General features: G+C 43.2%; 3 protein-coding genes and 1 long non-coding RNA gene across 7 annotated transcripts in view; 2 read left to right on the forward strand and 2 right to left on the reverse strand.

Moving 5' to 3' along the window:
• Positions 1–6,964, reverse strand: part of LOC138621756 (uncharacterized) — a 58,350-nt gene extending 51,386 nt beyond the window's left edge. Inside the window, exon 1 of the long non-coding RNA XR_011310961.1 lies at positions 6,843–6,964. This is a non-coding gene — a long non-coding RNA (uncharacterized lncRNA). The remainder of the gene's footprint in view (positions 1–6,842) is intronic.
• Positions 6,965–12,021: 5,057 nt separating this feature from the next.
• Positions 12,022–14,780, forward strand: tmem229a (transmembrane protein 229A). Its single transcript, XM_069699949.1, has one exon. It carries the CDS (start codon positions 12,151–12,153, stop codon positions 13,237–13,239), a length of 1,089 nt encoding a protein of 362 aa, XP_069556050.1. The 5' UTR covers positions 12,022–12,150; the 3' UTR covers positions 13,240–14,780.
• Positions 14,781–17,425: 2,645 nt separating this feature from the next.
• On the reverse strand, positions 17,426–21,951 carry LOC138621693 (hyaluronidase PH-20-like). Its single transcript, XM_069699928.1, has 7 exons — positions 21,670–21,951; positions 20,944–21,110; positions 20,672–20,840; positions 20,259–20,477; positions 20,007–20,165; positions 19,418–19,507; positions 17,426–17,949 (listed from the first exon to the last, which is right to left on the reverse strand). The coding sequence occupies exons 1-7, from the start codon at positions 21,949–21,951 to the stop codon at positions 17,512–17,514; spliced, it is 1,524 nt and encodes a 507-aa protein (XP_069556029.1). The 3' UTR covers positions 17,426–17,511.
• Positions 21,952–31,901: 9,950 nt separating this feature from the next.
• LOC138621747 (actin nucleation-promoting factor WASL-like) lies at positions 31,902–58,992 on the forward strand. Of its 4 annotated transcripts, XM_069700006.1 has the most exons (11): positions 31,902–32,139; positions 41,162–41,296; positions 41,541–41,627; positions 42,691–42,787; positions 44,522–44,545; positions 48,617–48,800; positions 50,380–50,422; positions 52,602–52,755; positions 54,291–54,832; positions 54,933–55,041; positions 56,848–58,992. In XM_069700006.1, exons 1-11 carry the CDS (start codon positions 32,035–32,037, stop codon positions 56,907–56,909), a joined length of 1,542 nt encoding a protein of 513 aa, XP_069556107.1. In that variant the 5' UTR covers positions 31,902–32,034; the 3' UTR covers positions 56,910–58,992. The 4 variants fall into 4 exon arrangements, with proteins under 4 accessions (XP_069556107.1, XP_069556108.1, XP_069556109.1 ...); XM_069700007.1 differs by lacking the exon at positions 44,522–44,545; XM_069700008.1 differs by lacking the exons at positions 31,902–32,139; positions 41,162–41,296; positions 41,541–41,627; positions 42,691–42,787; positions 44,522–44,545 and adding exons at positions 44,566–46,001; positions 46,064–47,606.
• The last annotated feature ends 1,956 nt before the right edge of the window (positions 58,993–60,948 follow it).

Consider the following 60,948-nt stretch of genomic DNA (forward strand, 5'->3'; position numbering starts at 1 on the left):
TTTCGAAAGTAGATACCGAAGCAATTCAGTCGCAGCCAGTTAAGTATCAAAGTTCAGTACTCTGACCTCTGGCATATAGGGTACGTCAATATAGGATGAAGTTTAATTTGGAAAATGGTACCTAAATTTTTTTTTAAATCCCTTGGACTACTGCTGAATTGTAGCATTCCTACCATCCATTTACCATTTCCTTCACTTAGCACACATTGACGGACACATTCAGAGACGCATGAAATTGGAGCACAGGAAGTGGAAGAACAAAACTCCACAGAGAACAGCTCACAAACTCTATACACCCCTGAGGTCATAGGTCGGCGGTCAGCCAAGGTCCCACAGACAAACCACCTGCTGCTTTTTCCTGTTTCCCTCCTGGCGCCACAGTAAATAGATAAAATCTTCCTACGCTCTGCTTTCCACTCTACACATCCACACGCACAGCGCTGACCCATCACCCATCCTGCCGACAACTCGCAGTCTTCTGCTCCCTCTTGTTCTGCAACGCTTTCTCTTTTCTGCTCTCTCTTCTCTCATCACTCGGCCTGTGCCTGTCTGTATGTGGACGAGGAGAAAGACATCTCATTGTCCAATAAACATGACAGCGAAGCCACAGACAGACAAAAGAACCACCGGGGGACTGTGTATGTGTGAGACAAAGGAAGCATCATCAATGATCCATATCCATGCCACTACAGGTCTAATACAGGTCCCAGCTGGTGGCGGGCTGCACCAATTAGAGCATGACACACATTCATGGAGCCTCGGCATCCCATGGCTATACAATTTTCCGGACCTCCCGCGGGGCCATACAGAGGAAGGTAAACAAAATGGACAGCAGAGCAGAGTCTGTCTTTTGTTACGTCCCTGAAAATGACCACAGAAGATGTCCCACCGCAAAAACAGACACTTTTTCCGAGCCGCATGCAGGCCAGTGAAATTAAATCACGCCGTCCACCGCTGCTCTGGCAGTCTAGACAGATAGAGAGAGAGAGCGAGGCGTCCACGTACAAAGCCCGAGGCAGGCAGAGGACGGAGACAGTCTGGCAACAGGTACACAGCGGAGAGAGAGAGAGAGAGAGTGTGTGTGTCAAAGAGACAATAGCAGGTGGAGGTGGGAGGGAAAGTAATTGGGATGAGCGAAGGTCAAAGGGGGAATAAAAGACTTGTAATTGTCAGAGTGGGCTGACAGGAAAGTAAAGAGGGGTGAGAACAGCCAGAAGGGGTTGTACAGGTGTGGAGGATTAAGATGGGACATTTTCTGCAACTCCCTGACAAAAGAGGATAAGTCAAATGGTAAAATGGGGGGGTTGGGACAATAAGTAAGAGATGGCACACGAGTGAGCCGGCCGGAGAAAGATGAGGTCATGTAAAAGGGGCAACCATTTCTATTTCTATTGCAAATGGGTTTTCACAGCGACAGTTTCCGTCCCTCTTATATTCAAGCCATTGTTCATATATTTATATCGATTTCAAAGCAGAGCTGGCTGCCAAGGACTTAAGGCTGAAAATGGTACCGAGTATCTGTCCGAATGCCAAGTGAGTATTAAGGGAAGTTTTGATATGTCCCAGAAAAAAAAGAAAAATGTGTGCCAAACAGCCTGAAAAATAAACCTTCGTCCTTAACTGTGAAAATATTTGGTCAATTTTCTGCTTAATAAATGATCACACGCCACGAATTCATCATTTAAGGCTGCACATTGGCACGTCAGTGTTCTGAGCTCAATGCTAACCTTAGCATGCTCAGAAGCAGAGCGGTAGCAGGATGGGTGGCAACGAGAGGTTTCAACACTGCGAGAAGAATATATGATTCTGCTTTTAAAAACATGTGGAGCTATGTGGAGGGTGGTACGAGTGACAAAAGGGGAAATGAAGGTTAGGACGAGGTTGGAGACGTGTAAAAGGAAGGAGGAGGCTATTTAAGATGACAAGGTTAAAAGGAGGGTCACGAAGGTTAGTGCCGAGAGGAAGGAAGAGAAGATGAGATCAAATGAAAGAGGAGGAGAGGATAAGCAGGAGAAAAAGAGATGGGTGAGGAGTGGAGGGGGAAGGTGCAGAATAATTATACTTGGAGATCCACTGGGACTTTTACAGAAGAGGGGTGAAGGAGAGGAAGGAAGGAGAGAAGGAGACAAGGAGGGGAGACAAGGAGGGAAGGAGAGGAAAGGAGAAAAGACAAGGAGGGAAGGAGAGAAAAGGGGAGGAGACAAGGAGATGAAAGGACAAGGGAAGGAGAAGAGAGGAGAAAAGACAAGGAGGGAAGGAAAGGAAAGAAGGAAAGAAGCAGAGAAAAGGAGGAGGGAAGGAGGAGGGAAGGAGAGGAGAGAGAGGAAGGGAAGGAGAGGGGAGGGGAATTCGTGAAAATAAAGGAGATGAGAGGAGAAGGGTGAGGACATTTCAAAGACTCCAACAATGGAATTAAAATGAATATTTATAAAATATTGCCATCAGACTCGGAGAAGATGTGGTTCATAAAATTATAGTGGAGGAGAGGCAGCGCAGTGAATACAGGATGGGCGAGGGTGAGTCACTCACAAATGAATTACAATATCAAAAGCAGAGGAGCTGGAGAGAGCATTTAGAAGGAGAGACAGGTGGAGCAGAGAAAGGTGAGGCAAGGTGAGACGGGGCGAGTCGGGGGGTGTTATGTTGCCGTGCAACCGGGTGAGTCGCCGAGGGTCTCGGAGTTATCGAGAATTCCTAATGAGGGAGGAACTGCAAACAAGAGCCTCAGATACTCCTGGGAACCCTTCAAACCTCCTATCGCTTCGGAAAATCTTCATCCTCTCTTCATCCTACCCCCTAACTCCAGGGTGAGCACAAATACACACACGCGCACGCACACACACACACACACACACACACACACACACACACACACGTTAGACTTTATCATATAAGCAACAGGCACACACCTGCATTGAAAATCTCCAGATCAAAACAAACAAGCTACAAATTGGGGAAAATACAGACACACGTACGCGCACGTACACGCACACACAACCTGACCAACTGAGACGACAGGACAGCACGGGGGCCAGCCGTCCATTCAATAATGGCTCAAATTGGAGGAAATGGCTTCTGAAATTACATTTTCAGACGTTCTCATTTTTAAGTGCATGACTGCGGATTCCCATTCATTTCCTGTGGGACTCGGTCAAGCGGCACATCAATCAAGCATCACAGGGCTTCATCTCGCAGCCATTCACAACCTGTAATGAGCTTAACGGGACGTATCCGATGAGCAAATGTTTTTGTATGCGACCGTGGAGAGACGGAGATGCACCTGGTATGATGCATCTGGTTTTTTTTTTATTGTACATTAAATAGAGCCTTTCCGATCTGAGGTGTATGAGCTACAACCCTGCAGGAACTAAAATGAATTAGTTAAAGATTCTGGGCTTTAAATGGCTTATTTCTTATTTCAGTTACTGAACAGTGACAGCAGCAGCAGAAGGAGCTTGAATCCTCCGTCGTTAACATGCTGACGGCATTACTGACGCACACACATACTAATAATTTCAGTCATTATAATGCACTCCATGCAAACACTCAGCATGCTTCTGTGATTAAAAAAATAAATAAATAAATTAAAAAAAGAACAAGATTGTGTCTCAGAGGGGCCCACCCAAGTCCTGGGAGACTGTGACACACTGCTGCCATCTAGTGTTTCATCCCAAGGAAACAAACAAACAACAGAAAATTTGAACTTTATATTTTTAAAAGGAAAACTGTGTCGTGTATTTACAGCTCTGAACATCACAACATGTATTCTTACAGTAAGTGCATATTGTTGTAGTTTAGCTCATGAATCATTAATTCTCTATTTTTACTGTGCTGAAAGATGCATGTTTTTCTTCCAAGTCCAGTTGTACATGTACAGTCGGTAGTATGCAGTACGACTGTGGTTAGGGTGCATCATCAATTAGAGAAATAAGGGAATTATACTTAAAAAAGTAAGGTATGTGTATGATGGAAAGTTTTGTTGTTTATTAGTGGTTTGGTTTCATTGGATTAGAGGATCTGAAGTGTGTTTAGAAGGATGAGACCGTTTAGACTCTCAGAATTGATTCTGTCTATCAAGTTTTTAAGCTTTATTGACATTCTTTCAACCCAAATATAGAATGAGACAGTATCATTATAGTGCACGAGGTAATTAGCCGATATAATGAAGAATACATTAAATGAGACAGACCAGCAAAACCGTAACTACTAACACAGAAGCACCGGCAACTGGAAATAAGAAAATACACTTGCTGCAAATCGTCAGATTGTTATTGATGTTGAGAGCAACTTAAAGAGCATTCTCTGAAATATACCTATTTTTATAAAGGCTATTTATTTTATTCACGTTTTGCAGCTGTATGTTCAAACAGGGGAGGAAACCCTCTCTTGTATTGAACTTTGATCACACCGTTTTAATAAAAAATGCCTGCGACATCTCAAATGTGACTTACAAATGAACAAACATTTAGCCCACATGGAAGAAAATACAGAGACACGTTGCCATTCAGCATAAAAATATCGAGATAGGATTTTTGGTGCCTTTGGCCCCAGCTCTATTTCTTTGGAGTTTGATGTTTTGTAGTCAAACAGAGCATCAATCAAGTATTATAGTACTCTTTGTATTTCCTGCACCACATCTAAGGTCTCGGTTTTATTTCTATTACTTACTAGAATTGCCCAAAAGCTCATTAAAATGCACAAAACATACCCAGAAAGGCAAAAAGGACAGACAGACAGACTGACTGCATGAGGGACATGAACTCAAGGTCTACAGAGTTTGAGATAATAAACACGGAGACTCTGGGACATCTGGGACATTAGACTTGCTGACATGTCCTTGACGGACAAACCAAACAGTTGCATTGAACCTCCAGATCAAAACCACATCACTCGCCACGTCTTTTAAATCAGCAGCAGTTTGTTCTGATGGCATTAAAAAGACTTTATCAGAGCAAAGGAGCGACTTTCTGTGAAGTGACAACAGCTCTCAGGGAAAAGGAGCGAGCTTTGTTGTTTGACTTCTCCTCAGTGATGAATATAACATAGTTTGCGTGCTCCATAATAATAAGTAAGCTATAGGGCAACATCGAGTCCAAAGACATGAGGACACTTTGGAATTAGTCAACTCGGAGGACAGCAAGATAGTTCTGAAACATCATGAAATGATTTACAGCTCTGCAAAAAACATCTGAATTAAAAATGTACTATCGCATCTGGTTTTTCATTTCTCCTCATGATATAACAAATATGTGTCTGTGCCCTCTGAAAAATGAAATGAAACCGTGAATATAATTGATATCAGAGTTCTACAAAGAAATCCAATATGCGAGGCAGCCCTGACCTCTTCTATCTGTGTTGCTGACTCAGAGTAAAGCTTCACTGCACAGAATAATATTCAAAAAAACATTAAAAGAAGGAAATCATTTCTCTGTCCGATTCCTCTTTTCTATTTTAAAGCCGAGTCTCATATAAAGCCGCCTTTCACTTTGACACAATCTTCATCAAGAATAAGCAATTGTTTACAATGGTCGTAGATACTCTGCAAAATAAGCAGCCGAGATGCCACACAGCTGTCTGACAGATGTCAAAAGGCATGTTAACGGCTCGTGTGAAATCAGAAACACTAACATCAACATTTTGATGTCATCGTCGTCCATTTTGTTGCATATTAATTTGTATCACTCTGTGGGTTTCTACAACAGTTTGTTCCTGAGCTACTAGCTTGCTGAACAGCCTTAAATTCAGTGTTGTTGTAGTCACAGCACAAATAACTGCAAAAGTGCCCAATTAGTCAAAAACTATTCCCATTCTGTTTATTGCTGCATGTTTAATCTTCAGTATGTCATGGAAGAGATCAGCATTGCCATCACAAAAGTCATAACCTGGACCTTATAGCACAGAACTTGTTCTTTCCTCTTATTTGACACTGTTCTGTAGGAGTTTTTAAAAAAAACAATAAATGCCTACAAACACCAAATTCCAGCCACAATTATTTGACTCGTTTCCCTGAGAAAATAAACTCTATTCAATATACAAGGAGATTCATGTGTGCTGTTTATATGTCATAATCTCCTTTGTTTACAGTAACTGTCTTACAACAAATAAGGTAATAAATCGATGAAGCTTAAATTTTGCCGACGACATGCCACACGTGAAGAATAATGGCTGCTATTATCTGCAAGGTGCGCTCAGAGGAAGCTGAGAGGATGTGCTGTAGTCAAAGAGGAGGCAATGAAGCGCATGTGGGATGGGACGGGTCATCTGTCAGCTGACATATACAACGCTGAACTATTTAAAGATTTGTCCTGTTGTCTTTCCTCTGATTATGCTCTCATTATTCTGTGATTCAGAATAGTGATTCAGATATTTAGACCAAGCAGAGACACAATTTATATATATATATATATGAGTCCCAGAAAGACCACTAATATCTCTATGTTCTACAAGTCCATTGCACGCACACACACACATAGGCAGAAGTAAAACTGCAACCTACAGACACATGTTGACACTCGCAGCAATAATTAACCACAAAGTTCTGCTAAATATCACTGCGGAACCAAGAAAGACTGTTCAAATATAACACACAAGTTCTCATAGGGCACACAAACACAACAACAATACACAGCGCACACGGACATCCTCTTAGCAAAATAGCCACCACAAACACAGTCAATGCTGAACCAGAAAGAAAAAAGAACCACATCATCTGCACCACGTCTCTCACACACACACACACACACACACACACACACACACACACACACACACACACACACACACACACACACACACACACACACACACACACACACACACACACACACACTTTCTGGGCTCACCTCTCAGCCTGTGATGAAAATGTTCTCCGTTCCTTTGAGTGGAAATGGGCCTCATCCAGTTTCCCTTTTAGTGACAGGCTCCACAGCGGCCTGCTGTGGTCACCCAGGTGTACTGCAGACATCCTCACCTGTATATGAACATAAGGTAGGTAGGTAGGTAGGTATATACTTTATTAATCCCCGAGGGGAAATTTTTTCGCCACAGCAGCATACATACAGGAGCAATAATAGAAACAATAGAATAAAATAATAATAGAATAGAATAATATAATAGAAAAGCAATAAAATAAAAAATATAAATATAAAATATAAAATGCACAGTACATACAGTATATATACAGTACATTAAATATCTATATATTATATACAACAAACCAATAAACACAGTCAACATATATACATATAGTACAGTATATATCTATATAATATACATACAATATACAAGCAGCCAAGAAACACAGTCAACAGTGTTATTGTACTGTGATGGATTTTGCCAGAGGTGAGTTATTGTACAGTCTTATTGCAGTGGGCAGGAATGATCTCCTGTATCTGTCCTTGTGACAGCGGAGCTGGAGGAATCTTTTAGAGAAAGTGCTCCGCTGTCCCTGCAGCAGGTGGTTGAGAGGGTGGACAGGATTATCCAATATGGACAATAGTTTGATCAGCGTCCTCCTCTCCACCACCTTTTCCAGACTATCTAGTTTGTAGCCGATGATGGAGCCGGCCTTCTTAACCAGCTTGTTAAGTTTGTTGGTGTCACCGGCTCCAATGCTGCTCCCCCAGCAGACCCCAGAGAAGTACAAAGCACTGGCCACAACAGACTGGTAGAACATCTCCAGCATCATGCTGCACACATTGAAGGATCGAAGTTTCCTCAGAAAAAAGAGTCGACTCATCACCTTCTTGTAGACAGCGTTGATGTTGGTCTTCCATTTCAGTCTGTTGTCGATGGACACACCCAGGTACTTGTACTCCTCCACCATGTCCACCTCCTCTCCCAGAACTCTCAGCGGTTGTGGAGCCGTCACCTTCCTCCTGAAGTCGACCACCATCTCTCTGGTCTTGGCCACGTTCAGGAGCAGGTGATTCCTTCCCGCCCACTCCACAAAGTCCTCCACTACTGCCCTGTACTCATCCTCCCGTCCATCCCTTATACATCCCACCACGGCAGAGTAATCAGAGAACTTCTGCAGATGGCAGGACTCTGAGTTGTACTGGAAGTCAGTGGTGTATAAGGTGAACAGGAAGGGAGACAGAACAGTTCCCTGAGGAGCTCCAGTACCACTGACCACCGTATCAGACAGCACACTGCCCAGACGGACAAACTGTGGTCTGCCTGTCAGGTAGTCATTGATCCAGGAGACGGTGGGCGCATCCACCCCCACCACCCGCAGCTTCTCACTCAGCAGCAGTGGTTGGATGGTGTTGAATGCACTGGAGAAATCAAAGAAAGTGATTCTCACAGAGTCACCGGTTCCATCCAGGTGAGACTGAGCTCGTTGCAGCAGGTAGATGATGGCGTCGTCCACTCCCACACGAGGCTGGTACGCAAATTGCAGCGGGTCCAGAGAAGATTTCACCAGCGGCCTGAGGTGGGCCAATACCAGCCTCTCCAGCACCTTCATCACATGAGATGTGAGGGCAACCAGTCGGTAGTCGTCGAGGCCAGATGGAGTCTTCTTCTTGGGGACAGGAACCAGGCAGGACGTCTTCCACAGCACCGGGACTTCCTCCTGCTTCAGGCTCAGGTTGAAGAGGTATTGTAGGACCTCAGCCAGCTGGGCGGCGCAGGTCTTCAGGACCACGGGGCTGACTGTCAGGTCCTGCAGCCTTGCGCTGGTGGAGTCTCTCCAGCTGTCTCCTAACCTGGCCAGTCGTCACAGAGAGGGGGGTGAGGGGTGAGGGGGGGTCGATGGAGGAAGAGCCCTGTGAGATTGAGGGCTCTATGCAGTTCACCAGGGGGCGCAGAGGGGGGAGGGGGGGAGGCAGCAGAGGTGTTTTGGAGGTGTGAGGTGTGGAGGAGACAGATGAGGGCGGTGAACTAAACCTGTTGAAGAAACAGTTTAGCTCATTGTTCCTCTCCAGGAAGCCCCCTGGTTGTCTCTCTCTCCCCTTGAACCCAGTAATCTCCTTCATACCGGTCCACACCTCCCTCACGTTGTTCTGCTGGAGTTTGGCCTCCAGCTTCCTCCTGTAGGAGTCCTTGCACTCCCTCATCTTCTCCTTCAGGTGGCGCTGCACTCTCCTGAGCTCCTCCCTGTCCCCAGACCTGAAGGCTGCTTTCTTCTGATTAAGAAGAACTTTCAGGTCACTGGTGATCCATGGTTTATTGTTGGGGAAGCAGTGTACAGTCCGGGATGGTACGGTGGTGTGTTCACAGAATTTGATGTATTCTGTGATACAGTCCGTCCTGCTGTTGATGTCCTCCCCATGTGGTCCAAACAGCACATTCCAGTCCGTGGACCCAAAGCAGTCCTGCAGGGCGTCTTTAGCCTCCTGTGTCCACCTCCTCACAGTCCTGGTGGACACAGGCTGCCTCTGCACCAGGGGGACATACCTGGGAGTCAGCAGGACCAGGTTGTGGTCTGATCTACCAAGGGGGGGAAGGGCAGTAGTACTGTATGCATCCATGGCATTAGCATACAGTAAGTCCAGAGTTTTATTGTTCAGGGTGGGGCAGTTCACATACTGGTGCAAAGTTGGCAGTATTTTATCCAGACTGGTTAAAGTCTCCAGTAACTGCCAAAAATGCACCGGGATGCTTAGTCTGTAGTTTAGCCACAGTGGAGTGGATGGTGTCCACTGCTGCCTCTGCGTCGGCTGATGGAGGAATGTAAACAACGATAACAATGGCGGACGTGAACTCCCTCGGTAAACAATAAGGGCGCATCCCCGCGGCTAGCAGTTCAATGTCCGGGCTACAGAAACGTTCCTTCACACACACGTGGTCGGGATTGCACCACCTCTCGTTCACATAGACTGCAATCCCTCCACCTTTCTTCTTGCCGCTCTGCACAACGTCTCTGTCCGCCCGAACAGTCCTGAAGCCGGGTACGGCCGCGCTGTGGTCCGGGAAATGTGAGTGCAGCCATGTCTCGGTGAAACACGTGATGCTGCACTCCCGGTACTCTCTCTGGGTCTTTACCAGCGCGCCGAGCTCATCCGTCTTGTTGGCCAACGACCTCACGTTCCCCATTAAGATCTCCGGTACCGCTGGTTTATATTTCCTCCTTTCCGCCTTTAGCTGAGCTCCGGCTCTGCAACCCCGCCGTCTTCTCCGAAGTTCAACGGGGATCTCAGGCCTCGCTCCGGGCAGCAGCAGTAGGGGCCGACTCAGCGCGATCAGCTGATCACAAGAGTAAACAATAAACAATATTGGATTATAGATACACATACCTGGAGGCTGTGCAAAGGGTGAGTGTTTGGACACACGTCTGATTTGGAATAGAGGTTAAAGCGATCTCACACAAGCACTACTCTGTTAAAATCTCACAATCAAACAGCACAGCTCTGTGTGAGGCTCGTGTAGCAGACTGTCATCAAGGAGCAGTTACACAAAATAAAGTACAGTATATTGAAGATTATGTGCAAAATCATATTAGTGTCTTGTGTTCGTGAAGTACTGCCGCTCCTGCGCCATATTATTATCGCTACTGCTCTCTTTTCTTCTTATTTCCAAAAAGCCATTGTAACACTTTAGAATTATAGTTGATCAAATCAAGTCGGAGTTTATTATAAGCCCAATATCGCAAAACGTGCCTCAAATCGTAACCGCAGAAAAAGGCATAAAAGTCAGCAAAAACGATATTTAAAGCATTACAAACTGAATATTTGACATGTACAACGTTGTACAATACAGCCAGTAGGCGGCAAAACATACAAAAGTGAAACAACACGTTAAAAAAAAAAAAGCACATATACACACACATACCCAACTTTGCCCACATTATTTGAGTACAAGTTGAATGACCATAGTTTAGTATTCAGAGCAGACTAAGGGAAGTTGTCGGCTGATGTGAAGAGAGTTTTAAATGAGTCGACTGAACCAGCGTCTCAAAAGTGGGAAGGAAGAGATTCCAGAGAATAAGGTGCTCGGTGTGAGAAAGACCTCCCACCTATGTTTTATATGTACTTTGATTGGCGAGGAGTGTCACTGTAAATATTGTGCATATTCATCAAATTACTTAGAATTTAGTTAGCGCATTAATAGCTTTAAACTTCGATTTAACCTTTGTATCAGATGATCGTAGTAGACATACCAAATATTGCAGGATGATTTTGTTTTTAAAAAGCCTTTTGGCCTTAAAGTTCCCCAAAGTACAACAGCGACAACACAGTGTAGGAAACCACAAGAGGAAGCAGCAATCAGATATCCAACTGGTCTGCATGCGGCATGCATCAAAAGGAGTGAATTTGTATTTCTGCTATAACCTACAAAATGAAAAATATGAATAACATATTCAGGCCATCCATCCGTCCATCCATCCATCCATCCATCCGTCCATCCGTCTCTCTTTATTTTGGCTTCTCGGTGTTGATTTGATGGCTGATCCATTAACTCTAATGAAAGATGATGGATTAGTTTACGGTATTTCTTTTACAAATGAGTTTAGTTGGCCGAGCATAACAGCAGAGTAATCTGCCGTAATTATCATTAATGACTGGTAATTAAAACAGCGTCAGGGCGGCAAAGGCGGGACGTGGGCTCAATTACTGACCGCGTCAGAGCCAACTGTCCTGTCTCCAGCAGCAGCTCCGCCGCCGCCTCCTTCAGCTTCTCTCTAATGCTGCCTTCAGCTGCAATTGGAAATTTGTGTATGACCAGATCCATTTCACTTAAACACCGTCTGAAAGTGTCACAGTTGCTAAAAAAAAAAAAAAAAAAAAAAAAAAAAAAAGAAAGAAAGTAAGAAAGAAAGAAAGAAAGAAAACATGGGAAGGTTCCCTTAAAGGCAGAGAACAGACGGTTACAGGTAAACAATGCAAATTGCTGGCATTGCAAATGTTGTAAAAGGATTAAATGCACTAAACAAATATGGTCAACTTAATATATATATATATATATATATATATATACAGGACATGGAAACACAACCTTTTGTTTGTTTGCAAGAAAATTCCTTGACGGTCTCAAGCTGTGAGCACGCCGGGGTTTTTCCGGGCAGCACGTGAAAGCAGCAGCAGTCACTCCAGTTGCAGGAGATGCGTGCAGCCGCAGTTTGCTTCACAGCGCGGCCGCAGCTACACAAAAAGAAAAACAATGTGTAGGAAGAGAACAGCAGCAGCTCTCCAGACAGAGTGACTGATCATGGCCAGTCAGTGGCGAGACGGTGCTCAAAGCTGCTCGGGAGAGCACGCCGACGGCCGAAAAGCAGCGCGGATGCCCCGCCAGCATGAACCGTCCGGGGAGAGCGAGGAGGCGGAGGAGCCGTCGCGGGAGCTGCCGCGATGGATGCGGCTTTACTTCTACGGGATGCACGGCGTGACTCTGGATGTGCTGCTCTCATCCTTGCAGGGGGTTTTAAATCAGCGGGACCCTAAGCTGGTGGGCTTCTCCTCTCCGTATCTTTGCGTCATGCACGCGCTGACCCACTTTGCGCTGGAGAAGATCTACTCGCAGAAGAGGTGCTTCCGAGGTCGGCCTGTGGTGTTTCATCTTGTTTTCTACCCGTCCATCTTCATCGGGCTACAGATCCTCGTCGGGAACATAAACACTCTGACCGAGCAGGTGAGGGTGGTTTCTGGGACGCAGCTGGCAGTGCACTACATCCTGGCTCTCTATTTCTCTCAGGTGTTTCACAACGGGGTGTCACGTCTGCGGTATCACCCCTCCGACTCCGCCGACCTCCGCAAACAGCTCCGCCGCCAGGACAGCGCTCACGGTCGGAGACCTGCTCGTGGTCTCGCCGGCCTCGTGCGTTTCCTCTTCTTCGGGATGCAAGGCTTCCTGGACGAGGTGCTGTTCACCTCTCTGTTCAACCTGGTGGAGAAGTCGGACCGGAGCCTCAGCGGCCACACGTCCCTGTGGTCCTTCCTGATGTACGGGAGCTGCAGCTTCGTCGTGGAAAAGCTCTACCTGCACCTGCACTTCAGCCGGGGCTGGGCGACGTGGCGGAGACTCCCCATCTACATCTGCTTCATCTACACCTGGGAGTTCACCTGGGGACTGGCCCTGAGGCAGTTCGACGCCTGCTCCTGGGATTACTCCCACTATCCTCACAACTTCATGGGGCTCATCACCCTCCTCTACCTGCCCGGGTGGGTCTGCCTGAGTCTCTACCAGGACCTGCTGTCTAACGTCCTGCTGAGGATCAAGTGCACTAGAGATGGAGATGATCCAAGTGGGGAGAACTGGGAGCTCAGTGGACACGTGGAGTCAAAGAAAAAAATACTTTAGTTTGTATTTTAAAGAGGTTTTAAATATTGTCGAGCAAACTCAGGCCCACATTTGACTCACAAAAGTATCATTTACTCTAGAAAACGAAAGTTAACCCGGTCTGTATTTATTACCGAACTGGTTTAGCGAGGATAAATACAGTAGGTTTGGGGCTCTGTTTCACATGCAGCTGAAGCTGTCGGGCTACATATCAAATATATTTAAGATAATTACTTTAAACTTAATTTCTTTTGGGCAAGACTTCTTGCAGACGAGACATTTTCCAGTTCCCAACTCTGCCATGCCTGATTTTTCAGGGTACATTAATGAAGATAAAACACAATTTAGGACCTTAACTGTTTACCTTGACTTAAATTCAGTTAACCAACTGCCATTTTTATCAGATGTAAAACACAGTTATAATATGAACCACTTTTACATGTCTCCATGCACTTTCAAAGTGTGAATATCCATTTTTTTGTATTGATTGCAGAGGCAAACTTGCCGTCTTACACATTATATGCATCCTGGCAGGTGTGATTTGTGCTGGATTGATTAAATTGTTCATATGCATCAGCATGCTGCATGCTAAAACTACAGACAACATCTGAAAGGTTTATGGTTTAGCTTTTATTTACGAAACCACATGAATTGCCGTCTAATATTCCAAAGTCAGTATTTTCAAGACAAAGTGACTCAACTCTTACTCTCTTTTTACTTTTTTTTTTTTTAATGTTACATGTAGAAACAAACTCCATATATTTGCACCTCTGAGTAATGCATGGGAACTATAAGAGGTGAACCCAGTAATATGTGTAGCAAAGGAAAAACCTGTAGCTGAATGGATGTGGAGGAGCCCAGGGAGATTTTACTGTGAATTTTGCATGAACCAAACATTACTTTTCTGGAGTGCCTTTCTGTGCAAACAACAGTACGTATCCACGGGGCTCCTCTTTTAAGCTGCAAGTGCTACAAATTGTGGCTCCCAGTCACATCCACTGTTAGGAGGGTTCAATAATCCTTGCGGTATAGTTTAATAAAGGGAAAAAGTAATGATCCTGTGCCCTTGTATGCTCTGCGGGTGACATTGAAAATTGTTCCCTAACATTAAAATATTAGACTCAATCACTTTATATTTTGTAAATTATAAACTAGCTTTTTTTTTCTGGCCTATTTTTTATCAAAGAAACAAACATAATTTTATCTGCACATCCAGAAGGGAGACTGGCACAAATATATATAATTTAACAACAAACAGTGGTGTGACAAGTCCTTTTAAAACCCTGTTGCTCAACTTGGCAGCTATACTGATGTTCTTAAACATGAATCTTTGCTTTCTCTGCCACATGATTGAATGACTTTGTACATCTTTACAGAATAATTTTACTTTTGTGTTGTGCTGTTCACTACTTTGGAGAAAAAGACTAATACACCTTTTTAGAAATAGTTTGAAAGGTTGGAAAAAGAAAATGCACATTAAAGAAGAAAAATGTCTGACCTGCAATGGCATGTACTGTACGAGTTATAATTTTAATTAAATCTTTAATTTTCCTGTAACACAACTGGCATTTCTTCATTTCTTTTGTTTAGAGTTGGCAAATACCGTTTGCATCATTCAGCAGAAAATAAGTTTTATACTGTAAGGTGTTAATTGCTCTTGGAGAGTCTACAGGTAAAAGCTTTCATTTCCTATTAATCTGACCACTCCGGCTTTGAAGACAAAGTGTGACGAGAAAATGATGCAATCAAATCTTGAGGAGGAGGTTGGGCAGCACGAAGGAACAATTTGTTTCTCTTCCACGTTATTAGCATTTTGTTCTAGGTGGTTAAGTACTGTTAAAAACAAAAGGTCTTCATCCTGTTTTCAGGCTGGATCAAGATAGTAACATGATACTGTCGACTGCAATGGTGGGAAAAGTCCAAAGACATGTAACAGATAACAGGTGATATTCGTTTAATGCCTGTAAATGATTTCTATAGTGAAACACACAAGTTCTTGGCACAGCGTAACACTACTCGTCTAAACTCGCATTACCGCTTCCTTGTTTTGAGATTTTGGCACGATAAACCAAACACCACAAAAATGTGTTGTTGTTTTTTTTAATACTTGGTGTCCTTCCAGTTGCAGTTTAAAGTGTGTCAATGCATGTTTAGTTACGTCGACATTATTATACACATATATATATAGTTCAGTGATAACCAGTAAGAGGTTAAACTGGTGTTCAAACCAACATTATATATCTGTACTTTTTTTTTTTTTTTTTTATAATACCTTAGCGATGATAAGCAAACACACACACACACACTCTTTCACCACCCAGAGGGCCTTGAGTAAACACACCGATGACCTGCTGTACTCCACTATGGGAATACCACACACACACTATAACTCCTCTGGAGAGCAGTAGAAGCAAGTAACCTGTGTGTATCAACATGAAACTTGATTTTATGAACATGAAAACAGGAAGCGACATGCGACTGATTGCCTCACCACCTCACTTGCATCACCTGACGTGTTAACCCTATAACGCAGCACTTAACCTGAACGCCATTACCAATAGCATTAAGAGTTCTTTAAATTAACAATGAAGATGTTGACTCACCTGAAGCAAAAGAGTCCCATCAGTAGCAACAGACACAAGAAAAAAAGTCATTCTAATGACTCATTATATCAGGCTGGCTGGAGGAGGACGCTTAAGACCAAGATTTGAGCTGCAGACCAACCAAGTCTGTGTTTATCTACAATGTTACAAACAGCAAACGTGGCACGGTAATCAAAACAAATAACAGGTTGTACGGGGTCCCATCAGCAACCACTCAGCCCATAATAACAGGGGCCTGATTGAAGAGTCACGGACTTCGTGTTTGACTCCATTTATTGGTGACTGGAAGGTGGATGGAACCACTTACCTGCTTAACTGGCAGCAATTTATAGACCGCTACCGCCCTTCTCAGACCGTACCATTCCACAGGGTAGACCGATCCACGCAACCAACACGACTCGCAAACAAATTACGCGCACCAAAATATTTACATGGACACGCAACAAAAATGTATACTTCTTCTCACACAGTTTCATAATACTTCACATCGCAAAGAGAGCCATGAATCCATCTTTTAGTTTGATAAATACCCCCCCCCCCCACACACACTCTTCCCCTACTCAATCAAACACTTGGTGCCTCCCAGGACCTTTAAAAGGTGTTCAAGTAGCCCTCCCACTCTTTGGGCCAGAGAACATGCTCTTAATATTTAAACACCTTAAATCATGAATAAAAAGTTTTGCCTTCCCAAAAAAATGTTTTAATGTTTGCTGACTTTATGCCTCTACCATCAAATATTCAGCCAAATAATACCGCCTGCTGTTTACTGTCTCTTTGGAGTTCATATCAGGAGACGTCTTTTTATTTGAATTATTGAAATGATTTTCCCTTTGATTAAATAAATTTGTTTTGCGAACATCAGGAAAATATCCGAACATCTTTTATTCACTGGAGGAATTGAGAATGTAATGATGATTTGATTATTCCGGCCAATACACACAGCAACACCTGAACAAGAGGAGTATGGGCACTTTTCACTTCAAGCACTGCCTGCTATGACAAGTTAAAATGTCTGCTCTGAAAAAGGCCAGTCAATTCCAATCTGTACAGGCTCAGGCAGTTCAGAGCTCTAATCAGGCAACATGAGTATAAAATGTACCTGTGTGGGTGTAACAAGAAGTGACCTTTGTTTTTAATTCATCAATGCGCTAACAGCATAATAGAAATAACAGTTTGGTGAGTTAGAACTGATTGAAATAAGTAAATCAAAACACATTTCTTTGAGTCACATTTTGAGGTTCAATTTTAAAAATATTACGATGGGAACTTTTGTAGATCACTTCATTCACTCAGTATCTGGTGATCTCCAAAGCAAGAAGCAAGAACACTGTTGCAGCCTTTCTTTTTTTCATTTATTTACATATGCAGTCAAATTATATACAAATACCACCACCATGAATAATGTTTTCACGGCCAGCTATTTGTCTTTGATAGATTCTGTCAGTGGTTAGTCTTATTAATAGTACATGACTGAGTCCTTTTTGCTACCCTCATTCAGCCACATATATGTATGACAGGTTTGCGTAAAATAAAGGCTATTCATATATATAGTATATATAAGTATATTCATAAATTCATGATAGGAGAAACTCATGTTAAAAAAAAAATCACCTTTAAATAACATTAAGAAGCTTTTAAAAGATTTACAAGCCTGATGATTTAGTATGGAACAAACAATTTGGATTCTTAACTAAACATTTAAATTCTTTTTAACATTATCTTTAGCAATGCTGGTCTGTTGCATGTCATCTATTGCTGCTTTGGTGCGAGTGTGTGACTTCTGGTACAACCCTTGCTTCACACTAAACATGAGGGCCTTGGCCAGCTCTCTGTACGTCCTGGGAGTGCAGCTCAGTCCTTTGTAGCACTGACAGCTGAACCTCCGGCTTAAAGTCTTCAGGTCTGCGAGGGAAGGTCTCCCGAGAACAAGGTAGCGTTTCTGAATAAGCATGACCCTGAAATTGTCGGGGTTCAGGTGGAGGTAGTGATCAGACTTGTAGTTTTTTCTGACACAGCGGCCGTTCTTCCGACACAGGAAGTTGCTGCAGAGCTGAGCAGCCGCTGTCACGTTGGTGATGTACGGGTTGAGGGTGGAGGTGAGGTAGGATGAGAGGGCCTCACAAGAAGTCTGGAGTGGGATGAGAGTAGGAGAAGGAAGAGAAAAAGTCTTCAAACGTAAATACTCTATAAAATACTGTATGTCTGCAACATCACAGAACTCCAACAGCCCTCACGTAGCCTGTGTTTTTATGCCTACTTATTATTTGAGGAAAGTTAGAGATGGAGATTCATCTTTTCATTGGTTTAAGTGAGGTTCCTGCCAGCAGCTGCTTAGCTTGGCTTAGCTCAGCATGATGATTGGAATGGACGAAAATAGCTCGCCTGTTTCAGTCCAAACTAACATGCCAACACCTCTGTGATTCACCAAATGAACATGTTACAGCTTGTTTATTTAATTGATAATAAAAAAACAAAAATGTAACAGATGACACAGATGTAACAGATGGGTTCATGGAAGATTTTATGAACCAGGCTAGTTAGCACACTGCTCATGGCCAAGTGATTGCCAACCACCAAACTACAAGTTGTCATTTTAACCCTTCAGTTTTACTATGGATTTAACAAATGAGATACAGCATGTTGGTTCGTGAGCTTTAGAGGTGCTGCTAACTGGGTTATGATATCTCTGGATAAATTCAGAATAGCTTATTTTGATGATAAACAAATTTAACAATCTTTGCTTAGCCAGCAAGGAGCATATTGGGCTTGTGTCATCATGCTAATAATAATAAACACGAGATTAACATTGTGCCAGAGTCGCAGTTTGGTTTCAGTAAAGGCACCAAAAGTACTGGGTTTGGTTTAGGAAGCAATCCCGGTTTGTGTTAGGGTTACATTTTAAGTATTGTTATTAAAATTAAAATAACTCAATGTTGGAAATGAACAGCGGTCTTCTTAAATCCTATGTTTGACAATCTTTATCCTCCATGACTTGGCTTCCTCCATTGCTCTTATTTACTGACCACTAGAGGTCACAAACGTACTTAAAGGTCGTTTTAACACAACAATCGACCAGAGATGTCGTTTCCTGCGTGAGGATTGGCTGAGTCATATTCATCTTTTCATTTAATCTTAACTTGAAAGTACAGCAGTATATTTCCCAAAATAAGAGATCCTTGTTTTAAATTCAATAGCTGAATTAAAAGCAGTCAAAGTCAAAATCTGAAAAAATGGATGCAAAAACAACTGACAATATTTCATACTAAATTTCGACATAATGCCCTGAACAGCACACAACTAATATACTGTATCTAACTGTAAGAATATACATTAATTGGTGGCGAGGTCTCTTTAAGAAGACTTTAAACATCCAGTGAAAGTCAGTATCATCAAACTAATGTTGTTTTCCCTGTATATAAATACTAAATAATATAGTTGGAGTACCAACCACTCCAATCATTCAGCAGGTATTGTCAGTCAGTCACAGAGATGAGCATTAACAAGTTTGACTCTTTGTCTGTGTCTGACTGCCTGCGACCGGTACACTGTCATGTCTTTCAGCGGTCCAGTGGAGGAGGCCTACGGTGTGATGTTACCTGGTCATCATAGTCGGCACTGGCCCCCCACAGCACCGCGCCAGACGCTCCCACTGCCGCACTCTCCCCGACGGTGCGGACCAGATCCCCCTGGACAACAAACGGTTAAACATGTTCACCAATGGCTCTGTACACATTGAAAACAAACTGCTACAGGCGTTCACATATGTGAGGCAAACGACACACAGGCCTTTCAGTTTTATACACATTTAGGTATAAATACACACATCGTACCAGGTGAGAAGAGAGGATACGGTGGAGGCTACAACCTGAGCAGGGTGTTGTTACACCAAAGAAACCAAACTCCTCTTAAAACTGGACCTCTGGGCTGGAAACACTTCACTCCTGGGGTGTAAGAAGTAACCTGAGATGTATATGATCTAGTCAAGTGTTCAGTCACTCCCCAACAAGTTGTTGCAAAAGATGTAATCTGTTTAAATGGTGAATTTATTTTTGTATTTGTTAAGATGAATGAGTGGGGGTCACTAATAAATGTTTCCCTTTCCTCTTAATTCACATGGTCGATCACTCTTGCTGCATACTATCAGGTGATGAATGAATGAGCATTTAAACATGTTTATGTTTTCACCTGGCTGAGGAAGCGTCTGTTCTGATCAACAAAGACCGGTCGCGTGTAAGCAAACACAGGTGCAGTAGTGCTCCATCTGGGCAGGGCAGACACCCTCAAAGCTTCCTGGACGCGATTCCTCACCATCAGGGCAGCTTTGGGACTGTCTGCTAGAGAGGTCTGAAACAATGTGAGGATAAAGGAAAGGTTACAGCTCAGGAGGAAATGATATTAGAGATAACCTTATAATCTGTAAAGAGAAATATTACAAACCTGCAAGTACACAGAGGGGTAAAGGGCAGTGCTAGACTCCCACAGCCACAGCAGCTCATCGTTCTGCCTCCTCACCTCCTCGGAGCACAGCCCGGTGTAGTTTGACTCCTGCCAGCCGTAGTTATAGCAGTTGGGAAACAGGTAGAAGCCCCAGAGGTAGTTGGGTCTCATGGCTCTGCCTGTCGTCAACATGCCTGACATTAAATTCCTCGCTGCCTCCTAAAAAGGACGGGAAAAGAAGGAAGGATGGGGGAGAAGATGTATCAATATTTTATAGTTGCTCACTATACAGTGTTTCCCCCAGTTCACCCATTTAATTTCACAGAAGGCCACCCTAAGCCTGTCTGCTGAAGGGAAAGACTGTTATATATGACATATCATTTTTCATTAGTCTTCAAACTGTTAGTTCTGACCTGGAACTGTTGTTTGGCTTTTTCTGTGGCCTGCTGCACTGACAGCGGACCGTTCGTCTGCATAACATGGTCCACCGACAGAGTCTGATAGATTCTCTTACTGCCCCAGTTTCTGTCCCACAGGGGGCGCCATTCCTCCCAGTCTATCACAGCCAAGCCTCTGGTCGTCCTGGAAGGAATTAGAAGGGTCACGATGAAGGTACATATTAGCGTCAGATGTGTCATCAATGTCAAAGAAACTGTGTGATATTTGACTGGTAAAATGAACTTACTTGGATGGGATGTAGTAGTTAATGTCCACTCTGGCCTTGTTCAGGCTGGCTTTCAGGTTAGCTCTCTGAGGAATGCCACCATAGAACTGTTTCCTACTCGTTAGGCCTACCTGTGGATAAAGACCCAATCGGTCTGTGTAGAACAGAGACAGAAACTGGCCCGGGACCTGCGAAGACAAAGTGAATCAATATGTATACTGTGATGTTATCGGGAATATATTAGAACCTCCAGTAAAAAAACTTCCATCCAACACGGTTATGGTAGAGACAAGATACAGTTTTCTGCATCACATTGCCAACATTTTACCCTCTCAAAAGCAAAAATATCAGAAAAATGGCACAACTGAGGGTTAAAAATGAGCAGCAGTCTTGCAGCCTTTGCCTGGAGCAGTCATTCTCAACTTGTATAACCACAAGAAACACATTTCACCTTACTTATTCAGTTGCTGCCCAATTTCCTGCAATTTTGGAGCCACTCAAATATATTTTACAAACAATTGTGCAGTTCTGCTCAATGCTTTCATGCACAACATGAAATAAACGAAAGAAAATGGTCTCCATGAATTACAAACGACTAAAAACACAATGAAATAAAAAGGGAGACTTATCAAATTCCAATTGTTTACAAATGCTCGAATTAGAGCTTCAACTGTATTTTATGATAGAACATTTTTTTAATTTTACTATATTTTTGACCAAGCAATCACATTTTCTCCCTTCACTTACCTTGGCAGGTGTGGCCACTCCTTTAAAAGGTGAAGTGTCCAGTGAGATGTTGTACCTGTTACACACTAGATCAGGGATGTTCCAGGTAACAATGAAAGGCTGGTGCTCAAACAGCGGGCCTGTGGTGTGGGGGAGAGACAAAGGAAGAGGCACTCTGGGCTGGTGAGAGGCCGTGGACTCTGGAGGAGATGGCAAAGTTTTGGGAAGCGGGATGGGGGGAGATTTGCCAAGTGCAAGTGGTGATGTTTTGGAGGTTAGAGACGAGAACGCCGTGGAAGACATTAAGGTTGAAAGAGGAGAGAGAAGCTTGTGTGAAGCATTTTGAGAAAGAGGAAAAAGAAAGGTTGATGAGGAAGGAGACTGAGGTTTCAAAGGCTTAGCAGGTTGAGCAGAAACTTCTTCAGAGGAAACAGGATCCAGAGACATTTTAGAAAGCGGAGACTGAATGTTTTTGTGCAAAAGAAGTGCCATAGCTCTGTGGGACAGAGTCAAATGTTTGCAGGGGTGAAGTAGCAACCGTGAAATGTGTTTTATGGGTTTAGGAGGAAGATGAGATACAGGATGACAATGGATTGAATCCAGAGAGGGTTTGAAGACAAAGTCACGGATTTTGGATAAAGCTGTAGGTGAGGTTAAGAGGCCATCTCTGAGGGATGTTTGGTCAAAGAGTGGCACTTTAGAGGTAGAAGACACTGAATACGATGTTGTGGTGGGGGACGATTTTAGCATCGCACGAGGTATAAAAACAGTGGAAATGGAAGGCGGCAGGATTGAGGTTGACTTGTTGGCGTCACCAATAGTGAGGGTCATTGCTTTTGGTGTTTGTAGGGCAGCTAATGCAAGAGCAGGCCAGAGAGAAACAGTCACAATAGTGAAGAAAGAGGTGGGAAAAGGTGGAAGAATTGATTGGGTGAGTGAGAGAAGCAGCAGCACACAGCTTCTGGTCCTGTGTGTCACTGAAACCATCCTTTCACCTGGCTAAAAAAAAAAACAGGACAGAAAAAAAACAAGTTACACTCCATATTACTGTATTGTACATATGTGAGATCATTCTTTTTTTAAATTATTATTTTTAATTATTATTCAGAGCACACCGCAAAAAAGTATACACATGCCCAAACATTATATAAAGACAGTCTGATGGTGTTAATACTGTGAGTAAATAGCTACACTTTCTTTAGGCACTTTACTGAGTGTTTAATTCAATAAGAGTCTCAAGACTACTCTTCTCCACAGCTCTCACAAGCATAAATTCTACCCTAAATCTTTCCCCCCCAATGACTCCAACAAATAAATCCCCCAAATGTTAATCCAATCTGCCAGAGCTGACCTGATCTCAACCTCCTTGCGTTGCCAAAAATAACTACAAACTACAAAGCTTGCTATTATGACCTCACTGACAGGCATAAACCATTAGCTACCAACTCAGAACTAACTTACAGACTATATAAAAATTAAAAAAAAACATTACCTGGACATGCCCTCAGCCCAACTGTCCCAGCAGGTAGATGTGTTAGCTAGTTGACTGGTGCACAGAGTGAGGATGTCCTGACAAAAATTATATAATGGAGGTAGGACAGATGTCCAGAAGGGTGGAGGAGGAGGAGGAGGAGAAGCATGGTGCATATGTGGAGCAGATTATTTGTTTAAAAAAAAAAACATCTTATTTTGATCACACTCAGCCAAGTTTGACTTGGAACAGAAGAGGAGGGCACACCTGGGTGTGAGGTTAAGGAGTGTGCACTGTATCAGTGATTTACAGCTTAGACCAGGGGTGTCAAACTCATTTTAGTTAAGGGGCCACATACTGCCCACTTTGATCTCAAGTGGGCCAGACCAGTAAAATCATAGCATAATAACGCATATATAACAACAATATTTCTCTATGTTTAAATCATTGGTGAAGGTTTTTGGATGATAAACCCTATTTTAAGGTCTTTCTACAATAAACTAGAAACATAAAGACCAAAAACTCAGACATCAGCCCACTGTTTATCTCCCCGGCTCTCCTCTGCAGATTCCCTCGCTTTGTGACGCGTTTGACGTCAAACGCGTCACAAAGCGAGCAGCGAGCGCGGCTGCCTGTGGCACCGAGCGCTTCTTCCTCCGGAGCAGACGTCGCATTTATGCTGTTTTTGAAGCAATTACTGGATCGATTAAAAAAAAAATTTAAAAAACGTTTGTACTCATAAACCTCCATATTCTCATAGAAATGCAATTTATGTCTTTCTGTAATTTTCACACTTAGCAAAGTCATCCGGTGGGCCGAGCTGGACCCCCTGGCGGGCCGGATCCGGCCCGGGCCGTATGTTTGACACCCCTGGCTTAGACTGTAGACTCTGCTGTTGATGCTTGTCACCTGGGAGGGGGCAAACAAAGATATTATCAGAAAAGAGAGAAAAGCATAAAACTGAAATCTATCCTTCAATATATAAAAACAACATGGACAGTAATGTCATTTAATGTAGTTTTGAGTTTGAGTCTTGTGGGTTCAACACAGTCAGGAGACAGTAACTGAAGTTCTTCTACAGACGTGACACAGGAAAAGAGATCAGAACCAGGACCATTAAGTCCACAATGTGCACCAGCTTTCTGCCTGTTTTTTCATCTGTAAAGGATTCAAGCAAGCTAGTTGTAAAAAAAAAAAAAAAAAAAAAAAAAAGAATACATTACATAACATGTCAATGCTCTCAGTCAGCCACCAGAATCCCTCCATTCCCCCCTGCAGCCAGGAGACAGGAAGGTTTGACACCCGAGTGGCAAGAGAGCCGATGGCATCAACAACAGCACATCTGTTTTAAATGGGAAAAGGTTAAAATACACACACACTGTGAACTTTGGAGGAACAAATAACTGAAGACATAACTAATAACAGCAGTTTTTTCCTCCATGTTTGTGTGGGATATAAACAGTGGAGTACTGTATCTGTTTACGTGTCTGGTCAGGCATATGTCATATGCCATTTGGTGGTGGTTGCTTCACATGTTAGTGGTGCAGTGTCAACACTGGGACTGTGACCTTTGACCCTGCTTTTTAGGAGGGCGGTGTGTGTATCTCTGTGTGTGTTTCTGTTAAAAGCTCTTTTCTCATGACTACAGTGAGAGAAGATTGAAAATGTTCTGTGAGGAACTTTATAAATTAAATCCAGACAAAAGAGATTTTTGTAATTTCTGTAGGATAAGAAATCAACTCTTCCACAGATGGGATATATCAAGCTACTATAATGATGCTAAAAACGCTCCAGTCATAACATGGCAGGTTTAATATTACTTCCTTCTTCCATGTTGTTTCCTTGAGAGATAACATATAACAACTAAAATGGTGCAAGGAGCAACTGGGAAATGAGAATATTCAAACATCCATGTGGGAAAATACACTTAAATACCTGTTGAACTGAGAATATTAAAGTGGGAGGTTTTTGAAACATTGGAGAAGTAGGTTTGACGTCATTCATCGTGGGAGTGTTTGTGGTGAAAGGAAAAAATGTACTTGTCAGTACATCAAAACATGTAGAAATGTAGTGTGCGAGTAATCTTGACCTCCTGAGCTCCATTAAATCCCTCTGTTGGTTTGTAGGGATGATGACAAAGTTGTCTGTCACTTTTCTGAAGGCAGAATAAGAGGAGACTTCCTGGGGGGGCCATGTTGACTTTCCCAGTTTGCATGAAAAGACCTGCACATGCTAAACACTCCACAATAGATTAGATTAGATTAGATTAGATTAGATTAGATTAGATTAGATTAGATTAGATTAGATTAGATTAGATTAGATTAGATTAGATTAGATTAGATTAGATTAGATTACACACTAACAATTTAAATAGATTTTCATTACCATGGATGAAGCACATTGGAACAAAAGAAAAATGTTTTATGTATTGATGCATCATAATTATATTCCCATTTTAAACTGACATCATGTAGGTGACGTGCAGTCAGCCAGCAGACTTCCGGTATTATTTACACCGTGGCAAAGACAGAATAGTTCCTTATTCCAAGACATGCATAGCTGGTCTTTGTCATCAAAGAAAGTAACCAATTAGCCCTCTACTCACATGTCTACTAACCTTTTTAGCAGCTGCACAGGCTGCATTGTTTTCTTCCCTGCACCTCCATCGTTAAGACGGAAATCCGTTCCAACATTTTAACCTCACCCATCATTCTCCTCCAGTTGTATGACCATGTATTACATTACATTACATTTCATTTAGCTGACGCTTTTATCCAAAGCGACTTACAATAAGTGCATTTCAACCATGAGGGTACAAATTCAGAACAATAACAATCAAGAAAGTACAATTTTCTTCAAGATAGCCAAACTACAAAGTGCTATAAGTAAGTGCCATTTTAAGTGCTACTACTCAAGGTAAAGTCAGAAGAGGTGTGTTTTTAGTTTGCGGCAGGAAGATGTATAGACTTTCTGCTGTACTAATGTCGTTGGGGAGCTCATTCATCATTTAGGAGCCAGGACAGCAAACAGCCGTGATTTTGTCGAGTTCTTTAGCTTGCAGTGAGGGAGCAACAAGCCGATTGGTATATGCAGAGCGGAGTGATCGGGCTGGGGTGTAGGGTTTTACCATATCCTGGAGGTAGACTGGACCCGATCTGTTCACAGCAAGTACCAATGTTTTGAAACGGATGCGGGCAGCTACTGGTAACCAGTGAAGGGAGCGGAGGAGGAGGAGGAGGAGTAGTGTGAGTGAATTTAAGGAGGTTAAAGACCAGTCGAGCTGCGGCATTCTGGATGAGCTGCAGAGGACGAATGGCATTAAGAGGTAGACCTGCTAGGAGGGAGTTACAATAGTCTAGGCGTGAGATGACCAGAGCCTGGACCAGAACCTGGACTAGAACCTGGACTAGAACCTGCGCCGCCTTCTGAGTGAGAAGAGGACGTATTTTCCTGTATGCATGTATGCAGCAGATGCAGAATAATGTTTTCAGAAACCACTGTGCTGCATCAGTGATGAAATATCTACTGTGTTGCTCCCACCTGGTGGTTTAACTGTAGAAGTGGTGCAAGTTTCCAAAAAAGCAACTCAGATCCATCTCATCTATTGTCAAATAGTTCTATTAATACAAAGGTTTTTCTGAGTGAGGAGCACAGCAGTTATAAAAAATATCCCAATACGTACCAGCATCTTTTATATTTGTTATAGTTGATGGTGTAGTCCATACTTATGGCCATAGAGAAACAATGTTTACTCATGACCAGGAAGTACTGCATATACTGTAACTAGAGCTGCAGCTATTTGACAAATGATGAGTCAAATGACAGACAGGTTATTGGCAACAATTATGATACTGTTGTTAACCTAGTAACCATTTTAGCCATTTGTAAAGATAACAAACGTTTATTTTTTTCAGCTTCAGACAAAACGTGACATTTGACGCTGTCACAGTTGGTGATAAAGGGGAAATTATAATTGACATTTTCACAGTTTCCTGGCATTTCATAGACAAAACATTGAACTAATTAATTCATCAGGCCACCACAAAGCCTGACAATAGGTCAAAACAAGTCAGCTGAGTGTTCTACCTCAGTTTTTATCCCATTTTACAGCTCTGTGTGTCTATAATTGTGAGCAGTTTAACCAAAGTCTGATGTTCCCTTCTGTTATTGGTTTATTTGAAGAATTGTAGAGGTCTGAATTGGTAAAAGGATCCAATATTTTACAATAAAATTCCTTTTGAATAGCAGGAAGATGTTTTCTTGTTGTTGTTTCTGTTTTTTATGTATCAACTTTCACCGCTTCATAATTAACTTGTAATAGTTTGTGGCACCTCACACATAGATTGGGAAACAATGATCCAGTCAAATTGTTCTCTTATAACCGTCATCCACCTTGGTATCGGGTGTGTCCCACAGCTCCACTGGAGGACAGTGGGACAATGTCATGGTTTTGATTTGCATATGCAAGAAAACATTATATAGTTAGGCTTAGGGGGAAAAAAAAAACAGGTTTACATTCAGGAAAACAAAACTACCTGGATAGGGTTAGGCATCAAAACTCTTTGGTAACAGAAAGATATCATCAAAGCCATCCATGTCGCTTTCTTGCAGAGTTGAACCCTGGTCTCCTGAGTAAAAAAAAATTACTGCTTTAACCATCCAACCCTCCACAGCTTGCCTCCTTATCAGAAGTTTGACATTTTTGTACTTCATCAAATTACCTTTGTCATGTGATGTGAGGCAAACTGTCACACTGACTGACACACTGTCCTTTAGTGGACTGACAGGAGTATTATATGGTTTTGGTTGCAGTGGGCCGAATTCTCACTGTATTTAAAACAAACTAAAGCATATGGGAAAACATAAATGTGGGAAGCACTAAAATGCAGATTTGTCAGTCAGTGTTGCTGCAACTATAATAATGCCTCAACCTTTGCTGACTTTTTTCCTATAAATCAGTACAGTATGTAAATATTTCTTGATGTATGCAAACGTGCGCACTCATCCAACACCTAAACACAAAGCAGGACACCAAAGTTGGCACACAACAACGTCTGCCAGTTTGAATATAGTTTTCTTGGCTGACCCCGCAGATGGTATTTACAAAAAACCACGTTGTCAAACATTCTGAGGAGATGTGGAAAAGCCATCCTTTAAATATTCATAAAGACGCCCGTAGGGAACGTCTTCCTCCAGAATACAAGATATAATATTCATGCTGTCCTCTTCCCTCTTTGTCTCCTAACCTCAATTCTCTTTCGGAAGTGGGTCAAACGAGTGTTGCGAGGGTATAGCCCCAGAAGGTGAAATAACCCCCAGAACACGTTCAGCGTCAACATTAAACTACACCTGCAGTTTTACACCGTCTAAATACACATTGTGCACAAACACGTAAAACATTATAAACCCATACGGACAAAACGTGCACTGAAAAGACTTCCCTACTCCTGCTCACACCTCACACAGTCTTGTTAGCATAGCTCAGAGATGTCAGTGACACAGGCAGCAGTAACTGTCCTCAGTTCAGCGCATACCAACCACGATTAGCTGTCGGTATCACTGAAATTCTATGAATGGTGCATCTGTGTCCATCTCAGCATGTGAATTTACTTCCTTACTTATGTACTTACTTAATCACATTATGAGAGCCTGACCCATACTTCTAACCACCCCCGCTCATCTGACCAGATCTGATTTCCCCTCCCGGCAACCCTGAGTCCTGGCGCAAATCAAGGTGAAGTGACAGGTATGGTAGCATGACATTACAAAACTGGTGCTCGGGACAAGATGTTTTGAAAAAGAAGTTTCATGAACCAAAAGGAGCTCAAGATCTCTTTTACTCCCAGTAAAGTAAGGAAGATTGTGGGTGTTGTTGGCGTCAGGGGTTCTGTATCTTGGTAATCAAAAGTATCATAGTCATCATCACAGCTGACCAGCTCATGTCATCGACGTCATCCTGAAACCTCAGGCAGCTTCCTGGAAAAATAAAACTAAATGTGAAATTATCTTGTGAAGTCACTTCAGGTTGATCTACTTCTCTTTCTGCTTCCTTCTTAAAAAAATATGATCTGTCTCACCCTTATTTCTCTTCCTTTGTCTGTGTATATTGTTTCAGTCCCACCCTTCTTTCTCGTAATCTCTGCTCCCAAATAATTTTTAATATTTTCCAGCATGAAGAACAAAAGTATTCAGGTTGAATCATTTGTAACACCCTCTAAATCGAGGTGGAGCAGTGCTGAGTTTCTTCAGGTGTTTCCACACCATGTCATTCAGGTTTTTCAGGTCTGACAGGACTCTGGTGAAGGAGGTTGGTTTAACCAGGTGGAAGTACGCGGAGGATAGAATAAAAGAGTATGTGCAGAACTACGGGAGAATAAACACAAGAGCAGAGAAAAGGGCACAGAATGAGATTCATTGGAGCTTATTTCGCATGTTCTGGTCAACAAGATACAAAACACTTCAGACAGATAGATCCTACTTTTAACCCGGTTAAGATATTGCAAAATATGGTTTAAAAATGGCTAATCACCCATCAAATCCAAACACAATTAACTGAACTGCAGGGGAATAAATAATTCAGACTGTTTCAGCTGTGTTTGGTTAATGTGCACTGTCATTCGCTACAGGTGTTACGAGTGACATTTGAGCCCGTCATCTCTGCTGGCGCCACAGGAACATCGTCAACCCCCTTTGCCGACCCAGAGAGAGAGAAGATAAATGACTTGAATGACCTGAGTTTGTGACACACTCGTGCACACATCTATTCATTAGCTTGCCCTGAACAGGGTCATGGCTGCGCCCATCTGACAGGGGGTGGGGGCGAAGGTTAAACCAGAACTACAATTTGCTGCTGTTTTTAAGCGGTGGAGAGCAAAACCAATGCTAACTCCTTTCAGCCATTGTTGTGACTCACTATCACCTCCTGAGGAGCAGGGTGATATTATGGGACAGAACAGACCGAGGCTAGCTCGTAAGCATGCTCATTTCAGTGGATACCTGTTTGAAACAATACAGAGAATCCTTTCACAAAATCTCAAAACTATTATTTCGTTACATTCTTTTGATACGTTTAGTTTTTCATTTTCAAATGTTTAAAACAAAACAAAAAAAATCATACATAGCGTACCTTTAAACAGTCTTATGCACTGAGTATAGAGATGACATGGAGTTTGTTGACGTGCTGTGCCGACTATGAGCATAGATCAAACGGGACACATGATCTTGGTCAGAAAGATTATTGGTGATCTCATTTCAAGTCAAACTTATGCTGGCATGTGAATTAAAATACAGATCAGAATCCCTTCATTCAGGGGCTGCACGATGAATAAGAAAGGAATTTGACTTTATGAAGTGTGGTACCGCTATGCTGTACATAATTTACCCAAAATAATTATATTGGTCACATTTCTTGGACATGTGTACTTACAATTCAAGTTATTTGGATTCCACAACGTATAATGAGCGGGTATAGGTACAGATCTGCTTTGATGTGTGACATAACTTTAAATGTGGGACTGTGAAGAATTCATTTATACTAGTATGTTTGTGCAAGTGGGACAAATTTGCTTCTCGAGTGTTCCCTTCGCATCACTTCACTGTCATCCTGCAAACAACACCTGTTTATGAAACTGACTGAGCTGTTGCACTGTTACAAATACCCTTGGGTGCATTATTAAAATATGTATGCTGCCCTTATTCTAAACCCCTTATTGTTGCCTCTGAGTGTCTGTTTAAATGCTGAGTGCACTCTGTAGCGAAAATGTTTAATGTAAAAGTCTATGGTTGGCAATAATTCATTGCTGTGCTGTATATCAGAGACACTAGGGGTGTTTAATTTTCTCGTCTGAAATGTACACTTTGAAGCATATGTCAGACTCAGCAGTCTTTTCCCTGAGGCTATACGTAAAGTAACTAGAGCAGTCTCAATGTTACTTTGCTTTATTTCTAGGCTATTTATATATATATATATATATATTGCAATGAAAGGGTGGAAGTTTGCATTGCCTACGAAACATCTCAGTTCAAGGGGTCAACATTTCCCAGGAAATGTTTATCATCTCGGGAAAACATATAGGCCTAGATAACTTTGCAAGTGAGCCAAGACCTGACCTCTGACCTCAGGAATTTAGGAACTATCCGTATTAAGTTAAAATTCCTTTTGAATCCCCAACGTAGCCCTAAAATATAAATTGAAAGTTTGTTTTTTTCCGTTTGCATGAATTCCCGGTGCAATAATTCCTCCTACAAAGAGCATTATAACATTATCGTTGCTGCTTGTACCTTATTTCTTATCTCCTCCCATTCTGCTCTCGCACGCATTCCTGTCATAAAAGCCACGGGCGGACAGGACCAAACCATCTCCAGGGAGAGTATCCTGAAATTTCTAATTTTATTAAGCAGAATTCACTCACCAGGCTTTTACAAGAATACACCGTAATAATAATATAGCTTACACATAAACGCCCCCACTGTTTACCGTGCAATGTTTTTCTGTCGGTGACTATGCGGGACAAAGTTGGGAAACGTCTCACCCCCATTCCCGGACCAGTGGACTCGTCCCAACCCTGCCATGTTGGATGGAACTGGCTGTGGGCTCTCTGGCGGCCGGACTTCCCAGGAAAGTTTTTCGCTGTTTTCTGTTTTCGGTCGGCTGCTCCAGTTTTGACCTTATTTTGAGGAGGAGCGGGACCTCGCACAACATCCCCAAAGTGCACACATTTTTTTTTAATTTTTTTTACTGGCACCCCAAGTCTCGCGGAGAGCCACCCCCCCACCACCACCCCCCTCCGGGGGATAAGGCGAGCCGGCGTGCAGGGTCGGGGAGGCAGGCCACGGATGACCGACGGACTGTTTATGTATCTTTCAGGATCTCACATCACGAGTCGGCGCATACTTCGATTAATCGATCCCCAATCATGAGCGGACATCCGTCGCAGCGGCGGCAGGCAAACGTCGGCTCCATACTACTGACACAGCAGGAAAATGAATCCATCTTCAACCACCTTGGCAGGAAATGCATCGTAAGTTGTTTTTTTTTTTTTTCCATTAAATTGTTGTGTGGTCGCTGGCTAAGAAAAAAAAAAAAAAAAAAAATCTAATACCGCTAACTTGTCCCGAAGATCGTTATTACAGCTTTATGTTGTTATTTCAGAGGTAACGTTTGAATTTAAGAGGGTTTTTGTTGTTGTTGTTGTTGTTTGTTTTGACAGCCCGGGGGCGACCAGGGGAGGGCAAAAGGGGGCGAGCGACGGGACGGGACGGGGAGTGGGGAGGGGGAGGAGGGGGGGTTAAACGTCCCGCTCGGGACGGCGACAATTGGGAAGTTTTGGTTTCAGCGACGAGGCCTCTGCTGTTTTAACTCGCCAGCTTGAAAACACCTGAAATCATCCAGCAAAAAAAAAAAAAAAAAAAAAATCCTTGACAGTCACCACCCATAACCGCCCCGAGCTCAACGAGGAGTGGACAGCCGGGGGTTGTCGGAGCTGCTCAAGCGGGGTTAGAGGGACGGTTGTTGGTTGTTGTTGTTGTTTTTTGTTTTGTTTTTTGCGCTGACGTTACATAACGTGTGCTGAACCCTGGTTGTTTTCGGGAAGCGGGTCCACCGAGAAGACTGAACGTGCCGACGAGTCCCAAAAATCAGACGGGGGCAGCCTGCTGGTCCCACCGGGACCGCAGGCAACATCACTAAAGTGCAATGTCACGACTCAATATGGTGTGACATAGTCTGATATTACGCAACACGTTTAGGATTTAGCTGACTCGTTTTTGTATTGCCCTCCTCGTGCACTTGGCGTCCCAGCCGCCCCCCCCCCCCCCCCCCCGTACCGGACAGATCACAAGAGACCGAAGTGAGACACGTGCGGCTGCTGCACCTTCGTTTCCCCCCCCACAAGCGTGGCTCGTTAGCACGGCGTGCTTTGGGTATTTGGACCTGATGATCTGACAAATCACCCTTCCTCATTGGCTGGCGCATCAGAATAACCCTCATCCGTTTCAACAGATATCAAGAATAGAAAAAGACTGTGGAGCACCAGATCAATACACGTTTGCTTGCTCGAGAGTCTGAAACACGTGCTGTGGTTTCCCCCCTCCCCTCCTCCTCCTCCTCCTCCTCCTCCTCCCCAGCAGCCTGCATGTAGGTAATGTTTGATGGGTTTTTACACCCTGATTACAATCATCTTATTAAATGAAACGGAGTCAATAGACTTAATGTAATGTAATGCTCGGATGGGGCGTCCCGCGGACAGCAGAGGTAGGCCGGTTGTGAGGCTTTGTTTCACTTAACTAATGATGTGGTCCATAAACTCTGCACACAGCCACTGTATCTCGAAGGCAATTGCTTTTAGTGTGAGGTTGGGTGATGGTGCACTCAGCTGTGAGGTTGTTGTTTTTTTAATTTTTTTTAAAATCAGTTCATTTCCTCAACAAGGAAAGAAGAAGATGTGGATAAAAGCGGGGTGGCTGTGTTGCTCAGGTTTTGTCTGGTTTAGTAAATTGTGTAATCCCCCACCTCCACGCCCATAATGTTGGAGAGGTGTTCAACACCAAATGTCACTCCAGTGATGTGAGCTGGAAAGAATGTCACCTCTTCACCTGCCATTGATCATCTATTACAGATAAGACTTGTGTTAAAGTTTTCCGATTAAATCAAGTTGAATGTTTATTTTATTTTTTTTGAGTTTTCTCTACAGGTATGAGAGGTGGTTCGTTTAACACACAAGTGGGACTAAAACATGAAGCCTGCTCTCGGGTTACTTCCCCATAGTAATCATTCTTCCCGTCTTTGTGGTTGTGAAGGTGGTGCGCTCGCCAGCCGCTGAAACGTCTCTTCCCCTTTGTGCCCGTCGAGCTGCTCGGCTCACTGCTCTCGGTATCTGAGGTGCCTGCACACATGTTTGCTTTGGAAAAGCCACAGCTTCCTGTCCCGTGACACGGTACACGTCGAGCCTGCGTGAGGTCATGCGCTGGGATGTCCCGCCTTCTTCCTCCCGTACGTGAACACACAGGTTTCTAAGGTGTGACACCCACAGCTATGTAACCTGTTCGAAATCCTGCGGCAGCGTTCCTCTGGCGTTTCTTGTGTCACGCAGCATGTGACGGAGACGTGGACTCGGGAACATTCCTCTCGGTCCTACGCTCTGGCGTGTTTTGTGCTCGTCTTTTCATGCAGAGTGAGACTGGGAGAGACAAAATGTGTGTGTGTGTGTGTGTGTGTGTGAGGGAGGGAGACTGGCTGAAGAGACAGACATTGTGTGTCTCCCCCCACCAATCTAATTAGGATGCCCACCAGTGATGTTGTGGCTGACTGAATGATTGCAGCTTGCGTAACGTACTTGTTATGCAGAAAATGTAGGAATCACAGAGTCACCTTTATTTTGTCTCTCCTTCCCGTCGTCTTTCGAAGATGGGCAGCCCCCCACCTGCTGGATCTACCCCGGCTGTAAAAGGCCTGTTTGTATACGAGTGGGTTCTTGGAAAGTAGCGCAGCTTTTCTCCAGTTTGTTTGCGTTTCGTTTGGGGGGAGATTTTGACAGCGTTTTTTTTTTTGCACAGCATTGCTTCGGGAGTTTCCAGGGAATAGTTGCCCTCATAACATGGAAGTAAAATTGTCCATGCAACTTCATTTTAAATCCTGTGGTTATCTTTGCTGCCTGAGACTTGGACAGTGGCCCCAAAAGACTTTAAATTCTCTTAAAAGTTATGGATATGAATAGATTTCAATCTATGAGCATTTCAAATCTACAAAGGAATGTCTGACGTGTGGCCAGTAGCTCTGTTTTTCAAGAGAAATGTGTGTATTAATTAACAATATGTAGTCACATATAGATATGTATATAGTCAGTAGATTCTGTCCCCTGAAAGTCGATGGTTGACACCACTCAGTCGACTGACATTCTTCGAGTTGAGCAGTCTTTTTTTTTTTTTTTTTTTGTACACTGACGTTGAGCTGGGCGGCTGCGACTCGCAAGGTTGGCGTCCACATGTCGCGGCGTCCTCGGGCCAACGGTTTCTGGAGTTGAGGATTCGGCGCCGTGTGGCAGGTGAGGACCGGGAGACCCCACACCGGCCGGGAGCGCAGAGGTGGAGGTGTTGAGGGAGACGGGGAGCGAGGCCCAGACAGGAGGCCACACCGGTCCCTGTAGGCCGAGGCCTCCGCCGGCAGGCGCGGGCGGAGGAGATGGGAGGAGCGACACATTCAACGCGAGAGACACTCGGCAATCCGCCGCAAAAGGGGAGCGTGCTGCGGATTGTCTGATGGCACGATCACGTACATGGAAAAAAAAAAGGAGAATAAACAGTCGAGTCTTTCCGTTGAACAGACGCATCCGACCGTTTACGGCCTTAAACTGATTGCCGGTAACAGACCTTTACTTAAAATAGCTTGAGAATTACACATATTTCATCCTGCACGGTAAAATCCTGCTGTCAAGCACAGAGACAAAGAGAAACCAACATGTACATACACGGTGGCTTTACTCATTGGCTTTACTCATTGGTATTCCTTGTGCTGTTTTCACCATCAGCACTGATGGTCTGACTTGGCAGAAAGTGGAAGGGGTCCAATTCACACTGTGTGTGTGTGTGTGTGTGTGTGTGTGTGTGTGTGTGTGTGTGTGTGTGTGTGTGTGTGTGTGTGTGTGTGTGTGTGTGTGAGAAAGCGAGAGCGCACAGACTGCCTGATCAGCAGTCCTGTCCAACAGGAAGTCCCGTGGTCGGCCTCCTCTGGTGATTTGTGCTGGAGAAGTGCAACACGACTCCTCTTTTCCTCCACCTCTCCCGTTTTTGAATTTTCTCTCCTTCCTTTCCTCTTTGTCATCTCCCTTTACCTCTTTCATGTGTCGTCAGTTTCCTTTTTCTTCATTCGTATTTCTTGTGCTTCTTTATTCCGCACCAGAATATTTTCTATTTCTTACTTCGCCCACTTATTTCGTCTCCCTCCCGCTTCCTTTCACTGACTTCCTCTCCCGGTGATCTTGTGAAGAGGTGTAACGGTGCCGAATTTGTGCCAAGGTGGAAAAGCTCGGCCGAATGGTGGCGAGGTGACATTCAAATTGAAACGTCAGCCATAGTTTCATCCTGTAAAAAGCAAAACAGACACAACTGAGCGGCGGCATCTCGATGTCGTGTGTCTTTAGCTGCATTCGGAATCACATACTTTGTCTTTTCTTTTCTCTTTCTAAGTATGTGCTGTTGCATGCAGCCTGCATACAGTTGGGACATACTGCTCCATCACAAAAATGCACCTTGAACTTTCACCCTCTTGGAAGAAAAAGAAAAAAGATGTGATTTGTAACGAGGACGCTTCCTTTTTTTTTTACCTCTTCTTCTTCTTCTTCTTCTTCTTCTTCCTCCTCCTTCCTCCTCCTTCCTCCTCTTCCTCCTCCTTTTGCCAATTGCAGCCGGGTGGAGCATTCGAGCCACCAACTCTCTCAGCATCTCAGTCAATGCGACGTATCATCCGCTGTGCAGAGGATCGTGGGTCAGAAGTAGCATGCCGGCCTACAGACTGCAACAGACGACCGGATGTAGTCGGACATCCTGGTATTTTTGGCAGCCTGCATTTCACATACTATGTATTGGGACATACTAAATATGTTTCTGGCATACTAAATAGTATGGCAGTATGGGTGTTGGAACACAGTTTGTTAACTGATAAGAGCAAAACTGCCGTCTTTAGGGCTCAGTGGTGTCCACCATTCTAATCTGTGCTTAATATCTCACACCTGTTACTTTCAAGGGAATTGAGAATATGTTTCATAATTACCACACTTTCTTTTTTTTTTCTGTCCCCCGCTCCGGTGTCCTTTGAGTTTATAGTGCAGCACCTCCTGTTCTCTCCTTCTCCGAGTGAACCATAAAACAATGTGACTGCAGACTTTGTGCCGGACAAGCAGTTGCGTCATCGTCGCAGCTCGGGTCAGCACAGATGTGGAAACTGAGCGTGTTTTGAGAACAAGCGGGTTGTGGGAGGGAGCGAGCGAGCGTATTTGTCGGACCTTGATGGCACCATTGACCGAGCTCCACTTCCTGCGGCCTTTTCACCCTGTCAGGAACGATCAGAGCGCCGCGGGGCCTCGCAGCCCGGACACCATCACAGGAAATGCATCATTGAGATTCATATTATTCTTTTGATCGTGGCTATTTCAGACCAAAATCCCCCAAAACATCAAGAGCTGTAATGCTGCCAAGAGACTTGATGTTTATAGCACATGCATCGCTGAAAGACTCTCTGAGGACATATTTTAATGTCTGTGATTGCTGTAATGGATTTGTTTGTTTTTTCTGTCATTTCAGGCCGTGCTGCGCGTTGTTTAATGTTAGTTACGCAGCGTGGCCTTGCAGCAGTTCCCTTGAAGCACCAAAGCTGAACTCGGCTTCCTATGCGCAGAGCTGCTGTGCGTGAAGGCAGTGAGTCATCAGGTCGTCTTCATCGCAGCGAGGAGACGTCTGACTGTCTCAGTAGAAGCTCCAGCTCGTGTTTTGGATCAACCATTACTGAGAAGTCTTATTTAGTTAGTCGTGCTTATGAAACGGCAATGACTGGCACAACTTTTCAAAGCCTTTTCTGCCAGACGAAAATAAATTGTAAACTTCTTCTGCTTGCAAGTAAAACCAAACCTTAAAAATTCCTCCTTTTTTTTTTTTTTTTTTTTTTTTGATACGGTTTTCTTCTGCCTTCCCATACATCCAGTCTGCAGCAGTGGCTGTTCATCTTAACATCAAAACAGCCCTAATGACCTCAGAAGAAGTGTTTAACAGCAGCCCACGGCTTCTTCACAGTGAGACACAGTCGAGTGGAGTTTTACGACCGAAGGACTGAACTTTACCTTCATTTCTACGCAGCGTCGCGATTTCAGTTTTGGTTTCTTGGTCAAACTACCTCACCGAAGAAGTACCAGCTTACGAAGTCTTGCGCTGCCTTCAAATGGGGTCGTGTTTACCATGTTCCTGAGAGGAGTCCATATGAAGGTCCCCCTCATTTGGTATTCACCTTTCTGAAAGCTCTGACTTTACGACTTGTGACGTGTCTGCTGAGGTTTTCAGAAATAGTGGCAAGTCGTTGTCGTCGTATTTTGCTTTCCTGCGTAACGTAATAATACATCAGAGGAAAATGCTGACGTTCCCAACGACCTCATCTTCTCCCTCCGTCTTCACTGCCTTCGCAGGATTTGCTGCATTGTGTTTCCTGTCTCGCGAAATTGTTAACCTGTGTGGTGCTGGCGCCGCTCACGTTGCGGACCGTATACACGACTTCTCATGTTGTAACCGTGAGCTGCAGCAGCGCAACCAGATATTCAGGAAATGTTCATGGTGGAGTCAAACACAAGCCTAGAGGCTGCTGAAAGTTGTGTGCAGTATTTGGTGATATTTAAAGCAAGCTCTGGTTGTTCTTAGTAACAATATTAGGACTAGGGACTAAAGTTATTGATGTAACTGACCTCTGACGGCCGGCGTAAAAACGCAAGATCAAAAGAGACCAAAGTGTAAAAGCAGAAAAAAAAAAAAACAACGACCCAGCAAATCCTCTTTATATTTCTGCATCTGAACGCCTCCCTTAAATGAAACCTTACACACTACCAACACTCTAAATTACAAAGATCAATGGCGTGGGTCTGTATGTTGTGTTCAGGTGGTGCACCGCTTCCTGGAACTTTAAACTTCTTGGAACTTTAAAGCAGCAGCAGGCATTTCCCTCTGTGACGCGCTGCCTTTCATGTGTGTGTGTTGATGGCTGTGAATCTGGACACACACACACACACACACACACACACACACACACACACACACACACACACACACACACACACACACACACACACACACACACACACCCGTGTCAGAAAACCTCTGCAGCAGCCTGTAAAAACCGTGGGGGTCTAATCTGGTCTTATGATCACGTCCCTGTGTGCGCTCCGGGTGTGTTTATAGTGTGTGTTTGTGCATAGCATTATGCAGTTTCATCTCAAACTGACAGATGTTAACTGACGGTGTAATTAACAGGGATGATGTGGGAAGTTTATGTGCTCTGTTTTCCTTGAGCTTTTAGTGCTTTGATGGTGGTACGCCGGTAAGCAGCGTGGTCGATGCGGCTCTGGAGGAGGGCTGAGATGTCTCTTATACTTAACTGGACCACGTGTAGTCGTCAAGGCAGGCGTGCGGGTTCAACTTTAATATAAATCGAATCCTTCGGGGATTTTAAACTTCAGGAGATGCTCGCAGTGTTTTTAACAGGGTAAACCCACCTCCCGTCTTTGCATCCACAGTCAGAGGAGCTTTGCATCTTTTGTGACTGATCGTGTATTTTTCTGTCACTTACAGACACCAGATTGTGTTTTTTCTAAAGGGAAACAACATGTAAACAATCAGTGTCGCTTCATGTCAGTGATTTATTTCATAGCTTTGATTCGGTGAAGAAGTCTTGATGTTCTCTCAAAGCATCTACGCTTTCCTGTAAATTAAATGTTTTTGAGGGGTTTTAGTTTTTAGTACATGTAGCGTCCTGGTCGGTTTGCTTTTTCAGATGTAGTTTTAAAAATTATTTGTATTCGTGAATTTTGATGACTAGACTCGGTCAGTTTAGTCAGCAAACATGTAAACTGCCATTTTTGGGTGATTCCCCAGATTGTCATTGAGATTCAGCTCAGGAAAGCCGATGATCGTCGTAATCATTCTCGTTCTGAAACTTGTTTTGCGCTCAGTGTCGACATGCTTTTCTTACACGTGCCACAAAACTGTGATCTGATTGACTCCAGCTTTTTCCCTGTTCATGCATTTCTCTCGGTGGGAGCTCCTTGAGAGCACACAACACGTTGCTGCAGCCACCGTGTGTCGTTGTAGGAATGTTGTGAGGTACATGATGAGTCCAGCTTTTGGAAAACAGGCAAATTTCTGTGTTCGATCAAATAAATCCAGTTTTGCTAGATGTGCAAAGCACTATATGATTAAGAGCAGTACACCCACGTTTTGTCAGTCAAATCTGATTTTTCTTTTGGATACGACGATTTGCTCCTTTTTGTTTTTATACCTGGGGAATAAAAAGACAAGAGATTTGATTTGCTCACGACAGCAATGAAGGGAGAAAAGCCTGACTCGACAGCTGAGTGTGAGAGTGTAGTGGGGTCACCACGCGTGTGGGGAAAACATGCATGTTGTAAAAGAAACGGTTGCAAAACTCTCCGAACAGGAAAAAGCAAAATCGGTTTATTTTGAGGAGCTGTTGTTCACTGCAGTCTCTGTAGAACAACTTTTTCCATCATTGATGCCTCCGCTTATGGTGGAGCTGTAGGAGCGAGTGGGATCGGATGAGGGCTGATGTTGTATCTGACTGTTGACTCCTAGAAGTGAGGTGGTGAGGATCAGACTGCAGTCGCAGCAGGAGGAAAGCTTAAGAGAGTGGAGGAGCTGAGCGAGAAAATAAAATGGACTCCTTCGACTTGAAGAATCTCAGTCGACTGAGTGGTCTCTACAAAATGATTCGACTTTTAGATGTCTTTTATCGCAAATATAGTTTTCCTTTGACACAATGGTGGCTGCCATCGGCTGCTATTTGGGGTTCACTGGTGATCAAACTGCCAGGCATCGGATGAGTCGCAATCCCTCCTCCTAAACACTGAAGACGCATAGAATACCAAACTAGAAACAACCCATCGGCACTTCTCTGACCGCTTTTTTTTTCAATTTTATTTCTTAGCTTTGACGCTGAATTCTTTAAGATTAGCAGAGTCTCCGTCCAGCGTCTGTCTCGAACATTTAATCTCACAGATCTAGAGTTTTGCAAACATGGGCTTTAGCTAATAAACTACCTCGCAATAAAAGCCGTTACTCGGCTTTAGTAGCTTTATAGGAAAAAAGCTCCTTATATCCTTTTCTATAAAATGTGATTTTATAGAATCCCCCTATAGATTTTTTTTTCCCCCCCCCCACACTCTTTTCCCTTGAGGGGGAGAATCACTACATGGCTGAAAAAGAAACGCTGCCTACGTATCATACATTAAGCTCCACAGGATTTTGACTCTTGTGCTCTCCCTCCTTCCCCTCCAGACGTTGTCTTCAGCAGTGGTCCAGGTGTTCACATCAGACAGGAACTCCAGCTGGATCAAGAGATGCTGCGGGGTGGCCTGTCTGGTCAAAGACAACCCACAACGGTCCTACTACATCAGGGTCCTTGACATCAAGGTCGGTGCATCGAAGCCAAGAAGCAATCCTGCACATCGATGATGAGTGTTCAGTGGTTTTACCTCTTTAATGAACAGCACTTGGGCAGATTGTATTCACCATAGTGAGAGTCGGTTTACCACCATTCAGCATTCATAAAGACCTTCTACTGTATTTTTAGAACCACACACCTGTTAGTCTGTTTTTACTACCTGTATATTAAAATATCTTTTGTTCATTGGAGAGCCTTTCTGTTTCTCCACAGGACGGTAAGGTGTTGTTCGAACAGGAGCTGTACAACAACTTCAGCGTCTACCTCTCCAGACCGTACTTCATCACATTTGCTGGAGATGTGAGTCGGTTCTTTTCTTTTCTACTTCTCTTTTTTTTTTTTACTGCTGTTCATCTGTTATTCCACGTCAGCACCCACGTTCGGTCACAGAGAAGCACTTTGAAACGTGCGTCCATTTGTTGTCGATTTGCATCCGTTTATGAAATAGCAGCCGTCTGCGCATTTCATACAATCAAGGTGTTTACGCCGAGACGCCTCGTTGAAAAGGTCCCTGATTTAGACCTAATATTTAAATGGAAACCGTGAAGGTTTGTTGAAAACATTCGTAGCTGCTGCTTAAAGTTTTGTTTTCTTAATGACTTCTCTGTGTTGAGCCATTTCAGACCAAAAGTCTATAACAAGATACTTTGAAACTTGCAACAACTCATAATTCACCAGTGAGCAGCTGTCTGAAACCTGCCAGTTTACAACAATGCAACTCAAGAGGGCGTAACATCTTTACAGCAACGACTCTCTGGACTTCTGCATTAACTGCACGCTTTTCAGGCTGTTTCACAGCTGGATACATTTTGTAGCGTCTTAAAAACACGCAGGAGGACCGTGATAGAGAGTTAATGGCAACAGTAGCATTTTTAGAAGTGATGAAACGGCAAAAAAAAAAAAAAAAAAGCACCACAGACTACTGAGGGGGGCTGATACAAATTGATGCTGTTAACTTGAGACAGGAGATCTGCCCCAGAATTTCTTTCGGCAAACTGCCATGAGAAGCATGCGTGAGCCAGCCACCAGATTTGCCCACAAAACCTCAGCATCTGTTGTCTCCATGTAAAACAACAGCACCAGAATTCCCCCCATCTGTGTTTTAATTAAAGCTTTTCATGTGATAAAAGCTCTTTATTTGTGGAGCAAACATCTTGCTGGCTGGTACGGTGGCTCCGCCTCCAGCAGACCACGAGGTATGTGGGACTGCAGATTGTAGTGATACTGTTCGCGCTTCATGGAAATAAGTCTGGAAATTCAGTCAGGAAAAGTAGGTAAGGTAAGTTAGTTGACCTTTGACAACAAGTAACAAATGTGTCTGAATTCATTTTTACACTTCTCTGTTTTGTATGTGCGTTGACAGACATGCCAGGTGGGTCTGAACTTTGCCAATGAGGAGGAGACCAAGCGTTTCCGTGGTAACGTGGCGGAGCTGATGGGGAGGAGACAGAGGAAAACCGGTACCAACTTACTGCTGCTACTGACTCCCCTCCAAACCTCACTACTGATCTAACTCTCTGAAAACAAAATGACACGATTAGCAAATTTGTATCTTGTGTTCAAAACAATCCCAACTTTTTAAAAGCCTTTTTTGATCTGCAGTTTATAAAAGAATTGTTTTGGGGCTTGAAATGACGTGATTGGTGGAAGCACAAAATTAAAAAGAAAATCTAAACATGTCATTTTCGAAAGCGTTCTAGTACACAGAACCGGGCAAAAACATCTAAATTTCAATGCATGAGCTTAGTGAACCCATGGGCACTAAAATGATCCATTCATCATGCGTTGAAAATGGTTGAGGATTTTTTTTTTTTTTTTTTTTTGCCTGGATCTGTTCACTGCATCATCTTTTGCCTCTTGCCTCTCCTGATCTACAATCTTTTCAGTTTCCAGAGCTGTTGGTAACACAGCGGTGTTTTCACACCTGTCAGTCTGATAACTTGCTTTAGCGTCGGCCATTCAGGTATATCATCAGATTCCTGTCTTACTATGACATACAACAAGTCACATGAAAGAAACAAATCGTAAATATTCAAAGATAGAAACCTTCTATAATTGGAGAGCGAGAAAACCTTTCAAATACTTTCATAGGAACTGAATTTGTCCTGCGTTTCCTCACAACCGTGATTTGATTTGATTTTTTTTATTTTTAGCAAAAACCTACTATAAGTGCTGCATCATCACAACAGTGCAGCCAGGCTTTTGAAAATGATGCAGACTGACCCAAGGGGGGCGCTACAGTGTCAGGTTAAAATGGGAAAAACAAATTCATGTTTTGAGCTCAATATTTCCATGGTTGTCTTTTTAATGACCTGAACATGGTGATATAAGCAAGATGACATTTTTAAACCATTTTACCCATGATATATTTTTATGAATAATTTTTTTTTTTTAAAGTACATAAATAGTGCACACATATGTTTTCTTTTTCATTTAATAGTGTGTGCTCAGCCTTTCTGCTGTTTTCCTCCAACTCCAGCAACAATTAGACTTTACTCCTGCATAAAGTAAAAGAAGCAATCAGTCTTTATCTGAGGAAATGTGTCCATATGATCCCAGAATGAGCGTTAAATTGGAAACGCGTTGTTTATCCACAGATTCCTTCTTAAAAGTATTATCTGACATTTTATGGTCACGTGCTTGATTGAGACCGTCCGTCTTCCTTCTTCCTCTCCTGCGAGTCACTTCCTGCACTGTCGAATGGATCGTTCTCTTTCATCTCTTCCCCCTCTGCCCTCTGCGCTGGATGCCTCATCTTAACTACAAGGCTTCTTCTGTCTGATCCTCAACCACTGGGAAACCCAAGCCATTAGTATTTTGAAGTGTGTGTGTGTGTGTGTGTGTGTGTGTGTGTGTGTGTGTGTGTGTGTGTGTGTGTGTGTGTGTGTGTGTGTGTGTGTGTGTGTGTGTGTGTGTGTGTGTGTGTGTGTGTCTCCCTCCCTCCCTCTCTCTCTCTCTGTCTGAGAGTGTGATTGACGTCTCCTGAACACATTAACTGAACACTTTGCTTGGCAGTTTTTACCTCATTAACTCTCCGCTCTGCAGCAAATGCACAATCCCACCGAATCCTGCTCTTAAAATACAAACACAGCTCTCCCTTCTCTCTCTGACGCTCTCACACTCATCCGCCTCTTCTCAACTCAACTCGCTGCTCAGCTCAGGATTGTAATGATGTAATTTGTCTGTGTTCACAGAGAAGAGACGCGACCCTCCAAATGGTACGTTTTCCACTGTTTCCTTCAGAAATAATCAGAGAAGTGTCACAACTGTGTCTGATGGTGTTGGTCAATACAGCTGGAGTCTCAGGATCCTTTCAGAGACGATTTTTTTTTTTTCCTCCCATTGTGGCCTATATATATACCAATAATTTATATTGTAGAAAACACCAACAATATGTTATTCCGAAGAGAAAAGTGAACCCCTAAAAGCCTGATGTAAGAAATAAAGACTAAGCTAGTTACAGTTGTTACCAAATAAATCAACAGCTGTCAACATCGTTGTTTATTTACATAGTTGATTTAAGACATTAGCTGTGTCCCAATTCCATACTTCATACCAGCTTAGAGCACATTTGAGCGTGCTCTGTGCACGCATTAGAGAAAATAAAGTGTTCTCTAAACAGCCAGTCTGCACGCTCAAAACTAGAGCCCGGCCGATGCTGTATTTATGAGGCTGATACAGATATTTTTTATTCGATATTGATCGAAATGTGGTTATTTTTGGTGTTCGGCAGGGTATTTTTTCCAAATTATTGAAAAATGTTATTGCCTAAAGTGACATCATTTTATTAAAACAGTCAGTTTCACTGGGAATGTAATAATTATAAATAAATAAAAATACAAATGTTTTCAACAATTTCTAAATTAGCTGAAACATCTTTTTCTGCATTATGTTCTGTAATGAACAACTTGTAAGCAGATACCGATATCTGTGCTGAGCCCTTATCAACCCAGTCAGGCTCTACTAAAACATTGTTTTTAGTTTGGACACTGTCGTCCCACGATGTAACGCACAAACAATACAGAGGAAATGCTTATGGTTGGAAAAATTCATTATGAAACAGCTCTGGGAACATTTAGAAAAAACAAGTCTTGTGATATTTCCTGTTAGTTTGAAGAGGTCGACGTGTGTTGTGGATGCAAAATGGATAAAAAAAATTTTTTTTTTTAAAAACCTGCATATTGACAAGTAGTATGTTGTACATTGGATTGTATAGTATGGAACTGGGACTTGGCTACTTACTTTACTTTTACTGTGAATATACATCATTATTTTTCTGTTAGTAGACACAAACAAATGCCTACACATACTTCCTACATTTCAATGAAGGCGGGGCGGAGAACCTCGAAGAAATAACTGCCGCAGTCAGTGTTGGAAAGAAATGTCAAACTCATGACGCCATTACTCTGTGTTTACACAGTCTAACATGATACGATGTGTCCTGTAGTGGAGTCTCGCCATGCGTGGCGTCATCCTGCCGCTCGGGACGGTCGGATCACCAAACAGATGGAATACATTTGCTGACGTCTACACATTTATAATGTGGACACACAGTCTAGTTGGAGACAGCAGAGGCGGGAGATGAACCAGCTCTGGACTGACAGGCAGCGTGATTTGACCCAGCTGGCTCTAATATATATCTGTGTGTGTGTGTGTGTGTGTGTGTGTGTGTGTGTGTGCGTGTGCGTGTGTGTGTGTGTGTGTGTGTGTGTGTGTGTGTGTGTGTGCGTGTGCAGCCATTCCGAGATCGTAACTAAACAAATTACACATTTAAACATGTGTCCGATGCTCATCTCCAGAGCAGCTTAATGCTGTTGGGCATGTGGAGCTTGTGCTCTGATGCCATATACGATCATACATGATGTGCCCAATCCACCATGTATTTCATTTTGGACCAGCGGATGACTTGTTGATGACGCGCTGGTATACGCTCGTGTTCAAAATGTCGCACGTGCCGTCGTATATCGGAATGTTTCTATCTCGGATTTGTCCTGCGCGGTTTCAAGTGTCTGAAAAAGTGCGCGTCGGTGTGCAAATCGGTCAATGTCCCACAGGAGTATCTCCTCTCCGTCTCCGTCTCCGTCTGTCCTGTTCTCATTTCCCCATCCTGGTTCCGTTCCTGTCGTTTCTGGTCTGGTTCTCGCTTTCCGCCCAACTCCGCCCGCACCTTTCCTGTCCAGCTCATCAGTTATCCTCATCTGCCCTCTCCCCTCCGCTCTTCTTTTCATCTGTCCTTTCTCCTCTCTCTCTCTCTCTCTCTCTCTCTCTCCATCGCCCTGCCTTTACCGCTCCTTCCTTCACCCCACCCCTTCATCATGTTGTAGAAACCCCAGAGATTAATGTGGGATTATGCCATGGATGGGTTTTAATGCTTACGTAAAAATCCTGCTCTAAATCCAGAATAATTTGCCGGGATTAGATCCATTTGTGTGTTTTTTTTCCGGAAGGAGGGAGGTCGGTCGGGGCTGATGTGGGTGGAGAAATGATCGCAGCAGGCCAATCTCGAGCATTATAATCTGACAGTAGGGAATAGAAGAGGATGGATAAGGTTTGGCTGGCTCTTTTCTGCCTCTCCAGCTCAGCCAGTGTGCATGGCAGCTCTCCCAGATGTCTGATGAGGATATTAGTTCATTAAATGAAGATGCAATTCCTTCACAAGTCTGTGGTTTGAGATCTCGAAGGACCATCTCGGCTTTCAGGTTTCCTGAGAAGACTGGAATCCCCTCCGAAACAAGACAACAAGTGGATCATCTTTCCCTGTTGGGGTTGAGAACCCCCGTCCATGTCTTCTCCACCATAATTTCTTCCGCATATCTGCGTCCTTTTATCTTGAGTGAGAAAGAAGACCTCAGACCCGTTTGGTTTGCTGCCGTCTCTCCCTCCGTATCTCTGATGCCCAGCCGTCTTCTACGATGATGTTCTGCACCACCTTCCTGTCCGCTCCCTCTGACGATCTCAACAGCGATGGTGGCGGAGGAGGAGCGACCGTGGGAGGCGGACGTTTGGGCCCCGGTAGCTGTCTGTCCTCCTTACACTGCCTGGTCCTCCCTCAGGACGAACTGTACCCGTCCCTCGCCGACCCCGCTGCTCGGCTCTCCGTTTGCGGCGAGAGGCGGACTTCCGGCTTGGGCGGCAAAATGTTTCTCGACGTGGGCATGAGTCCCTGCGGGGCGAGAGACGGCAGGTGTATTTGGGACAAGGTGAGGAGGCGGCGCAGTCGGTCAGCCTCGCCTTCGCCCAGCAAAACTCCAAAAAGTCCCTGTAGCGAGAGTGTTAGAGGTACGTGCTCCAGCTGAGGTGCTGTTGTGCCAATGAAACAAGACAAATTAGGCTTTTTAAAAGTTCTATTTAAAAGCTGTTGAACACGATGCACAAATGTCGAAGCTGGAGGTAAATACTGGAGCGGTTGTTGTGGTGATGGTGGACATTTCTCATTGTTGGTTGAACTTCAGTGTTGTTCGGCGGCGTGTTGTTCCGTGCAGATACTCGGTGTGGATTGCTTGTTTGCAAGTTATACTACCATTTGCTCTTATGGGATATGTTGGTAAGCCTGCATTGCTCATTTTCGTAGTCTGTAAAGAAAAAGAAGTCTTCCTATTCCTTTCACTGACACATAAACACGAAGATGTTCTCCTTTTAAAATGGACTTTAATGTGCGTTTGTCCCTCAGAGATCTTGTGGCATTTAACAGTGTCTATTTAATGTTTTTAGTTTGATAACTTGTTATTTCTCCCTATGGAGCCAGGTTCAGGGTTAAGTAAATAAAAGCATATTTATTGACGGTTTGGATGATTGACTGTGAGATGCGTCATCTGCCAAAGTGAGAACACAGATTAGTGAAAGACAGTAGGTCACCGAACTGTCGGAACAAGTTGTACAACAGATTTACAAACCTCTAGATCTCAGAGAGTCTTCGGTAATAATGTTATTCAGTATCAGTTTTCAGTCTGAACCAGTGCTGTGATGTCGTTTGAATAACCTGACCGACAGTCTGTAATAGTCATTATATAATGGATTACATAATTTACAGGACGTTGTTGGCCCTTAAGGTTCCCCTGCTTGGATTTCCATATGGAGCCACAGTCATTTAAGATGTTTTATGACTTGTTAAACTCTTTCATAACGTGTTTTTCCTTCAAATATAAAGAAGGTAAAGGCATTAAGTGTTTAAAAATACTTCTTTAAAAAAAAAAAAAAACACCTCATAGCTCATTTGGTTTCAATAAAACTGTCCTCTATGTGTTGTTACATAAGCTGTAACGGCAGTACTGTCTCCCTTTGTTTTTCAGGACCAACGCTGCCCATGGCCACCGTCGACATCAAGAACCCAGAGATCAACAGTGTTCACCGTTACCATAACAACTCCCAGGTGAACAACATTGTGCACTCCTCCTTCCCCAAGAGGGAGAAAAAGGCCAAAGGGAAGAAGAAGAGGTTGACCAAGGCAGACATCGGCACGCCGAGCAACTTCCAGTGAGTCATCACATCCACTAGCAGGGTCCAGTTGGTTTCCGGTGACGGAGAAACACTGATCTTATGTCTGATATGTGGGGGTTTTTTTTCTGTCCAACTTCAATTCAGACGAACAGATTTTCCACAATTTTAAAAATGTTTTAATTTATTTTTTGCAGACCACTTTGTATGAATTTAATACATAACATATCAAACTCGCAAAACTCATTTTGATATTTGATATGCTATACTGTGTTTCATTAACACGCATCACTTTTACAATCGGTGCAGCCGCAACAAACAACATTTATTCCAATGCACATATCAAATCCTGCAAAGTGTTAATGGCATTTATACCATAGGTGGCGCTACAGAAGCTTAACAAGTCGTAAAAATCGGTGGTCAGAATCACATTTGGACCAGCAAGTTCTTGTGTATTGCTGGTTATTTACAAAAATATCCAGATGTGGTAGCGGATTGCTCCTTGATAAACATTTTACATTTTGAAAATAACACATTTATCTTGGAGCCTTTGAGGATGAGCTCGTAGACTTTCTGGCAGTGTTTTCTATTTGAACTGGTTTTCCACACACACAACAGGATCAGCTTGCTGAATGTATTTTAATGCTGTAGTGCAGAATTTCTACAAATAAACGAACATCCATTACACTCGAGCCCTTGTCAAACGCTGTCAGATATATGGAGCGGCTGTGGATCAGATGGTTGATGTCTGGGTCCTCCTGCCCACATGCTGAAGTGTCCTTGGGGGAGGCACCGAACCCCAAGTTGCTCCCGATGGCATTGGTGTGTGAGTGGGTGGGTGGATGGGAGGCAAACTGTTAAGCGCTTTGAGACCGCTAAGGTGATAAAGCACTATAAAAGTGCAAAACATACACCATATATCTCTGTATTTCAAAGTATGAAGAGTTTTTAAATCTGGTGTCTGGGGAGACATTCCTGCGCTGGCCAGATGAAAGCAAACTGAGCATGCTCTGTGGGAAGATCATGAGCGACAGAGGCTTCTTGACTTTCCAAATGTTATCAGACCAGATTGATCAAATTCTGATCGCGAAAGAAGTCTTTTAACGGGTGTTGTGACGTAATTTTACGTCTGCAGCAGTAGCCACAGAGCAAGCCCCAGCAAAGCCTGTGACGTAAGCGTGTGTTGACGGTGTTTTTGTAATAACTCTCACAGGCAGAAGGGGGAGACAAAAAGCTCCACACTGCAGGTTTAAGCAGAATAAAACGGAATGGTTCATCTTTGTGATTGAAGGTCTCAACGTTTCTTATAGAAATATGACATATTGGTCCACAGTCAGGCTTGAGGAGCTGGTGAACTCCTATCCTATGGAGTATGTGAAAGATGAATAAAATAGAAAGATGTCGGTTGCAGCTCATATCCCGTCGGGTCACCTACTGCAGATTACCGATGTGCCGTCAGGGTTAGAAACACGCGTTTTCCTTTGTTTTGCCGTAAACAGCTGATTGAGCCTCTTCTATGCGTCTCTCTGCTCTTTGTGTAAATACAAGTGTGCGCTGTACGTCTTCTCCTCTTTAACACATCATACGTCACATCACGTCTCTTTTGCTTCTCTCACAGGCACATTGGACACGTAGGATGGGATCCCAACACAGGCTTCGATGTAAGCAACATGCACGTCACCGGATGTTTCTGGGTTGTTTTGCTTTTTGTCTGTGTGTGTCTGCACATGCCGGAGTGTATGACCTCTAAACATTCTCAAAACTCGGCCAGTAGTTTCTCCTCTTCTCAGTCTCTATTGCACACAGATTAAAAAAAAAAAAAAAAAAATCAATATCGGCTCCAAAATATTAAGCCGATCCGCTGGGGCCAAGTCATCAGCAGTGTTACACAAGGAGATTTCGAGAGGGAAGAGAATCAACCCGCATCTGCATAATCCATGGACTCATTCCCCCCCAAAAAAAGCCTCATCAGTAATTCTGCGTGATGGCTATGAGATCATACAGGTCAGAGGACTAACCTCTGTCTGTAAATGAAAAGATGAGGTTCCGATGATTTGGGTTTCATAAGTTAATGCATTCAAGGATTTAGATTGATTCAAACGGGTGACGTCAAACAAAGCTTGCTCACCTCTAAAAATCCGCGGGCTTTAAAAACTGAGGCACGAACGAGTGGATTGACAAAAGAGAAGCCGATATATTTTATCATCTTAACTGCTCCATCCTTCCATCCTTCCACTTATAGATAAAGTCAAGACCACTTATTCTGAAAGTAAAGAACTTTAAATATCTTTTTGCATAACTTTTAAAGGGATAATCCCTCTTTTTTTTTTTTTTTTGTTCATGTCATGTTACTCTGGATTTAAACAGAAGACCGTAGCAATAAGTGTGAACATCAGGATCTTCAGATTCACTTCTATGTGACGCAGGTGCACCATCATATCACCCAGACACGGAAATTATGGCCATAAATAAAGATGGAGTGTATTATTTGCGGCTTTCGGCTTCATCTCTTCACCGTCTCTCCTGGCAATAAAACACAATAGGAGGAACAGAAACGGCTGAAGAGGAAATTCTTGTAACAAAATAGTGATGAAATTGCTGTAACTTGTACCCAGACCACCAGGTGGCAGAGGAGAGGCTGATATTCTGATCTCATTTGGAGATTTTTTTTTTTTTAGAGGGTTTATTAGAAGTGTCTCCACAAAGCAACATGTAATGTGACAGAAAGTTCAGCTCTTGATTGAATCGGATGAACACGTTTTCTCAGTGCCGATGTCAAACTGGCTCATCCTGCTTTTTCAAACGTGTCTCTAATCCAAACAGAAGCAAACTGAACATGTCAGTTGCTCTGTTACCGAGCCGCAGAGCTCATAAATACAGATTAAAAGACGGAGAATCACATCACAAATAAAGCAAGTGATTGAAGAAATGTGCCCGTACGTGAGAGATCATCTGGGAAATCACCCTGTTGTTGCCAGTATGTTTCAGTTACTGTGATCAGGAGGCTGACGTGGTTCCATCTGGTGAAGTTGACGACTAAACAGTCATGCAATTACAATTTAGGAAAACTAATATATTCTTTTTCCTTCAGTAATTTACTTATTATCTTAAACCCACCTCTGTTGATCACTTGTGATTGCTGACAATGAACCCAAGTCTTTCACAAGAAATTCTCCCCATCAAGAAGATCCTGCTCAGCTGCAAAGATTCATCGATCAACAGAAAATTCATTTGCAACTTTTGTGATAATCCGTTGGTTGTTCAAATCCATTTTCAAGCACAGTACTATGTTTGATCAGACAAAATAGGACATTTCATAGCATTCATTTGGGATTTTAATTGCTGCTTCATGGCTCCAATATTTAAAAATTTACAAAATAATAGGCAATAATAGTCCGAAATAAGTTATTGTTAATTACAGCCCTAATTCACAGTAATGGAATACATTCAGTTTTTAATCGATTTTTAGTAGAGCCTGGATGTTACTGGAGTTTTTGGGGTCGATAGTGATATTAGGACGTAAGAAAAAAAATCTGTATCCGTTTATAGAGCGAAATGTGGTTACCAAACCACGATGACAGAGATATATAATGGAGGCAGGATATTTTTACAGTTTAATGATAAATTAATTGTGTCCAATATGACATGAGTGCACTGAAACAGTCGACTTCACTGGGAATGCAATGGTGACTATAAATTCCAAAAACAAAACAGTTTCATTTACCCGTAGCATCTTTTTCTGCACGAAAGTCCCGAATTAGTTTACCTCCGTGTTAACCTGTATGTACAGTGTAGGTGCGGGTACAACATCTAACGTCTCCCTCTGTGGCGTCTCCTCAGTTGAATAACTTGGACCCCGAGCTGAAGAACCTGTTCGACCTGTGTGGCATCTCTGAGGCTCAGCTGAAGGACAAGGAGACCTCGAAGGTCATCTACGACTTCATCGAGAAGAAAGGAGGCGTGGAGGCTGTCAAGAATGAGCTCCGGAGACAAGGTGAGGCAGCAACACAGCAGGGGGCGCAGACTGCGGTCGCTGTTTACGGATTTACTCTATTAAAGGGGAATTAAACGGACTCTTTTCTTTGGACAAAAATTTGAATTTGGAGAGGGAAATTGTCCCTCGTTAAGGTGCTATAAGCATAATAAATATGAAACTGATCTGTTCATTGTGTGTGTATTTGTGCAGGACGCTAGCCATGTGACAACATGTTTACTGGCTTGATAAGTCAGTTAGAGACAGTCTAACCAGTGTGGTGGTTTTATCCCCAGGTCCGCCCAGGTGGAGCGGTAGGTTCCTGTGCATGACCCGCTGTGACAGCTTACGACTGCGCATGTAGACTCGTGCTGTGAATTCAGCCTGCGTGAGGCCTTTGCAGTTACTTCAGTGACGTGTTTGCCGTTTTGCTCTTCAGCTGGATGTGCTGTCATGACCTGACTCTGAGCCAGCTGGAGACACACCAGGCTGTTCTGATATGTCGGACAGATTTCCTTCATTTCAACGGAGTTGTTGCCGTGTTGATTCTTCTTCGAATACTTTTTTTTGCTCTCTAACTTCTGTCCTACACTAATGTGACGCTGAGCCACACCTGTAAACTTTAAACCCTTTGCATGTGAATTGAAACCTTCGTCAGCAGGACTTGGTCGTCATAGAAGCAGGTCGGAACGAGCTTTTGACATTTGAAAACTGGAAGTGAAAAGCATGTTTTTAAATGAATCCCAGGTTCTGACAAATTCGAAAGGGGTTCGATTTTTGAAGGGCTGTCAACAAATACAAGATTTTCTTAACAAAATTAACACCAGCTGCAGACAACGAATGTATAAAAAAAAGATGGAAGGCATGACGGCTCCCCTAAAGTGAACATCTAAATCGCCCCCCCCCTGGTGGCAGGCGTTAGTATAGGTCATGAACCCGCACTGTTCATGCTAGCGGATGGGACATGAGCCAAACCAACAACAAAAAAAACACAAAAAAAAATCAAAGGACGCCTCAAATAAATTTGTGCCAAATCTGGTTTTCTGATACGTTTTGTTATAATTAGCTATTTGATGCTACAACAAGAGCGCGACAGCTGCTCTGAGTGACGTAGCGTCGGAGGCGGGTGCGTACAGGTCGACCTGTACGTCACCGGCACGAGTTGGCAGCGCCTGCTTCCGAGATTTATCCTCAGTTTTGGACAGTGGGAGGAAGTAGACAGCGCGTCATCCATCTTTATATACAGTCGATGGTGAAATCCAAGGAGGCTGCCCCCCTGTGGCTTAACTTTATGATTGCATGGCTGTGCACAAGCAAGAAGCCGACGAGCATTTTGTACCGAGAAATCTTTTATCATCCAGATGTTCCAGCTGTCGCTGAACGAAAGTAATGTGTGGACAATAAAAAGTGAAAAATGTATGAAATTATTTCTGGATGTTGTTTTAAAGTTGTAGTGTAAAAAAAAAAAAAAAAAAATGATGCTTGAGTATGATAAAAAAAAAAAAAAAAGTTTCTTCAATAACTTTTAAGTTTTTCTTTTGCTTCTCTCGCTTCAGCTCCTCCACCACCTCCATCCAGAGGCGGCCCTCCTCCCCCTCCCCCACACCACAGCTCAGCACCCCCGCCCCCTCCCCCCGCCCGGGGGCGAGGCGCCCCGCCGCCTCCCCCCCCCTCCAGAGCTCCCGTCTCTGCGCCCCCGCCCCCGCCCCCGTCCCGGCCGGGCATGTCCGCCCCACCGCCTCCCCCACCCAGCCGAGGCTCCCTCCCGCCTCCCCCTCCGCCGGCCCACGCCTCAATCCCCGCCGCGCCTCCCCCGCCGCCTCCCCCGCTCTCCTCCTCTTCATCCAGCACCGGCGCGCCTCCCCCTCCGCCGCCTCCCCCGCCGCCGCCCGGCCCTCCGCCCCCAGCTCCTCCGCTCCCCGTGGAGGCTAACGGAGGGGACAGCAGCCTGTCCTCAACCGGGACCAAGTCGGCGCTGCTGAATCAGATCCGAGAAGGGACCCAGCTGAAGAAGGTGGAGCAGAAAGAGCGGCCGGTGTCCAAACCCGGCAGAGACGCACTTCTGGACCAAATCCGACAAGGAATCCAACTTAAACCTGTAAGTATTCCTTCATCACACACCACACGTGTCCATCATCTGTCGTCCCCCCCTCCCCTCCCCGTGTTTGAACTCTGCTGCTCACGCTTCGTCTCCACAGAGGGAGGATGCGACCGAATCAACACCTGCGGCATCGGCGCCCTCGGCAGGCATCGTCGGGGCACTGATGGAGGTGATGCAGAAAAGGAGCAAAGCTATTCACTCTTCAGGTACATACAAACAGTCATCATCTCCTCCACTACCTGTAATATAATGCAACATAACATCATAGAGCATATTATTGATATTAACTTTGTCTCCTGTTTAATGTCGTGTTTAGTAGAAATCCACAGGTATTTTTAAACAGTCGTAAAACATACTTACCATTAAACTTATTTCACTTTATTTGACGTACTTCTGTTACAGCCATTTAGAGTTTGTTCACAGCAGCCAACAATAAAATGCAGCGTGACCTCTGAAGAGGGTTAAACCTGGTTCCACTTTTGCCATTGTGCTGTGAAGCATCATCCAGCAAGGCGGTGCAGCAAACACATGTAATCAGATTACATTTCTGTCTCATTATTACAAACTTATTGTGCAGTGATTTGGTGACTGAAAAGCCTGTAAGCTCAAAGATCGTATTTTATTGTCTCACTTTCCCACGAAGCGACCACATTGAGCTGCTTTACTTTTAAGGCCGGTCGGTTTTGAGTCTGTAACGGAGTTCCCACATTCGCGCATTTCAGATCCATATGAAATCAAAGCCAAATGCAGAAATGAAATCAGATGCCCTGTAATAATTAGACAAAAGCCAAAGACAGTCAAACTGCTGTGGAAACTGAAATGTTAATACAAGCGAAACCGGCTTTTATCATTGACAGGCCGGAGGCAGCCGTGAGAGAAATCTTTCGGTTCATTTGATTGGATCTTGGGGAGTGATGAGCACTCTTCAAACTTAAAAAAATAAATAAAATAAAAATGCAGCAGTTGCTCGACTCCAGCTGCAGGCACTCAGACGCTGCGTCACTCATCGTTTGTCAGATAACACTTTAAATACATTTGCAAACTACACTTTCACCACTTCCTCATCAGTCTCGAACATCCTCGTGATTGACTCTTTTTTTTTTTTTTTTTTTTTTTTTTTTAACTTTTTGTCTCAGAAATGATTCACATTGAACTTTTTTCTTTCCTGCATTGAAGCAATAAGATAATGATAATAGAACAATAGAAAAGCAGTAAAATAGCAGTAAAAATATAAATATAAAATGCACAGTATATACAGTACAGTATATATCTATATATATATATTATATACAAGGTGGAAAGAGAATGTTAAAAATATAGGACGGTGTCGGGAAAATGCTCTCGTTTGGATCATTTTTAGGGTTGTAACGCTTCACAAAACTCAAGAGTTTTGTATGAATCTGTTTTGGAGTCAGTCATTTTTGGATGGAGCCGAGAAAACAATAAAATAGTTTGAAAAAAAATAAAATACAAATATTCATTCAAATTTGCCACATTTCTAAGTGTAACGGTTCGGTCACTTAAATGCCGCATGCTGATATTTAAAAAAAAAAAAAACAACAACAACACTGTTTCGTCTCAATTATAGAAAAAATGAAATGAAAACGTGTCCATTGAGACAACAACATATTCACAATGTATTTATTTTTAACCATTAAATCCCGCAGTGCAGTTTCAGCTTTAAAAATTGCCCAAAGTGAAGCTGTCCTTCTCTTTTCTTGTTTGAAAAAAAAAAAAAAAAAAAAAAAACTTTATTTGAAATTGCCAGCGGACAGAAGTGACCGGAGAGGGGGGGGGGTGTCTCGAGGTGTTCACGTTCAGCGTGACTCTACTCGGCAGCCGCTGAATTCAGTTGCAAATTCTTGTACATAAGTACATAAACAGACTTACTGGTGGTAATTGTTTGGCTCAGTATGGAACCCAGGAAATCTCATACCAAACGATTCCTTCATGCGTTAACATAACTTAAAACTCTTTCAGCTAACTTTGCTCGCGTTTCTTCTTTTCCACAGATGAGGACGATGATGATGAAGACGACGAGGACTTTGAGGACGATGACGAGTGGGAAGACTAGCAGTTCTTCTCTCCTCCCCGACCCCCGGACGATCGTGACACAAAAAAAAAAATACGTTCTCGTCTTTCTCAACCGAAATCTTTAATTTCAAAACGATAAATGTAAATGTTCTAGCAATTTGCTGTATATTTTTGTTGCCTTTATGCTTTTTTTTTTTTTTTTTTTTTTGTACTAATCTGTGCAATACCTCATTTAATCTGTAAATGTTTTGTCATTCTTCATTTTAGGTTGTTGTTTCTTTATCTGCGTCGCGTTCGTCCGTACTCTGTTGGCTGACATCTCTGTCTCTCTATAGCAAAATGTCTCATCTCTTATTTTAACTTTCTTTTTTTGTTGTTGTTGTTGTTGTTGCTTTTTTTTTTTCCCATCACTGTGTATCTCTGTCTTCTCCTCCCACGTCTCAAACTCTGCTCATCACCTCCATCTGTAACTCAGCCATCATTCGTATCCGCCGCGTCCCGTCACACATGTTCCCTCCCCGCCGCTCTCCCGTGTTCCCAGATTAACGTGCGATTTTAAGTGTCTTCAAATTTAATAGTTGAATGTTTCTTTTTTTCTTTGTTTTTTTTTTTTTTTTTTTTTTTCGGTCAGTGATTTGAAGGGAGGGCTTACAAGACAACAAGAGGAGTTGCCACAAATCTTTTGATTAATCGTGTCATCGTTAGGAGTTGGGTGGGGGGTGGGGGGGGAGAATTACTATTTTCATACCTTTTTGCTCTGTAGTTTATTTTTACGTATTCAAATGATCCTAGTTTAGCGCTCATATTTTCTTAAAACGAAGAAGAAAATGCTCTTTTTGGAATATTATAGCTTCATTTGCTGTGGACTGTAAATTTGCTCCAGAGTTTGAGTCTTTGTTATATTTTTGCACAGATTTGAAAGAGGAGACTCGCTGCATGCGTACAGGACATTTTCAGATCGTAATGGAACGTGCATATGCTTTAATTCCACGAGACAGACTACACTTGGACGTCAGGCGTTTTGTAACCGTTAACACACCGCGTTACAAACAGTGCACAAATGGAGGTAGCCCCACAGTGTTGTGGCTGGCTATCTGTTGTGAATTTTTTTTTTTTTTTTTTTGTCACTGTAACACTACAGATTCAGTTGAATTTATGCTTTTCTTTTCCTTTTTTTTTTTTTTTTTTTTTACAGTAACAAGCAGAGTGTTAATAAATGCCTGTTTGTTGGAGTCAGGTAATTCATCATGTAAAGCTTGAGGAATAAAGACATTTTAGTTTTACACACCTGATACGCGAAGTTACTGTACAGAAACAGCAGGGCTGAAGCAGCGCCCTTCCCGTTGTAGACATTAAAAGCTGATGGGGAGAAACATTATTTTCATCATTGCATCCTTCTGACAAGTATAAATATTTTCTTGGCCAACGTGTGAATCACGAGGTGCAACATAACAATCACTTTTACGTTAAGAACTCAAGACGGCGGTTAATTATTTCCTGCAAAGACCAAATGATCACGTTGACATATTTGATCCGTCAAATATTTCCCGGTAATGTATTTATTTAACACGAAGGACAACACTTTTAAATGCAAATATTGTTACATCAATTAGGAAATTGAATTAAAAATGTGCGTCGTCAGTAGTGAAAGATAACTGCAATGGCATAACTTGTCCAAATTTGGTCGACTCAACCAGTTTAGTTTAAAAAGGAGTAAAAAGATAAAGAAAGAAATCCTATTTGCAGCTATTATGTTAAGCAGTAAAAAAAAAAAAAAAAAAAATAGCAGCCTCATTTACGGACTTACTAATCAACGGGAGTCTTTTTAAAAGCGAGAAGATGTAACTTTTGACAGCAGATGCAACTCACTTTAGGAAAGTGTTTAAATGCTCAAATCTGCTAAAAAACAACAACAACACAACAACCATGGAGAAGGATTCCTGTTTGTCATGAAGTGATATCCGTCTTAAGTTTGCTTACAGATTCCACTTCCGCTGAAGTTGTCAGAGGCGACTAGTTATGTGAAGGTTGTTGTCACGTGGAGCTTCTAAGACGAGAAGATCAAACTGGACCCAAGACGGACAGCAGTGAACTGAAACAAGTAAGAGCGGGTTTTTTTGTTGTTGTTGTTGTTGTTGTTGCATTTTTACATGTAAGAGGAAGTATGTCGTTATTTCTTCTTTTAAAAGGTGCACAGTCTTGTTTTGAACCTTTTGTCCCGAAGCACCGCGGACCCGCTGACTGGGTTTTGACCTCGCAAGGGTTTCTCTGCAGCGGCTCGACGGTAAAATGAAATTGGTAGCTTTTCAAACTTCGCGTGTGCTTCTCTTGTTGGCTTAAATTTGTTGAAATCCTGAATTGGCTTTATAAATAAAGACTTTTTTTTTTTTTTTCTTCCATCGTCGAGCTACGTGTTAGCAGCGCTCCGGTCCCGGGAGGCTCGTTTGAGCACGTTCGGCCTTGAAGAAGAAACGAAACCGAAACTCGGCGCGACGTAAATACTTAAGAGGAGAAAAGTGACAGGAAATGTGGGAAAAGTGGAACAACTCCGTTGTCTTTTTGTTTGTTTTTTTTGTTTTTTTTCCTCGGTTGGCAAACAGATGAACGTGTTCCTCTTCAAATTGCCGCCTGTTTGATGAAGTGACCTCTTTTGTCAAATATTAAGATCCTTATCGGGCGTTTGGGCGTCTTTGACCTTTCCTATCTCGCTGTAATGGATGTTTCTTCAAAACGTTTGTTTTTAGGACGCACAATGTCAGAAATAAAACTTTTGTTTCCTACAAAAAAAAAAAAAAAAAAACGTGTCATCGTACGAGCTTTTGCGTTGCCTGTGTGTTTTAGGTGGAGTGTTGACGGGGAGCCGGACAGATCTGGGAACAGCTGAGCGCAGGATTATTACCCCCCCTCCCCCCTCCCCTCCCCGGAGAGGAGAAAAGGAGTACTGCCGGCAACTGTGTCTACAAGTCATGTGAAGTGACAATCCTTGACCGTAAACCCGTGCACTCCCTCACACCCTCCTGTGTCTATTATTAGAAAAATGCAGCTATAAAAGTCTTTACATCTGTCTCGGTGAGACAAACCTCCCGGGGGGAGTGAGGGGGGGGGGGGTGAGGAACTAAAAGACATCTGTCTTCCGCTGCAAGAATCGCCTCTGCGGTGACCACAACTGATTTTGTGCCTTGGGACAGATTATTTTTAGTTAATGTCCACATCAGCTGACTCTGTATCAGTTCTCTGTGCTGCAGAGCTCATGAGGGATCAGAGCAGGCATGACACTTTCCACTACTTCGAGACAGTTCTTCCACAGAGACCCAACACACGAACACACACCAAGACGAGCAAAAGGCTTCAAAGAAGCACTTCTGTAAAGTTTTGGACTTGATTTAACGTCGGCACGAAACTGCTTAACGGGAATCGTTTCTAAATCTAATCTGTAGTAATTGTCTTCCTTCGGAAGAGGCGTTTTTTTTTTTTTTAAATAAGGTAATGAATGCGGAAGACCGCTAAATATTTTGTTGCTTATAGATAAATGGATGGATGAAAAATTGCAAGACTGAGGGTCCACGTGAAATGCAGCATAATGTCGGATTAGCTGAGCAAAGTGTTATGTAGACAATCACAAGTTGAATATATATATATATATATATATATACATTAATGAGAAAATAAAAAGTTAAATGTTGACTGAACAACAGCTTCAGTAACATTGTGTACGTGAAGAAATGCCGACCTCGCCATTTTTCTGAGGTTCAGAGGATCATGTTAAGATTCCCCGCAGAGCCTTAAAGCCTTCTCTCTGCTCTGAGGGCATCTACGAGCAGGAAGTCTCTGCGTCTTACGGATCAATTTGATGGAAGAATCTTCCCACTGACAGTTCGCCAAGACGTGACAAAGTACTCGGGACGCTTATCTAAAGGAACGCATTGTGAATACCGAGCTGCTGTACTCGAGGGCTGATGGGAAGTTCCAACATTTCGGGCAGGTTTCAGATGGAAAGGCAGAACAAACATGGATGTCAGGAAAGAAAACCAAAAGAAAAAAAAAAGATCATTTAACCCCCTCTGTATTAACAAAAAAAA

This window comes from Brachyistius frenatus, unplaced genomic scaffold (genome assembly GCF_029030835.1).
Source record: "Brachyistius frenatus isolate BFR_SWC_R1_liver_20210118 unplaced genomic scaffold, ASM2903083v1 Contig_32, whole genome shotgun sequence".
Lineage (NCBI taxonomy): Eukaryota > Metazoa > Chordata > Actinopteri > Embiotocidae > Brachyistius > Brachyistius frenatus.

Coding starts and splice junctions, on each gene's coding strand:
- tmem229a (XM_069699949.1), top strand. CDS start 12,151: ATGGCCAGTCAGTGGCGAGACGGTGCTCAAAGCTGCTCGGGAGAGCAC.
- LOC138621747 (XM_069700006.1), top strand. CDS start 32,035: ATGAGCGGACATCCGTCGCAGCGGCGGCAGGCAAACGTCGGCTCCATA. Junction 42,788..44,521: donor GAGGAGACAGAGGAAAACCG/GTACCAACTTAC, acceptor CTGTGTTCACAG/AGAAGAGACGCGACCCTCCA. Junction 50,423..52,601: donor ATCCCAACACAGGCTTCGAT/GTAAGCAACATG, acceptor GCGTCTCCTCAG/TTGAATAACTTGGACCCCGA.
- LOC138621693 (XM_069699928.1), bottom strand. CDS start 21,951: ATGTCTTCCACGGCGTTCTCGTCTCTAACCTCCAAAACATCACCACTT. Junction 20,166..20,258: donor ACCCCTCTGTGTACTTGCAG/GTTTGTAATATT, acceptor ACATTGTTTCAG/ACCTCTCTAGCAGACAGTCC. Junction 19,508..20,006: donor ACAGACGCTTCCTCAGCCAG/GTGAAAACATAA, acceptor TTTGTTGTCCAG/GGGGATCTGGTCCGCACCGT.